The sequence below is a fragment of the Nicotiana sylvestris genome, chromosome 4, assembly GCF_000393655.2.
Source record: "Nicotiana sylvestris chromosome 4, ASM39365v2, whole genome shotgun sequence".
In the NCBI taxonomy this organism is placed as follows: Eukaryota; Viridiplantae; Streptophyta; class Magnoliopsida; order Solanales; family Solanaceae; genus Nicotiana; species Nicotiana sylvestris.
In genome coordinates, this window is record NC_091060.1 from 105,963,855 (window position 1) to 106,035,943 (window position 72,089).

Here is a 72,089-nt window from a genome sequence, read left to right on the forward strand (position 1 = left end):
GGTTCTTTCTGAAGTAGATTCGAAGTAATGGCCTGTGATTTTGTTAGCGACGGTCGGGCATCCCTAAGTCGCGTTAATTTGGTTGGTGCAGCAGTTTTAACCGTAGTTATATGTGTTTGGCCGGAGCCGTTTTTGATCCCGTGTGATAGTTTACGTGTCTACATCGAGGGTATGCCCTTTCGGGAGTCTTACAAATGTGACACATAGCCCAAACTTCGGGATTGAGTTTTATGCCTGTAGTAAGGTCTTACAAAAATTTCATGCATGTTGAGGTCTTACAGTTTTTTCAAGCCTGTTGAGGTCTTACAGTTTTTTCATGCCTGTTGAGGTCTTATAGTTTTTCATGTTGTTATGTAAAATAGATCTGGCTAGACCGAGTTTGCCCGATCAAGGTCTTACGGCCTCGGGTTTTTCAGTGAATGGCAATTGACGACAGTCTCCGAGTCATAAAGTTTGCTTAGACTCGAAAGCCATTATTCGAGAGCTTGAAAGTGCCTCGTTGATGCCTTACGAGCGCGGAGTTCCGACCCAGAGGTCATGTGGGTATCAAATTGTTGACGCTAAGTCTCCGAGTATTTCGGGACATACTCGATGGCGGGATCCTTGCTTAGTTGTACACCTTCTGAGGACCCCCGGAATTTCTTGGGCCATTTCCATGAGATTTTGTGCAACATGGATATAGTGGAGTCCAACGGAGTTGATTTCGTAGTATTTCAGATGCATGGTTCTACCAAAAGGTTGGGGCAGGTGTATGTGCACGGCATGCCAGGGGGATCACCTCCTCTCACATGGGCTCAATTTTTGTAGTTGTTCTTGGGGAAGTTTATCCCTTTTACTCAGAGAGAGGAGTTGCACAGTCAGTTCAATTACCTTCAGCAGGATAGCATGGCCATTACTCAATGTGAGACTAGATTTGTGGATTGTCACGTCATGCAGCTATCCTGATCCCTAAAGAGAGGGAGAAGGTGTGGAGGTTCACCGAAGGTGTTACATATAGCATCAGACTTCAGATGACTAGAGAGACTGAGTCTAAGAATTCTTTTACTCCAGAAGTGGAGATCGACAGAAAGATCGAGCGCATTAGAGGCCAGGCGATAGAGGCGACCTCTAACAAGAGGCCCCGTCATTTTGGATGATTAAGTTGTGCCTCATTTGGAGGCAGGGGTTCTTTCGCTAAAGGCCATTCTGTCAGGAAGGTTCAGTCAGTCCTACATGTCACACATGGTACTTCAAGTAGCCATAGTGCTTATGGATCTCGTCTTAAGCAGCTAGCATGCAGTGCACCTCCAACTCCGGTTAGTGCATCTGTGTTACAGAGTTACCAATGTGGTTATTCAGATCAACAGAAAATCTCCAAGGTCAGTAGTCACGTCAATAGAGGGCTTGTTATACATGTGGGAATCTGAGGCACGTCGCGAAGTTTTGCCCCATGTCACAGAGTAGTATGCCACAACAGGGTACTCGTGCCATGGTTTTGACACTGATGGCTCCACCGCCCACACAGCCAGCTAGAGGTGGGGGTTAGGTAGCCCGAGGTGGAGTCCAGTTATTTAGAGGTGGAGGTTAGTCAACGAGAGGTCGTCATAGAGGTGGAAGGCTTATTGGTGGGGCTCAGTTCCATCGTTATGCATTTTCGGCTAGACCTGAGGCGGAGTCATTTGACGCAGTTATTACAGGTATTATATCAGGCTGTCATAGAGATGCTTCCATGTTATTTGATTCTGGTTCTACATATTCTTATGTGTCTTCATATTCTACTTCGCATTTGAGTTTGTCTCGTGATTCTTTTGATGATCCTATTTCTTTGTCTACACCGGTTAGAGGTATTATAGTAGTTGATCGGTGTATCAGTCTTGTGTTGTAACTATTAATAGATTTCATACAATAGTTGATCTTTTGTTGTTGAATATGGTGGATTTTGAGGTCATTCTTGGTACGGATTAGTTGTCCCTGAATCATGCTATCTTGGATTGTCATGCCAAAACTGTGACCTTAACCATGTCGAGGTTGCCTAGATTAGAGTGGAGAGGGACCCGCGGTCACTCCAGTAGCAGGGTGATTTCATATTTGAAGGCTCGGTGTATGGACGAGAAGGGGTGTATGGCGTATTTGGCTTAGATCTGTGATTCTAGTGCGAAGGTTCCTTCTATGGATTCGGCACCGGTTGTGAGTAACTTTTCGGAGGTGTTTCCTATAGATTTACCGGGTATGCCACCCGATAGGGATATCAAATTTTGCATTGATTTAGCTCCCGCACTCAGCATATTTTTATTCCATTGTACCTTATGGCTCCAGCTAAGTTGAAAGAATTGAAGGATCGGTTGCAGGATCTGCTTGACAAAGAATTCATTAGACCTAGTGTATTACCTTGGGGTGTGTCAGTGTTGTTTGTTAAGGAAAAGGATGGACCAATGAGGATGTGAATTGACTATCGGCAGTTGAACAAAATTACTGTGAAGAACAAGTATATGTTGCCTAGGATTGATGATTTATTTGATCAGCTTCACGGTGCCAAGGTGCTTTCCAAGATTGACTTGAGATCTGACTACCATCAGGTGAATATTAGGGCAACGGATGTCCCTAAGACAGCTTTTAGGACTCGATATGGTCATTATGAGTTCTTAGTGATATCATTTGGCTTACCTAATGCTCCAGCAGCCTTTATGGATTTAGTAAACCGAGTGTTCAAGCCTTATTTGGATTCCTTCGTGATTGTCTTCATTGATGATATTCTGGTTTACTCTCGTAGTAGAGAGGAGCATGAGCAGTACCTACTGATTATTCTTCTGAATTTGAAGGATCGTCAATTATATGCAACGTTTTCAAAGTGTGAGTTCTAGTTAGACTCAATTTCCTTTTCGGGTCATGTTGTGTCTTTCGAGGGTATCAATGTGCATCCTAAGAAGATTGAGACAGTTCAGAACTGGCCTAGACCTACTTCAGCCATAGAGATTCGAAGCTTCTTAGGTTTGGCGGATTACTATCGACGGTTCGTGGAGGGGTTTTCATCTATCTCAGCCCCATTAACCAAGTTGACTCAGAAAGGTGCTCTATTCAGATGCTCCGACAAAAGTGAGGAGAGCTTTCAAAAGCTCAAGATTGCGTTGACTACAGCCCCAGTATTAGTGTTGCCTACAGTTTCAGGGTCTTGCACTATGTATTGTGATGTATCACGTATTGGAATTGGCGCGGTAATGATGCAGGATGGTAGGGTAATTGCCTACGTATCTCGCCAATTAAAGGTCCATGAGAAGAATTACCATGTGCAGGATTTGGAGTTAGTAGTCGTTGTTCATGCGCTCAAGATTTGGAGGCACTATTTATACGACGTTCCATGCAAGGTCTACACCGACCATCGGAGTCTCTAACATCTGTTCAAGAAGAGGCAACTTAATTTGAGTCAGCAGAGATGGTTAGAATTATTGAAAGACTATGATATCACCATATTATATCATCCGGGGAAGGCCAATGTGGTGGTCGTTTCTTTGAGTAGGAAGGCGGAGAGCATGCGCAGTTTAGCATTTTTACCGGCACTAGAGAGGCCAGTAGGGTTCTTGCTTGTGTTATGGCACAGTCATCATTGTTGGAGCATATCAAGGCTCGCCAGTTTGATGATCCTCACTTGTTGGTGTTGAAAGACATAGTGTAGCGGGGTGGTGCTAGCAAGGTTGTGATTGGGGATGATGGTGTTATGCGAATTCAGGGCCGGATTTGTGTTCTGAATGTTGATGGGTTAAGAGAGTTGATCCTTTATGAGGCTCACAGTTCTTGATATTCCATTCACCCAGGTATCACGAAGATGTATCGTGAGTTGAAACAACATTATTGGTGGCGGAAGATGAAGAAAGACATTGTTGGACATGTCTCTCGGTGTTAGAATTGAAAATAGGTGAAGTATGAACATCAGAAACATGGTGGGTTTACTCAGAAGTTGGTGATACCGGAGTGAAAATAGGAGCGCATCACTATGGACTTTGTGGTAGGCTTACCAAGACCTTGAGTATGATTCCATTTGGGTTATTGGGGACCAGTTGACTAAGCTCGCACACTTTATTCCGATGATAACATACTATTCTTCAGAGCGGTTGGCTCAGATTTACATCCAGGAGATTATCCGCCTGCACGGTGTGCCCACTTCTATTACTTTAAATCGAGGCACGCATTTCACGTCACACTTTTGGAAAGTCGTGCAGCATGAGTTGGGCGAGCGAGTCGAGCTGAGTATCGTGTTTCATCCTCAAACGGACAGACAGTCCAAGCGAACCATTCAAATTTTTAAGGATATGTTGCAAGCATGCTCTATGAATTTCGGGGGTCAGTGGGACCAGTTTTTACCTCTAGCGGAGTTCGCCTACAATAACAGCTATCAGTCGAGCGATGACTACGTATGAGGGCTTATATGGTACGTGATGTCATTCTCCGATTTATTGGTTTGAGCTAGTGAGGCTAGATTGTCGGGCATAGATTTGGTTCGTGATGCTTTGGAGAAGGTGAAAGTGATTCAGGAGCAGCTTCGTATAGCTATGTCTAGGCAAAAGAGTTATGTGGATCGGAAGGTTCGAGATGTGGCTTACATGAAAGGTTAAAAAGTTCTTCTCTGAGTGTCGCCTATGAAGGGCGTGATGCCATTAAGGAAGAAGGTCAAGTTGAGTCCGAGGTTTCAATTTGAGAACTTGGAAAGAGTTGGGGAGGTTGCTAATAGGCTTTCCTTGCATCCTAGCCTAGCAGCGGTACATTCGATATTTCACATCTCCATGCTTCAGAAGTACCACGAGGATAGGTCAAATGTTTTAGACTTCAGCATGGTGCACCTTGATGAGAATTTGACCTATGAGGAAGAGCCGGTGGCTATTCTAGACAGAAGCTGAGATCTAAGAGTATTCTTTCTATGAAAGTGCATTGGAGAAGTCAGTCGATTGAGGAGGCTACTTGGGATTCCGAGTCCGATATGAGGAGTAGCTACCTGCACCTTTTTGTCAGTCTAGCTACATTTTTATGTCCATTCGAGGACGAACATTTCTTTTAGAGATGGAGAATGCAACGACCTGATAGGTCATTTTGAGTACTATCTCCCTTTTCTGTGTTTCGACATATTACATAACTCAATTTGATGATTTATGACTTGCGTGCGTAGTTCATGTTGATTTTCGGAAAGTTCATATATGAAATAATTAAAGAAAATGTGATTTTTGGACTTTAAATGTGGCTAGGGCTGACCATGGTCAATGTTCTTGATAAACGACCTCGGATCAATGTTTAGACGATTTTGGTAGGTTTCTATGATGATTTTGGACTTTGTACGCATGTTTGGTTGGGTCCCGGGTGACCTAAGTCTGTTTTGGTGCATTATCTGATATATTGAAAAATAGGGTCTAGACTTTAAAAATCTTGAGATTTGATGATCAATTCTTGATATTTGGTGTTATTTTGATTATTTGAGCTTGCGAGCGAGTTTGTATAATGTTATTACACTTCTATGGATGTCCAGATTGGAGCTCGATGGGCTCGAGTGAGTTTCAAATACGTTGCGGACTGATTTTTGGCTTAACAGGACTGCTGGTAAGCATGGTCTGCAGGTCTCGCAATTGCGAACAGGTCATCGCAAATGACCTAGTCGCAAACGTGAGCTTCCCTTTTGCGAAGTCAGGCTCACAATCGTGAAGGGGGACTAGGAGCTGGGATCTTCAATTTTGCAAAGAGTCTGTCGAATTTGCGAACATGGAGGGGATTGCGGTTGCAGCATATTAGTCGCATTTGCAGCATATAAGTCGCATTTGGGACACAGGCTAGTAGCTGGGAAGTTTCACAAATGCGAAGCTTAGTCCGTATTTGCGAGGAAGGAGACCTTCACAAATGCAAAGGTTTTGTCGCATTTGCGATAACTAAGTGGCTCAGCTGGGTACAATGGGGGGATTTCGGACTTAGCTCATTTTACACTATTTTTGAACCCTAGACTCCACAGAGGCGATTTTTGGAGAGCAATTTCTTCCCAACTTCATAGGTTTGTAATCTTAACTTATTTTTATTCAATTTCCTTTACTTTTTCATAAATTTCATCATCAAATCTAAGAATTTCAATGCAGAAATTGGGAGTTTTGGTTAGAATTTAGGACTTTTGTAAAATTAAGATTTAGACCTCAAATTGAGGTCGGTTTTCGAAACAAATCGCATATACGGGCTCGGGGGTGAATGGGTAATCGGAATTTGGTCTTAATTTCGAATTTTGACCACGCGGGTATGGGTTAACTTTTGTTGACTTGTTCAAATATGTTAAAGATTGAACCCTTTTTCATTTGATGGTAGTCTCTAAATCTTGTTTTGACTTGTTTGAATAATATTTGACTAGATTTGATGGGTTTGGACTTGTTCTAAAGGAAAAGTCGTATTGGATTGTTGATATGTTCCGAAAAAGGTAAGTCTCTTGGTTATACTTGATTTGAGGGAAATAAGGTAGAATTGAGTCTATTTGTTATGTGATTTATGTGTTGGGGGTAGCGTATATGCATGTTGACGAGTGTATATGTGTTGGCCATGGGATAAGCATGCGGATAGAATTAGCCTTAGTTGTGCCATGTTATTTTGTATATTATGTCTTTCGTGCTTTAGATAGATTGTTTAATTCTTTAACTACTCATATTCATGTTATTTCTATGTTGAGATTATTGTGATATTGGGTATTGATATCATTGAATTGTCGATTGGTTATTGGTACTAATTGTTGAAAGATTCTCATATGACGACTTGCATTCAAATACTGTTGTTGCATTTAAATTTGCTTCCCACCTTGCTTGGAAATGTGTTGTATGTGATTTCTTCATGAGGAAGAGTGAAATGCACGAATGGTGTTGTCGTGCATGTGAGGAAGAGTGAAATGCACCAAGGGTGTTGTCATGATTGTGAGGAAGAGTAATTGTGCACGAAGGGTGTTTCCGTGCCTTATTTGCATATTGATGTTATTGCTTGAGTGAACGTGAGGATATGCACAAAGGGTGTTTCCGTGCTTGTTATTATTTATAATATGAGGATGAGAGTAAAAGCACAAATGGTGATGCCGTGCAATTTTGTTGATTTCATTGCTCTTTACTTTGATATTTGGAATGTGGGCTTCGCTTTGTGATTTTGTTATTTACTTTTTGAAAGAAGCATACTCAGTGATACTTTACGTTATGTTTCCATTTTATGCTCCATTTACTCATATACTTGTTATCCTTTTTCCCTTGTCATTATCCCGTTGTTATATTTGACACTTTATATGTATTTGTTACTCCTTGTTATATAACTACACGTGTTCATTGTAGGTGTCTTGTATTAGCCTTGTCACTATCTCATCGGGGTTAGGCTCGACACTTACTGAGTATATTGGATCGATTGTACTCATACTATACTTCTGCACTTCTAGTGCAAATCCGGATATCCATACCAGCGGAGTCCTGATAAGTGCTTAGCAGATACCGGGCAGGTGATTCGAGGTAGAGCGTCAATCCGTTCACAAACCTTGAAGGCATCTTCTTACTTCCATTGTATTTTTCCATTTTTCGGATAGTATTGTATTTCCTTCAAAACATTGTATGTAGTAAAATCTAGAAGCTCACGTACTTGTGACTCCACATCTTAGGATGGTTTGCGTTAGATGTTGCTTTTAGATGTATTATGTTTATCTCCAAATTGTTTTTACGTTATGTTATGATCCTGTTGTTAGTCCTTTATTGCAGTTCTTTCACATTTTTCTGTTGTGTGTTGGCTTGCCTAGCAAGCGGTATTAGGCGCTCTCACGACCCTGATTGCTTGAGATTTGGGTCGTGACAGGTGACTCTAGTAGGGGAGACTATATATTTAACGTTCTTGTTGGGATTTGGGTGACTCTATAGCGGTATTAGGTGACTCTATTGGGGGGGCCTAGCAAGCGATATTTAACGCTATCACGACCATTGTTGCCATATATTTAACAAAAATGCTATATGGCCTAATTATTAGGCGCTATCACGACCTTGATTACTCCAAATCTCTTCATCTTCACAATGTTTTATTCCTATACAGTTAAAATATAATATTAAGTATAAAGTAATATAATTAATACTCAAAAGATGATTAAAAGTACTAGAATGTGAGGCAACAATGGTTAAATATATGCATTTTTTACCAAACATTACCACCCCCACACTTAAACTCTTACTCGTCCTCAAGTAAGCATTAAAATCACTCTCAATAAAGCAAGCCTAGAAACACCATCACTTCGGTTGATACTAACAATTAGGCCATATAGCAACTCAAACTATTAGATATACACTTCATGATCAACGTGCAAGATGTACATGTCACAAACAAACAACAAACGTCTAATCTCCTAACCTCAGAGAGGGACTCCAACTCACCACATTTAAGCTCGCTCACCAACTCTGTCAACTAAAGCTAATAACATCACCTATCTATCATGAAACAAGTGCCTTCACAAGAATAAATAGTTCACATACTCAAATCAAATAATGAATATAATTTAACGATTTAGCATCAAAGACAACTCTCGCACTCACAAACGAATTCACATGTATGCACAAAGAACTATAGGCTTGCCCATTATGTACATTTTCACTAATTAATTATGCTCGAATTAAATCAAATAGGACTTTAACAGGTTGTAATATTGGCTAGGGGACGAGTAGAAGAACTATATAATTATGACTTACACTTCCCTAAGCACTTTTCATTTTTAGACTTCATCACCCATTATTTTCATTTCTTAATTTTATTTTTCAATCCTCTCTTCATCCATTGTTTCATAAGTATTTCCATCATATTAAGAACGTCTCGATCATTTTTTTTCAATGCAATTTTTTCATTCTTTTTTTTTCATGTCACGTTCTTTTCCAGAGGGCCTTTTCACCACTTTTTAGATATCGTTGCTCATCAATTTTCACTTAACCATCCTTTTTTTCAAATTTATCAATTAATATCACAGTCTAAATAATAGTGCTCAAGGAAACAGGGTGCAAAAACTACGGATTCAACCAAAAAATCAAGGCAAAAATACAACTTCTAAACAAAAGGCTACAAACTCAAAGAGCTAAATAGTGGTACAATATCTGAAAAGGCTAAAATTCACAAGACATCAAAGAAAACCTATTATCATCTTCTAAACAAAGCAGCACTTTTGTTTCGCTTCAATAACATGCAGGGCAAGTTCTAGACTAAGATGCAAAACATGAAATATATGTAAGAAATCATCACCCCACATGGCACAAGTATCAATCAAGATGGATCAGTTCTACTCTAAGACATACATGATCATAGCGAACAACAAAATAAGAATAAGCTATATACAGAGTCACAATCCTAAGTTTAGGTGTCAGAAAGTCTGCTATTTTATTCATTACTCAAGCACTCAGAGGAAAGTACTACTCAAGCTCAGGCCTAAATATGCTAATGTCAAACAAGTCACAAAGGTTTTTCTTCTCCCTCTTTCATTACTCCTAAAAAAATCTAATCATAAAAATAAAAGAGTTTACCTAGACGCCTCAATCCTGTTTTAAGTCATTATTTTTCAGTATATTCAGACCTTAGAACCCTAAAAACACTCTCTCAAGGTTCTCTCATGATCCAAAACCCAAACAAAGGACAAATAACACAAATCAAGTGTCGGGAATCTCGTGGTGCTAGTAAGTTTCATGTTCTTCTTGTTGTTGCTGATTTTTGTATTGTTCCAGCTCGTGTGGGAGGTTATTTTAAGAGGTTTATGTTCTGTAAATACTCCCTCACGTTTTTAATATCAACCTTAGGTGATTTCAAGTCTTCTAAAGTGATTCTAGTGCCGAAAAATCATAATCGATTGCTAGTTTCGCTTCCTTGTTCTTGTGGCAACATTGGAGGGATATTTCGGGGTCAATTAAGGTCAAATTAGAGTTGTTCTTTATATTTAAAGGTAAGGAACCTATTACCTTACATGTATTTAAGATTATCCAATTTAAGATTATCCAAGTTACGAATAAGTCGTTGAAGCTAGAACGTGTGACATATCTATCAAAAGGCTTGTTAGTAATGGTGTTAGTTGGTGGACTATTTTGGGAGGCTTAGTATGATTATTTTTTATGTTGTTTAGGTTGTTTGGTGATTGTTTTAACTTATGGGGAGGCATATAAATAGGGAGGTGTTATCTATTTCATCGTAAAATAGGTTGCGGTCGATATATAATAGTTACGACGCTTAAACGATAACAATAGTATCATTTCTCTTATTGTAGACTAATGAGTTGTGACATTTGCATAGCTTGAGGTTGGGCAGTATATACAAGGTATGTGAGGCTATCCCTTTCCTTCTTTTACACGATTCTGATTGTACATAATGTAATGAACGAGCTTACAAAGATACTCTACTCTTAGAAGCTAGTAGTACTTACATTGTTTCCCTTCTTATGGAACAATTGATGTTGAGGTTGCTTCTCTTATTCTTATGTTATCAATGTTGATGGTACTTCCTGATTCAGATAAGATTCATGATGAAGAATTAGTCCTAATAACGTGTACGGAGGATACCGACCTTACATCACTCTGAAAGGTTCAGAATGGGATTCTAATGAGTCCAGCATGTATTATATATATGTATCTATTTTATTCTACCGAGTCGCGCTATAGTCGACCAGGTACGGCACCTATTGTGAAACCACTGATCAGTTGGGTTTTACCGAGCTCCACATGGCCGGGTACGATTCTACCGAGCCTTATGACGACCGGGTACGTTTTTACCGAGCCTATTACGGTCGAGTACGATATGATGATGATGATGCCCACAGAGGCGTATGTTTTAAAAGTTTATGTGTATAGAATATATATATATATATATATATATATAGGTATCCAGATGTTACAGATTGTATATTCTCTATCCATTTTTACATTACTGTCTCACTTATGCTTTCCTGCTTTATATACTCAGTACTTTATTCGTACTAGCGTCCTTTTTCTTGTGGACGCTGCATGTCGTGCTGCAGGTCCTGATTGACAAGTAGACGCAGCTCCCCCACCACAGTAGGCTGCCTAGTGCAGTGATTATTAGCGAGATCCCTTCTTCGGACTTGCCATGGTCTTGGTATGCATTTTTGTTATAGACATTATGGGTATGTCGGGGCCATGTTCCGACAATGTTGCAACACTTATGTTCCTTTAGAGGCTCATAGACAGGTGTCAACTCATGTATAGTTTGGATTGCCTTGTCGACTGATTTTTATTATGTAGTCTCTCATGGCAGCTTGTCAGCTCATACCTTATATATAGCTTCATGACAGCCTTGTCGGCCCATATTATATATGTTCATGCCATTATCTGTCATTGTTGGTTGTTTAGGATTTATGTCTACCATTTATATTGATCTCGTCGACCCTTATAGATAATAAGAAAGGTTAGATAAAATGTGTGTTGGTGCTCGGTAGGTATGGCCCGAGTGCTAGTAATGGCCCTCCAGTTTTGGTCATGACAACGTAAATTTGAGAAGAGATTATCTTTGAGAATGATAAGAAGTAAATCCTATTGGTCATAAATGATACAAGAGTATATAAGAGTGGTTAACAAGTATTAGAAGTTAAACAAATCAAGGATGTTGTAACCCGTATTTTTGGGTAAAATTAGAGGCACTTAATATTCTCAAAATGTCGTGTTTTAAGGTATTTGAATCATATAATATCTGTATCATAAGTCTTGAAGTCAAACGAGCTATGAAACAAAATTCGATAAAAGTTGTCGCAACTTACGTTTATAATTTTACTTAAACTTTAGGTCAAATGTTACTAAGCTTTTCACCTAATTTACTTGGAATTATGGGGTGATCTATACACCAAATAGAAGATCTATGAGTTTAGTTTTCAATGCATAAAACCTCTCGTCGATACGATCTCGGAGTAGAGAGATATTCGCGTTTTCGCGAGACTGCGCCAAGCTGCTCTCTATGGGACCCACATAGGCGGTTGAGATATATAGATATATATAAGACACGTCAACCCTGTTTTAAGTCATTATTTTTCAGTGTATTCAAATCTTAGAACTCTAAAAACATTCTCTCAAGGTTCTTTCATGATCCAAGACCAAACAAAGGGCAAACAACACAAATCAAGTGTCGAGAATCCCCTAGCGCTAGTAAGTTTCTTGTTCTTCTTGTTGTTGCTGATTTTTATGTTGTTCCAGCTCGTGCGGGAGGTTGTTTTAAGTAGTTTATGTTCTGTAAATACTCCCTCAAGTTTTTAAAATCAACCCTATATGATTTCAAGTTTTCTAAAGTGATTCTAATGTCGAAAAACCGTAATTGATTGCTAGTTTCACTTCCTTGTTCTTGTGGCAGCATTGGAGGGATATTTCGTGGTCAATTAAGGTCAAATTGGAGTTGTTCTTTCTGTTTAAAGGTAAGGAACCTATTACCCTATATGTATTTAACATTATCCAAGTTATGGCTAAGTCGTTGAAGCTAGAACTTGTGAGATATCTATCGAAAGGCTTGTTAGTAATGTTATTGGTTGGTGGACTATTTTGAGAGGCTTAGTATGATTATTTTTTATGTTGTTTGGGTTGTTTGGTGATTGTTTTAACTTGTGGGAAGTCATATAAATAGGGAGGTATTGTCTGTTTCATCGTAAAATAGGTTGCGGTCGATATATAATAGTTACGACGCTTAAACAATAACGATAGTATCATTTCTCTTATTGTAGACTAAAGAGTCGTGACATTTGCATAGCTTGAGGTTGGACAGTATATACAAGTTATGTGAGGCTATCCCTTTCCTTTTTTTGCACGACTCCGATTGTACATAATATAATGAACGAGCTTCCAAAGATACACTACTCTTAGAAGCTAGCAGTACTTACATTATTTCCCTTCTTATGGAACAATTGATGTAGAGGTTGCTTCTTTTATTCTTATGTTATCAATATTGTTGGTACTTCCTGATTCTTATAAAATTCATGATGAAAAGTTAGTCCTAATAACGTGTACGGAGGATACCGACCTTACGTACTCTGAAAGGTTCAAAATGTGATTCCAATGAGTCCAGCATGTATTATATATATATATATATATATATATATATATATATATATATATATATATATATATATGTGTGTGTGTGTGTCTGTGTCTGTGTCTGTGTGTGTATCTGTGTGTGTGTATGTGTCTATTCTACTCTACCGAGTCGCGCTATAGTCGGTTGGGTACGGCACCTATTGTGCAACCTCTGATCAGTTGGGTTTTACCGAGTTCCACGTGGCCGGGTACAATTTTACCGAGCCTTATGATGGTCGGGTACATGTTTACCGAGCCTATTACGGTCGGGTACGATTTGATGATACCCACAGAGGCGTATGTTTTAAAAGTTTGTGTGTGTGTGTGTATCATGCATTTCATGTCAGTAGCTCTCAGAGGTACCCAGATGTTATAGGTTGTATATTCTCTATCCCTATTTATATTACTGTTCTCACTTATGCTTTCCTGCCTTACATACTTAGTACTTTATTCGTAGTGGCGTCCTTTTTATTTGTGGACGTTGTATGTCGTGATGCAGGTCCTGATAGACTGATAGACAGATAGACGCAGCTCCCTCACCACAGTAGGCTGCCCAGTTCAGCGGTTATTGGCGAGATCCCTCTCCGGACTTGCCGTGGTCTTGGTATGCATTTTTGTTATAAACATTATGGGTTTGTCGAGGTCCTATTCCGGCAATGTTGCAACTCATGTTCTTTTAGAGGCTCATAGACAGGTGTCGACTCGTGTATAGTTTGGATTGCCTTGTCGACTGATTTTTGTTGTATAGTCTCTCATGGCAGCTTGTCAGGTCGTACCATATATATAGCTTCATGACAGCCTTGTCAACCCATATTATATATGTTGATGTCATTATCTGTCATTGTTGGTTGTTTAGGATTCATGTCTACCATTTATATTGATCTCGTTGACCCTTATATATAATAAGAAAGGTTAGATAAAATGTATGTTGGTGCTCGGTAGGTATGGCCCGAGTGCTAGTCATGGCCCCTCGGTTTAGATAAAAACTCAATTTATGAAGAAGATTTGATAGCTATTTTTGATAAGCAAATGCAACAATTGAAGTTGAAGAAGGTTGCTTCAGTTAAAGTAATATAGCACAACCATCCGACAAAGGAAGCTACATGGGAGCCGAGGCAGACATACAAAATATGTACCCATAATTGTGTATGCTTTTATACATCACTGCGCATTGTGTATGCTTTTTGATATAATCGGAGCATTGTGGATGCTTCAGTGTGGTATTGTGTATGCTCCATCACATATTTGAGGCATTATGGTGCCATCGTGGACTCAATGTTGGTTGATTTCCATCATTATTATTTATGACAAGTCCTTAGTATACTGTGTTGAGATTTGTGTACTCTTGTTGAGTAATTCTTATTAACTCTCTCTCTCTCTCTCTCTCTCTCTCTCTCTCTCTCTCTCTCTCTCTCTCTCTCTCTCTCTCATATATATATATATATATATATATATATATATATATATATATATATATATATAGTTGTTGTATAACTAGTATGCTTATTATATCATGTTTGTTGTGCATTAGTGTATTTTTTAACACTTGTATCAGGGGTGTTCAAAGAAATAGGTCAAGGATCTTACTAGGTTATATTTACATATAATTCACTCTTTAGCTGCATGTCTATGCAAATAAAGTTGCTAGGGATGAGACTAGTAGCTAACGAGTTGCTAGGGATGAGACTAGTAGCTAACGAGCTTGTTCAATCTAATTCTATTGCTGAGGTAAGCCACCGCATTAATCATGGAGGCCATCATTTCAACTTTATTAAATTTTTGCTAGTTATTTTCTTTATTTTAGGATTCACATGCTCGTCAGTTAAATTCATGTTACCCTTTTAAATGCTCCATAATCTTAGTGTGAAATTTGGGCTAGAAATATATGGTTTGAGCGCTCATTGAATTTTTCTATCGATCATTTAAGGATTTGATTGGATAAATATTTCCTATTAAATAATTATTAATGAGTTTGAACTTGTACGTGTTATCTTTCAGTGCATATATAAATGGCTAAGCGTATAAAATTAGTTCGCTTAGGGTGGTGTTAAATGGGTGCCAATCCCATCTAAAGGATAGTTTGGGGCGTGATAAAATTAATCATGAACTCCTCCGAGAAGGTTTAATCACCATCTAATCTTTTTCTCGAAGGTTTTGCTTAGTGAGGTGAGAGCAAAAGTAGAAGGTGGCCAAGAATAATGAGAAGGGGCACCGTTTCAAATGTCAAAACAATTTCGTGAAGTGAAGCTGCCCATTAAAACTGCAGTTCTCATTTACCCTCTATAGCGGCAATCCACCTTTAGGCGGTGATCTGAGCTTTAGATTAATCCTTCTTAAGCATCTTCCGAGTCTACTTGTTTTATATCGTCCACGTCCACGTCCACGTCATCTATGCGTATATCTTCACTCTCGTAATCAAAGGAACCTGAAAATGCAGCAAAACTAGGTAAAGCTCAAACCCAAAATATTAAAGTTTACTTATATTTAGAAAAAGCATGCAGCTCTTCTAGAATAAAAACATCGAACTAGAAATAGGAGACTCAAATGTTATGACTCTAGCATACAAGATATATCCATGCTAAAAACACGTCAGCTATACTTGGTTAAATTGCAGAGAACCCGTGTCGAGAGTATAAAATGACTACAGAAAAGAAAATGTGAGTGATATATAAGGTAATATCCACAGTTTTCCCTCAGCAGAACACGAAATTGAAGGTCTCTACAGCTGCAGATAATGCAAATTTTGAATCAACCAAGGCAATTCAAAAAAAAAAACATGACTAACCTAAATATTTGTAGAAGTTCTAACAAGGAACGCAGGTAAAAGCTATCACTCTTCAAAGGACTACGTATAAATTTTTCGCTTGTCAATTCTTAATGTACACCCAATGTACCTAAACTAAGCTTAAACTTTAGCATCAGTTCATCTTAGCCACGGTCAAACACATTATATATTTAATTGTCCTCTAAGATGGCTCTATATTTTACGCCAGAGAATTGTTTTTCAGGAGGAAAAGTGTAAAGGCTCTATATTATATGTCAGAGAATCGTTTTCCACTAATGCAAGTGTTAGAACTTGTGGTTTCTTCTCTTCCCATGTCATAATAAACAAAAGTGTAGTAAAACTTCAACCATTATCAGTTGAATACAGATAATGCATCATAAATCACAAGACTAAACAATTTTTCCGGTCAAATCGAGGAAGAACATTTACATCCTGAAACAAATGAGGCTGTACCTGCAGCAGGCTCCCTTGATTCTGGCATTTTATTAAGAAGATACGCGAGTTCTAGAAACTGTAATAGAGCTTCTGTCTGAGGGTTTTTATAGAAACCTGTGAAGGAAACAGAAAGGAGAGAAAATCAACATCCACCGCTATAAACTATCTTACAACGTACTACTAGGTAGAGAAAAAGAACTAAAACTGCAGAAGTTAATCTAGTATCTGATAGTTCGAGACTCCTACTGTCCATGCCAAAGAAACATTAAAAAATGGGAAAATCCATTGGTTTCTCTCTGGGGCAGTTGCAAAACGGAAATCATTACAACACAGGAGTTTAACACCACCATTTGCAGCAAAGCTTGGACATATATAACCCGAACAAAACACTGGTATTACGAAAGCTGCAACAGGTGTACATAAAGAAACGCTCCATTGTATTTACCAGAGACAATCACAGACTAAATCATTTTATGGTTAAAAGAAGTCAGATAAATAGGAGTCAAGATAGATATTGATCGTATATATAAAAGGGGGTGAAGTGGCTTTAAGAATAAAACAACTCAACAACAACAACAACAATATTATACCCAGTATATTCCCACAAGTGGAGTCTAGGGAAGGTAGTGCGTACGTAGATCTTACCCCTGCCTTATGCAATTAGAGAGGTTGTTTCCGAAAGACTTTCGACTCAGGTAAGCATAGTATCAGTAAAGAAATGCAATAATTAAAATGAACAAGTCATGAAAAGGAAACATAAGCCATAGCAGGATATTTACAAACCAAAATAAAAGTAAAATCAAGTAATAATATAAATCCAAGGATAAACCACAACTCGAGCAATATTAAAGCTACCGGTATGTAAGGATAATCCGCTAGACTACCAACGGGATGATCCGCTATACTACCTACTAACCTTCTACCCTAATCTTCGACCTCCACAACCTCTATTAAGGATCATGTCCTCAGTAAGCTGAAGATGCGTCATATCATGCCTAATAACTTCTCCTCAATACTTCTTAGGTCTTCCTCTACCCATCCTTATACCCATCGTGTGTAACCTCTCACACCTCCTTAGTGGGGCATCTAGGCCAGTGTTTTGGAAAGCGTTAAGCGCAAAAAAGCGACGAGGCCTCGCTTCACAGAAGCGAGAAGCGCGAAGCGAAGGGCGCACTTTTTTGCTGTGAAGCACAATTTAACACATAAATAAAAAATAAAAAAAAATACGCATAGATAAATGGCTAAGAACTCATTAAAAATAACATATTAAGCAAATGTTTCAATTCTTGAATCAAGAAGCAAATAATAGATACTAAAACTAGATAGTGAATAATCCTCAAAAGTCATAAACATATTAAGCAAATGCAAAACAAAATCACAAAAGGAGCAACATCCTATTCTTCAACAAGATCTCCAAACTCTTGAAGTGTCATCATGTTCGAGTTATTATATTGGTCATCATCATCTTCTTCTTCATCGGAGGCTTCATTAATTAGGGTTCTACTTGTACATGTACTTGTAGATACTCTTTCTTTGCTCCTTAAAGTACTTCCCCTAAAACCATAAACATTCTCTTCAACTTCACTTGCCATAGCAACATGACCAAAAGTGAGACCTTCTCCTTCAAACACTTCTTCTTCTTCATGATTTTCGGGAGCTCCGGTTAACCATTCATTTGCTTCATCAATGTTATCCAATAAAATTGGATCAATGATATTGCGAGCTTTGTAACGACGAGCCAATGTTCTATTATATTTTACGAACACGAGATCATTGAGTTTCTTTAGCTCAAGCTTGTTCCTCTTCTTAGTATGAATCTGCATAATAAGATGTAGAAAGTAACTAAGAGGAGTACTTAGGACAATTGAGATAAACTTTAATTTAGTAATAATGTAATACAGCTTCTCACATGTTCATAAACACTCCAATTTCTCTCGCATCCGGATGAGCGACAAGTTAAGCTTTGAACTCTAATAGCAAATTGTTGCAAGTTTGGAACTTCATAACCAAATTGCATCCACCATTCAACTGTAGAAGTATTATTTCAGAAGTTAATAACTTGAAAGTTAAAGCTCTAAAGAGTAAAACAATTGAAAAAAGTTGTTCACCTGGTGCCAATTTGGTTCTGCCTCTAATGGCCGAAGCTAATCCAAGAATTCCATCGGCTTGCATATACACACCAAGCTCTTGCCCTATTTTGTCTTGCATCGCTTCATCTGGCACCAACTTCGCAACACATGCATGATACCCCTTCCAAACGTTTAAATCTAAAGTCTTGTTTTCATTGTTTGTGTAAAACAATCCGGGGTTCAAAATATGCCCTGCTGCATGTAAAGGTTGATGAAGCTGATCAGCCCACCTTTTATCAATGATTTCAAACACTCTCATATTTCTTCCTATCATGATCAAATGCCTTCTCAATAACTTCTTTAGCCCTATCCCTGGCTTCATAAATGTGTCCCATTGGTGGTTTTTTCTCCCCATCCACCAAACGAAGTACAATAACCAAAGGATTACCAACTTTAAGTGCTTGAACAGTGTCATTCTAAAAATATGGACCCATAATAAATCTCGCAACTTCTTTCCCAAGAGCTTCCTTTGCATAAATACTCTCACTCCATTTGGTTGACAAGAACAAGGTTCGCAAATTTTGCTTTTGCAGGTAAAAGCTATGCAAGGTCAAGATAGCTGTTGCGAATCTTGTCTTAGCCGGTTTCACCAAATTTCTTAGTTTTGTGTATCTCCTCATCATGTTCAACAACAACGGCCTTTGACTAATATAAGAATGTATCTTGATCGCCTTAGCAAAAACTGTAGGAAGTCAAATTTCATAGTTAATAAGTATAAGCAATTAACATGAAGGTTAAAAACTTAAAATAGAAAATAAGAACCACTTGTTCACCTGTAGAATATGGGGCTAACTTGAAAATGTCACCAAACATCAAGTTGATACAATGTGCAGCACAATGAGTCCAATAAATATTCGGGAAAACTCCTTTCAACATGTCACCCGTTTTTTTATTCTCACTTGTGTTATCAGTGACAACTTGAACCACATTCTCCGGTCCAACTTTCAATATTGTCTTCTCAAGCAAGTTGAACATTTTATTGGAATTGGTTGAGGAGTCACTAGCATCATAAGATTCAAGAAACACACTACCTCTCGGAGAATTCACCAAAACATTAATGACCATTTTTTCATTTTTTGCAGTCCATTTGTCCATCATAATGGAACAACCATAAATTTTCCATTGCGCCTTATGCTCCTCAACAATCTTGTATGTCTTATCCACCTCCTTTTTTAGACAAGGAACTCTTACTTCGTGATAGGTAGGGGGCTTCATTTCCGGGCCATATTGGCCAACGGCCTCAATGAATTCACCAAAACTATCGGTGTAATTCACACAATTAAAAGGAAGCCCCGCATCATACATCCACCTTGCAAAAGCATCTACAGCACACTCCCTCAAACTCTTCCTACAAAATTCTAAGCCAACAGCTTCACCCTTTCTCTTTTCATTTGGTTTTTGTGAGAAAAAAAGATTAAGAGGACCTTTCACATTGCTACCAGCGGTGGATGATCCACTACCACTTGTTGAATTCTTTCTTTGAGATTTAGAGGGAGGTGGCCTCATTATATCATTGACTTCAAGGTCATCCTCATCCATTTGACTATCTTCATCAAGAAGATTAATCATAGATGCTTCATGGCTCATTGGATTTTTTAACTCATTTTTTTTCTCAACATAATCTCTCATTTCTTTCTTAATAGTATCCGGAACACTTGGACATTCTTTGACATCTCTAAAACCACCTATTAGATGTCTCTTGTGACGATGTATTCCACCGTTATAAATTTTTTAACAAAAGATACATTGACTCTTGAGTTATTATTGCCAACTGCAACTCCAAATGCCCAAGCTGGATCTCTTTTTTGGCTTGATGCCATTGAATAATCAAATTAAATTTACTACAATCAACAACCAAAAAAAAATAACAATTAATTCACAAAAGAAAACAGAAAACAGAGCATGAAGAGCAATTTTAATAACAGAAAACAGAGCATAAAGAGAGCATAACAGAAGAAAACAGAGCATAAAGAGCACTTTTAAAAAACAGAAGAAAAAGAAGTTGTTTAGGGCAAAAAATGAGCGCTTAAAAAGTGAAAAAAATTGAAAGAAGCACAGAAGAGAAGAAGAATAACAGAAGAAGACAGAAAAAAGAGCATGAAGAAGAAGAACAGAAGAACTGAAGAAGAAGAAGAAGAAAAGAAGAATAACAGAAGAAGACATAAAACAGAGCATGAAGAAGAAGAATAGAAGAACTGAAGAAGAAGACTAGAAGAAGAAGAACAGAAGAAGAAACTTACCGAGATCGGGAGAAGAAGTGGTTGGAGCAGCAGTGGTCGTCGCTGGAGAAGAAGACCTTGAAGAGCGTATGTTTTGGTAACAGATGGTTTATTTGCCCAAAAATTTTTAAAAAAGCCCTAGCTGATGCCTTCTGCTCGCTTAAGCGAGCTTTTTCTCGCTTTTTCTAACGCGTCGCTTCTCGCTTAAGCGAGAAAAGAGCACGCTTTTCGAATGTGAGTCGCCTTTTTAACAGAAAAGCGCTACCACTGCGCCTCGCGTCGCTTCATCGCTTAAAGCGAGAAGCGAGCGCTTTTAATAACACTGATCTAGGCATCTCATCATCACATGCTCGTACCATCTCAACCTCATTTCCCGCAACTTATCCTCCACAAAGGCTCACCTTGTCCTGAATGTCTTCATTCCTGATCATGTCTTACCTCAATATCCTCAGTTCCGCTACTTTCAACTTTTGGACATGAAAGTTCTTAACTGACCAACACTCAATATAATATAATCGGTCCAACCACCACTCTGCATAACTTACTTTTAAGTTTTGGTAACACCTTCTTATCATACAAGACACCAGAGGCAAGCCTCCATTTCATCCATCCTACTCCAATACGGTGTGTGACATCCTCATCGATCTCCCATTACCTTGGATTACTTACCCAAAATATTTGAAACTACCCCGCTTGGGGATGACTTAAGTATCAAGTCTCACTTCCACTACATCCTCATGAGTTAAGCTATTGAACTTACACTCCATGTACTTTGTCTTAGTCCTGCTCAACTTGAACCTTTTAGATTCCAGGGTTATCTCCAAACTTCCAGCCTGACGTTAACTCCACCTTGCGTCTCGCCAATCAGCACTATATCATCTGCAAATAACATCCACCATGGCACCTCTTTAATGTGCCGCGTAAATACATCCATCACCATGATGAATAGGACTGGGCTAAGTGTTGATCCCTGGTGTAACCTCATCATGACCGGGAAGTATCCCGAGTCTCATCCTATTGCTCTAACCGGGTCTTAGCTCCATTATAGATATCCTTAATCGCTCTAATGTACGCTACAGGAACACCACTCGTCTTCAAACACCTCCATAAAACTTCTCTTGAAACGTTATCGAATGTTGTCTCCAATTCAATGAACACCATATGGAAGTCCCTCTTCCTCTCCCTATAATATTCCACCAACCTCCTTATAAGACAAATGGCTTTTGTGGTTGATCGCCCTGGCATTAATCCGAACTGGTTCTCGGATATAGACACTCCTCCTTACCCTCATCTCTATCACCCTCTCCCAAACTTTCATAGTGTGACTTAACAGCTTGATACTCATGTAATTGTTCCAATTTTGGATATCTCCCTTGTTCGTATACAGCAGGATCATCGTACTCCATCCTAAGGCATTTTGGATGCCCTAAAAATAACATAAAATAGGCCTTTGAGCCACTCCGAACCTGCCCAACCGCGTTCTTCCAAAACTCTACCGGAATCTTGTCAGACTCAGTCGCTCTTCCCCTGTTCATCCTACGCATAGCCCACTCCGCCTCCTCGGCCTTTATCCGCCTATAATACCCAAAATCTAGGCGACTCTTGGAGTGCTCCAGATCACCCGGCATAATGTTCCAATCCCCATCCTCGTTCAAGAGTGTGTGAAAGTACATCTGCTATCTTCGTCTAATAAGTGCCTCTTCTACCAATACTTTTCCTTCCTCGTCTTTGATGCACTTCACTTGGTCTAGGTCGTGGACCTTCCTCTCTCATCTTGGCTAGCTTAAACAGCTTCTTGTCCTCGCCTTTGCCCTCAAGTTCTTCATACAAGCGTCCAAACGTTGTTATCTTCACCGACGTGACCGCTAACTTCGTTTCCCTCTTAACCGTCTTGTACCACTCCATGTTGTCCTCTTCTCTTCGTCTTTGCTCTCAAATAACTTCAAATCGCTGCCTTCTTAAGAATAAAACAACTCGATGATGTAAATAGTGATAGACTAACAAGTAGAGTAACACCTTTTTAATGTTCTCGTCTGACCACCATCTGAAAGAATACTTCATTTCAAATATCGTTGTTCAAGTTTACAGTTTTAAGAGAAAACCAATGATTTAGCATGCATGGGGAGCACAGACTGCTCAATGACAAGTGAGATCATAAATTACTTTTCGGTTTATTTAGATGTTTGGAAGTATTACAGTGGGATTCACAGCTTTTAACTGTATATCCTAAGTGGAAGAGTATTATGCTTTAGGAAAGATAGACATTAGTTTGGCCTGGTAAAAATGGAAAGCATGGCATTCAATTTGAAATAGTATTACGGTTAACTGTGTTCAGAGACTTAAAAATGAAGATACCAGTGAGCTTCTACTGGACAGATTTCAACCTCACTTGTTGAATAGTTCCAAGTAAACTCATTTTTTATTCTAGATGACGATGACAGACACTCAATCGACTGCACCAAACATCTTATGACACAAAAAAATAAGCACATAGATAATGTCCAGGTATATAGATCATCACCGTGGAAGACACCATTAGCAACAGGGTGAGAAGGATTGTAGCAAGGTGCAGTCTGAACAAATTCAAATGGTTTGGATCCCCTTGTCTGCAGCTTATTTCTTACAAACTGGTGGCATTGTTCTGTGTCAAGATGTACATCACTACAATATAAAATGAGGTGAGTTGTGTACAAGCTGATTTCCTGAAATACAATAAAAACAGAACTAAGAAATGTACATACCTATAGTTTGCACGCCTGATTGTCAAGGGCAAGACAGCATTATACTTTCTTGTGATTGCCAACCATTCTTCATCAAATTGAAGTTCATGAGGTCCTGGTCCGGACTCAATTTCAATAACCTATGAAGCTCAGCCACCCAAATCAAAATATTAACTTTATGTGTGAACTGTAGAAAAGGTCCGTAAACAGGGTGCAGAGAAATACCTGCAAAAACTTTCTACCAGGGAGGCACTTGTCAAGGGCAAGAAACTTTGTGGAAGGACCATCCTTCTCATGCTGAACTAAAGCAGCAAATTTGCAGTGCAGATGTGCAGAAAACCAGTAAGAAGGCCTCAACTTTGCCAGTAATTCTGCAGCAGGTCTGCTTCCCAGAGTTCCTTCCTGAATCTGAAAGACTACATATAAGGGATCGAAAAAATAAAATAAATATAATTCTGGACTTCAGAAGACGAATATGACACAAGCACAAAGAAGACAAAGGAATGTACACACATACATGTGCTACTTATGGCTTCAACACAATTTCTATCAACATAACGGATATCAAGAAATGTTCTTGGCGTAGAGAACTAACAGGAAGTCCAAGGATAACAAAATATTAGACCAAAGAGTCGTCCAATTAAATGTGAAAGGGAAGAAAACAATTGAGACAATCAGGTTGCTCCAGTGATAAAACACTCCACTCCAACCAACCAAGAGGTTGGCAGTTCGAGTCACCAAGGGAGCAAAGTGGGTTCTTGGTAGCAGCCATTCTTGACTTACAGGGAGGAGGTTTGGGAGGTGAGGTTTTCTATATCCGGAGAACCAAAAAACGGACAATAGTAGTGGTCTAGGACGTGCTGAACCCCCTAGAAAGGAATGCCATGGAAAAACAGCTAACTTAAGCTGGAGGCAGAAAAGCACACCACACAAGACTTTAGTAGGGAGCTGAAATATTTGCAGATGACAAAATGCACCAAACAACTACATATCTTGTACACCTGCAAGATTTTTCTATTTTTTTTTCATTAGCAAAATTGGAACTTGATCTGTCATCACCGGAATGTCTCCAGCAAATGGCATCCCAAGAATTACTCCAGATGTGCAATTACAGCCGTTGAGCAATTTGAAACATTTGCAGTATCTCCCCCCACTTTCTTCTTCTTCTCTTCTTCCTTTCCAACTTCTCTTGAGCCGAAGGTCTATCGGAAACAGCCTCTCTACCTCCCCAGGTAGGGGTAAGGTCTGCGAACACATTACCCTCCCCAGACCCCACTTGTGAGATTATACTGGGTATGTTGTTGTTGAAACAATTGCAGTATCTCTGGCTTGAATAATTGTAGCAATGAAATCAAACTCTAGGGGAAGACCATTGAGAATATGAAGCACAAGATCATCAAGTGAAACAGGAGATCTAGAGCTTGCAAGTTGATCTGCTATTTGTCGAACATGTTGAATGTAGGCAGTAATCGTCATGTTGTCCTTTGATACTTTTGCAAGACTATCTCGGAAACTCATTAGATGTGCACAATTTGGAGTTGCATACAAATTCTTAGCCGTCATGACAAAAGGCACAATCTCAGCGGAAAGAGTGAAAATTAAAGCAGTGCGACGGAGACTATCTTGACGCTTCCAAAAAATCGAATCTGTCTGAGAAGGTGTGTCTATGTATTTTTTAAAATCGTAGCCAACAAGAGCAGACTCCCATTAGGTATGCCAGGAAAAATAGTTGGTGGACGTCAACTTAATTGGGGTAAGAGAACCAATATTAATGGAAAGAAGGTCAGAAGAACATTGAGTTGCAGAAATTATCGAAACGGAGGAAGGTGATTTATCGGACTAAATGTTTATTTAGGTATTATCAGATCCTCTTGAGAGGAAGATTCCAATGTGCATTGATGAACCACTGAGTTGAAAAAAAAAAATTATGCCGCATGGTTTTCCTGCTACAGTGGAAGTTTATAAGAATGCGGGTAAGGCAGGCTTGGAGTGATTCACTGGGTTGTTTAATGTCATTTTTAGAACGAAGAAGATGCCCGAAGAATGGAGGTGGAGTACGATGATTCTGTTGTACAAGAATAAGGGTGATATCTAAAATTGCAACAACTAGGGGTATCAAGTTGTTAAGCCATACTATGAAAGTTTGGGAGAGGGTGGTAGAAGTGAGGCTGAGGAGGAGTGTGTCTATTTTCGAGAACCAGTTTGGATTCATGTCAGGTCATTCGACTACGGAAGTCATTCTCAAGGAGATTAGTGGAGTAGTATAGGGAAAGGAAGAAGGATTTGCATATAGCGTTCATTGACCTAGAGAAAGTATACGACAATGTCCCAAGGAAGGTTCTATGAAGATGTTTGGAGGCTAGAGGTGTGCCAGTAGCTTACACTAAGGTGATTAAGGACATGTATTATGCAGCTAAGACCCAAGTAAGAATAGTAGGAGGAGACTCGAAACACTTCACAATTGTGATGGGGTTTCATCAGGGATCAATTCTTAGAGCCTTTTTATTTGCCTTGGCGATGGACGTTGACGCGCCACATTCAAGGGGAGGTGTCATGGCATATGTTATTTCAAGATGACGTAGTTCTGATTGACGAAATACAAGGCGGTGTTAACAAGATTGACAGGATTGTCGAGCTAGGATTGTCAGGTTCAACTTTCCAAACGGGTTGGTTATTGAATGGAAGGGAGGTAATGTGATGCCAAAGCCCTCCCCAAACTCCACTTATGGGATTTCACTAGGTTTGTTGTTGGTTTTCAGCTCCGATACCATAAAGAATATGAAATAAATGTTCTCTCATTTATTTACTGAAGAATGGTGTTGCTTTTATACAGAGAAATAGCTATCAAAAATAGGAAAAAGACTAATTCAAATAACTTGATTACAGCAATTACAATCAAAGAGAATCAATAGAAATGTTAACATTATCAGCCAGCTGGAGCTAGCACAGATGTTTCCTTATTATCAAGCGTATCATTTATAGGTGTATAACAATCTTGAAAAGCCACATCCAGATTAATCTTTCACATGTACATTGGATTGGTTCCAACAGAACCAACAATTTTCATGAAGTAAATTTCTAAAAACTTGGTTCCACAATTATATCTGAAAGATTAAAAGGCACGGCATGCAGTATTTTGAATGAAACATGTAGCTAGTTAGGCTTCTAAATATTGTTTCTTTGTTGTTTTTCTTTCTTTTTTGGTGGGAACGGGATTGATTCTAGTGTTGTTTATAACATTCAACAATATTTATTACATGAATCTTTTGATTTAGCTTGTCTATTAACCAACCAAATAAAAAAGAAGAAAAAAATTGTATATCGTGATGTATGTACATTATTGGACATCTGGGACATATTGAGGATAACTTCATGCAACAAGGGCATTAAAGGAGAATTTCTCCGTCAAACATGAAGAGTGTGTGTGTAACGACAAATACGGTGTTCATCACAGACAAGAGAACCTCTTGGATAACTGTCAATTAGAGAATAAGTTAATGGATAATATCTCACTACTCAAACAATTCATTAACAGAAGACAGCAAAAATTTATATTTTGCTCTGGTTTTTTCCCTTGTGTGTGCGTCCGTGCAAGTGTTTGTGCATGTGTGTGTGTGTGAGATAGAGACAGAGAGAGAGAGAGAGATCATGTCCATGTATCTGATAAAGTTAATAAAAATAGCATATAAAAGGAGTAAGGTATTTTCCATTAGGATAAGCAGATCTGCATATAAGATTTTATCTTAACAAGGTATATCAGCCATGGAAAAAGTGAACCTGCTAATGATTACCTCTTGTTCAAAGAAAGGCTTCTGACGAAGAAGAGCTTTCAAGTTCCCACAGTCAGTGATGCCAACAGGCCAGTCATGTGAAAGAAAAATATCAATTGGTTCCTCAACTTCCAAGAGCTTGTGAACATCATACTCGCGAACATGATAAATAGATCGAATATCCCGTTGATTATAAGGCAGCTTCTCATAGTGCCCTGCCCAATATCATGCACGTCACAGATAACAATCGCGTATATCCAACTTCAAGTTTTTAAAGCTTATATTCAGTAGCAAATCTAGAGGAGCTAGGAACAGTCAATTAGTCAACTAATACAATTTGCATTTTGGCAAAACCTACAAGGTTGCTTTCACTAACACATTAACACTAAAAATGCCAATATCTAAATCCAGGTAATATTTGCTAAGACTGACATACCCCGATTGTAATCGTGTGATTTATAAATTCCGGAAAGGCCACCAATACGAATGTTGCCAAACTTGATTACTCCAGCAAATCCAAGGAAGTATATCTGAGGTGCTGCCCATCCTCCATAGTACCTGGAAGCACAAACAACCACTGGATTAGCTAAGCAAGTTGAGGAAAGCAGCATACTAAAACTGACGTATCCTAAAGTAGCATACATTGACTGCAGCTGTCATATATGGAGACCAACTTACAATTCCCAAAGGTAATTGGATGCTTCATGGTTTCCTCCAATAAATATAGTTGGAAATGGTGCTACTTTCTCTCCTGAGTAATACTTCCAGAAAGAGTTCATGCTCCGGTATTTAAGTGGCGCGTTTAAGCTTTCCAGATCCTTCTCATTCCTAACAGCCTGTTTGCACAAATAAAATATCTCAATTCATACTAGTCAAGCTGAGGATTTAAGTGTTTTAGAGCATCAAACTGTTGAAACTGCTCAGCCAAATCAACACATTCAAAGGCCAAGAGCCCAAGAATGATTTAAGCATCATTAATAATGGAATCCCATATCAATTACCAACATCATGAAGCATAGAAGATTCAAAACACCAAAAAGATGTATTAACAAAGAATGATTAAAATAATGAAGAGCACAATTAAACTGAATAGAATCTGTTACAATGAATGAGTTAAGCCTCATATTCCAATGAATGAACCATAAGCATAGACGATTCAGAACAACAAAATCCTGGTGTAGCCAATATTGGTTGGTATATGTAAAGAAAATGAGCCAAAGCCCGATTTCCATTATTAACTCGTGCAGACAAATCAAATAACAACTGATGTGTCAAAAGCTAACAAGGAACAAATGTATCTACCTGAAAGTCACCGCAGCATAAAAGGAGATCAATCTTTATATTCTCAACTTCTTGCAACTGCAATAGGGTGGCATAGACATTATCCAAGTCTCCGTGCATACACCCTTCTACTGCTATCCTCATCTGTATTTAACACTTTTGAGCAACTGAAAATCCATAAATAAATACTCTAAACAAGAAAAAGGTGATCTCGTCTTTACTGATACTCCTCAACAAACCAGTGAAACACATAGACGCACATAAATAGTAAAGAAAACTCACTGGATAGTGTTGAATTGCAAGATTCTATACAGAGTATGTCAAACAGTTTTAACTGCTTTCCTTGTGAGAACAAACGACAACTGCTACTAACAAGGTTCCTGTGAACAATAACATATGGACATTAATGTTATTAATAACAAATTCCTTCTAAGAAAATGTTCTTAGCAACTACTAATATAAGACTCTTGTATCCCCATTTTTGTTCCTCGGCACTGGACCCTGCCTTTTCTAAACCTTTTCCTATATTTTCTCAATAGCTGATGTCGTTTTTCATGGATCTATCCTACATGGCTCGCTCTACTGTTATCACAAGTAAGGCTTGTGTCTTAGGCCCCCAAATTTGGGGACCCAATTTTTTAGAAATAATAGGTTTATAGGTATTTAAAAAATAATTATATTTAGTACTTTTTAATACAAAAAGTGGAATTTTTCATATAAAGAAAATAAAACTTTTTAAAGATATAAATAAAGTAACCATTTGAGTTACTAAAAAATGGATAGATGAATTGTTTTCTCAACGTTTCAATTTAAGTTGATTTGACAATTTAACTTTTTACTCTTTTATTAGATAACGTGTACAAATTTTGCTTTTCTTCCTTAATTTGTCCGAGTTAATTTTTGTTTTCCCTAATCTCCTTATACTTCAGAAACCCTATATTTTTTCTGTCTTTCTCTTTGATATTCTTATTCACCTTCTTTCTCCAAGATTTCATTAGTTCAAGTGTTGAACAGTCTTTTAAAAGTTTAGACCTCACATTAAACTTTGGCTTTAGGTCACACATGTGCTTGAGCCGCCCCTGCTATCCTATTCTTTTGCAATTCACTGTATCAATAACCTTTAACTTTTAGATTCACTAGCACAAAATATCGATATCTAAAGTAGAAAACTATCCCAGCAGGCAGCAGTCACCATTTCAAATTTCTAAAGCAGATTTTCTATTGATTAGAGTTTCCAAGATCCAGGTTAGGAGAAAACATATCATATACAAGAAACAAAACAAAATCATGAATCTCCTGTAGTTAAAAACAAAACAACCATCATGTAATCCCAATTCACTAAAATCTGAAACAGCAAAAGAAAGCAGTCGACTAAAATCTAAATACTAAATAGTTAACAGCGTTTGAATTAGATAACAAGTTGGTGTTGGTTTAGTTTTCAGTAGATTCATTCAATTAAAAAAACAATTCCGATTTGCTTTAAGTAACAGTTTTTAGGTTGTTTAGGGAGAAGCGACTTTGAATTTGTTTTTGGAGGAAATATCAGTAAAAACAAGAAAACATTTTAGAACCTCCTAAATATATGAAATGAACAACAATAAATTGACAAAAACATCTTCTAAACATTCTTCAAATAAGAAAATTTGGTCGAAACAAAAGCTGAAAATTTCTGCTTTAGTAGTGTGAGGCTTCCAAACGCACCTATTTCGAAGGGTGAGGGAGATGGACGGAGGGGTCGTCTCTCGCGTCGCTGATGGCGCAAATCTGCCTTTTGCCTCCTTCAGCCGCAGATGGAGTGAAAGATAAGGGTGTTAAACGGGTGGGCCGGGCTGTGTTGTGATTTTTTGGGCCCGGGTTCATCCGGTAAAAATTGAACACGGGTGAAGCGGGCCGGGCCGGGTTTAGTGTATTTTTTAATTTTTTTTTTGTATTTTGTATAACTATTGTAAGTTATATTAATACAAAGTATTAGCATAAACAATACAAGGAAGATGGGAAAAAATTGCACTTATAAATTGTAAGTGCTACATTTATTTCAAAATTACAAAATTAAAGTTTGCATTTAAAAAGTAAATTAACAAAAAAATAGTAAAACTAAATTTTCATGCATAATAAATTAATAATACTTCATATTAATCTAACAAACTAAAACATTAAGCATAAATACGTCTAATGATTTTAAAATAACACAAATTGTCTTAAAATCTTAAATACGAATTTCCGGATGACGCTCAAGACAATACTTTATATGCCTCCTTAAACTGCCTGTGCCAGACCCTGAACGAAGATTTAAGACTTGACCACAGTTCTTGCACTTTACTTTCTGACCTTCTTCATTTTCTTCTACCACCTCAAAGTGTCGCCAAACATATGAGCGCACTATAGAAGTACGAGGCATGATTTAACTTGAATTGAGATTTGAGAATTGAGATTGAGAAATGAGAATTGAGAGATGAGTGAAGAAATGAGTAAGAGGAGGGGTATTTATAGTTTTAGAGAAGGTTAATTTTGTAAATTGAAAAAAGGTTAAATTTTAAAGAAAAAAGAGGCTATTAATGCAATTAAGGGTGTTAAGCAACGGATCCCTGCCAGGGGTGACCGTTGCCAACGGTTAGTGGGCCCTACAGATTTCAAAAAATAAAAAAAAAAAAAATAAAAGATTTAGTCGTTGTACCGGTCCGGTCCGGGCCGATTAAACCGGTACACGGTACTGTTCACGTGGACCGAGTTTGACCGGTCCGATTAACCGTTAAAAAAAATAAACGGACCAACCCCTCTTACCCAGCCCCATCCGGCCCCTATGTACCGGGCTGGTCCGGTTCCGATTTTTTTTTGTCTGGGCCGGTCCGATTACGGGTCAACCCAGCCCGTTAGACACCCTTAGTGAAAGCTAACAAAGAGAGAGGGGGGAGAAATGAGAGAGAGAGAGAATGGGGTTTTGGCCTGAAATGTTTAATTTAGGCTTGTGATCACAAAAATAGATTTTTTATTATTTAAACTAGTTTACTTGTTCGCACGAGAATTAGCGCCGTGGTCCGTTTTTTATACCAGAACTAGTTAATTTGTCCGTATTTATTAGAGTATGTATAAAAAATTATTATTATTAAAAATCAATCTTTACTCTATATAATAATTTTATTTTCTCTATCTTCTCTAATCATAACATTATCAACTGTGATGTAATTGTATTCCCAAAGTTGATTGATTTTTTTTATAAAAAAAAAATCTCAAGAGTTGCTTTCTCTATTTTTATACAACTTTCACTTGACTCCTTTCCAAGAAGAAGGTTTAGATTGCAAGCTAAAATCTTTCTTATCAATGAAAATATAATTGAATTATTAGTTAAAGTAAAATGCTTTAATGAAGATTAATATTATCTATTGACATTGGTAGCTTTTGGCATTTGCCATAATTTGTGGATATCTTACCTCATGCTAACAAAATGATAATATCAAGATTAAACAATTCAATTCCGAAAACAAAAGAAAGTAATATTATACAACAATTCTTTCATATTGCTTATAAGATACTAAAATTTAAAATTCAACACAACAAATAATATTAATTTCAGGCGTAATAAATCTAATAATTCAATACAAAGTTTAGTTTTATATTTTTATTATAATAGCTTGAAGTATCTTTCCTTTTCATTCTTTTTCACTTTTTTTGTATTTTGAATTTCCAAAATAAGGTAAAAGATAAAGGGTCAAAACAACAAATAACATCAATATTACATAGAGAAGAATATATTATCGCGAAAGAATGATATACACCAGCTAACTTTGAGGAACCCATTGACCTGACTTCGCATAAGGTGTACCACGCTAAACTCTTCAATTTTAGCAAAAAAATGGTTTCATATAACACGAACACGAAGGCTGTGCGCACAACTCTACGATGCCTATGGATTTCGATCCACCTTTGTTAGTAATGCACTCTCTAAATTTCAATCATTTGTCGCGAAAAGAAGAAATTAGTTTTCTTTAACACAATTTTTTTTAAAGAAGACACACCTTTTTTTAAATTATATCCATTATTTCTTAGAGTAAGAATCACTTGCAGTTCGCTAAAGTAGGTGCGCGCTATCGATGCTGAACTTTAAAATGATTAGTCAAAGATCTTAACTGATTAATTATAATAAGTAATTGATAATAATTACATCTCTTCGTGGACATCCGTGAAAACAATTGACAACAGTTATAACTTTTTATTACCATGTCTAATTGCATAGTAAATAAACATTAACTGGGAAGATAAAAAACCAATTGCATAATAAAAACAAAAACTGGGAAGATTAAAACCCAATTAATTGAGAGCGAAAGGCAAGCATTTCGATTATGCTCAATTAACATTTTACCAAGCTATATATGATAAATAACACAAACTCATCATAAACCGAATGAATAAGGAAGAAAAAGAATTAGAAAGCTAATAGATGGAAAATATATACTACTGTAAAATTTTGTAGCCATTCTGCTATGCTGTTTTTAACATCTTTGTAAGACAATTACTCTAAATTGTTGAACATGAATATTATGAATAAGCAAAACAAATGAAGAACTTAAGTAGAAGCGAGAAGTTAAGAAGTAAACGATTTAGAGTATGAAGGTTGGAAACAGAAGTCACGAACAAAAAGGAGCAAAAGGAAAACGAAAAACTTAGAGAGAAAGAAGGGCTAAGAATGTGGTTATATGTGCCGAAATTTAAAGGGAAGGCACTGTAATTATTTGGAGAGGTACAGTAAATGAGGCACAACTCTTCAGTTGTACCGTTTCAGAGTGCTTCAAATACGTAACTCATTCGAGAGAGTTAAGAGGGTGTAATAAACGTGACACACCTCTTCAGATTCTACTGGTTCACAATAAATTGGAAAAAATAGATAAAATGGCAAAAAAAGGGAAAAAGATAAATAGTAATCCTCATATTTTAGGGGTGACACATCAACTTTACTATTCCCAGAATTATATATACTAGCTTTAGTGTACGTGCGTTGCACGTGAATTTTGCGTGTTCAATAAAATAATATATAAATATAAAATAATTATGTGTAATAGTGATGTTAGTATATAAATATAATATAATATGAATTATGTGTAATAGCGATTGATATCGAAATACATGTAACATTTATTTAAATGGAAAAATAAATATTATTACATAGAGGCAATAATTGAATTTAAGGTAATGAGGCGACTTCTAAACCTGCAGAGATGAAAGATGATATTGTGTTTGTTGAGATAATAATATGTTGTGTTATTGTATCATATATCTGATCTTATCATAGACAATATACTTGGTGTATGTTCTTTTTGTGACTTCAGCGACCAAAACCCTTGTGTTCCTGAGAAACATGAGTTGCAACAATAATCTTCTACAAGGTAAAATAAGAACCTTTCTGTATTCTTGCACTTTTGTAGTTTCTAGCAATATGACTCTTTAAATTTTTTTCATGCTCCAAATTGCATAGCTAAGTTTTTGTTGATCCGTGAAAAGAAATTTATGTGAGCGTAATTGTTTTAAAACAAAAATCAGAAAACTGTTAGAAGAATAAAGAAATGTATAAAATAGTAAAGAATCAGAAATATTCCGAGTCCACAATTTTTTCTTGTGCGTCCTTAAGGAATTTTAACCCCCTCACACGTTGCCAAGGTAATGGATTAAATCCTCCCAGGATAAAACGGAATAAACCTTCCTACAACAGTGGCAATACAAACTGCAGGATACCAACGAACTCAAAGAACGGAGCAAAATCACACTTACGAATTTGAGAGAGAGAGACTGCGAATTAGAATGCAGTATATTCAGAAAGAAAGAAGTTCTGGAGTGTTTTTTTTTTCGTTCTTTGAGTTCGTTGGTATCCTGCAGTTTGTATTGCCACTGTTGCAGGAAGGTTTATTCCGTTTTATCCTGGGAGGATTTAATCCATTACCTTGGCAACGTGTAAGGGGGTTAAAATTCCTTAAGGACGCACAAGAAAAAATTGTGGACTCGGAATATTTCTGATTCTTTACTATTTTATACATTTCTTTATTCTTCTAACAGTTTTCTGATTTTTGTTTTAACACAGTTACGCTCACAAGCTTAAGGAATTTTATTTTACTAACGTTTCTGTGTTGATTATTAAACTGTTTTCTATATACTTTGTTGGAGACTAAAGCCTTGTTGCTTTCTAATCCTATAATTGTTTCTGTCCGGTTTAAAGTATATAAAAACTTTGTCGGAATAATAAACGTACGGATTTGAAGTATATAAAAACTTCACCATTGTTACGTGTTTTATGTTTGGTTTAGTATTCAGTTTGAAGATATCAAAACTTCACTGATTAACAAGTCCTTTAGACTTAATTCACACAGATATTTGCGACATGAAGTCAACACCATCTCGCGGTGGGAAAAAGTATTTTATTACTTTTATTGACGATAGCACGAGATACTGCTATGTTTATTTACTTAATAGTAAAGATGAGGCAATTAATGCTTTCAAGCAATACAAGAGTGAAGTTGAAACGCAACTAAACAAAAAGATCAAAATGATAAGAAGTGATAGGGGTGGCGAATATGAATCTCCTTTTGAAGAAATTTGTTTGGAAAATGGCATTATTCACCAAACAACTGCCCCTTACTCTCCACAATCTAATGGAATTGCGGAGAGGAAGAATCGAACATTGAAGGAGATGATGAATGCATTGCTAATAAGTTCTGGCTTACCACCGAACTTGTGGGGGGAAGCTATACTTACAGCTAACCGGATAATCAATCGTGTACCTCATAGTAAAACACAGTCCATTCCTTATGAAAAGTGGAAAGGAAGGAAGCCTAGCTTGAAATACTTCAAAGTGTGGGGGTGTTTAGCTAAGGTACAAGTTCCTAAACCTAAAAGGGTTAAGATAGGTCCAAAAACGGTTGATTGTGTGTTTATTGGATATGTAACCAATAGCAAGGCATATCGTTTTCTGGTTCATAAATCAGAAAATCCTGAGATTCACATTAATACGATAATAGAATCAGATAATGCTGAATTCTTTGAAACTATTTATCCGTATAAAAAGGAAAGTGAAGTGACCTGCCAAAAGTCAAAACGACCTCGGGAGGAAATAACAGATGGTATGCCTAATGAAGAAAATCCAAGAAGAAGTAAACGTCAAAGGATATCTACTTCATTCGGTCCAGATTTTCTGACTTTTCTGTTAGAAAATGAGCCTCGTACCTTCAAGGAAGCAATGTCTTCCTCAGAAGCACAATATTGGAAAGAAGCTGTCAATAGTGAAATAGAATCCATATTGAGCAACCATACTTGGGAATTGGTTGATCTTCCTCCGGGTAACAAAACGTTGGGTTCTAAATGGATTTTCAAGAAGAAAATGAAAGACGATGGTACTATTGACAAATACAAGGCAAGACTTGTTGTCAAAGGATTTAGACAACGAGAAGGTCTTGACTATTTTGACACATACTCGCCGGTAACAAGAATTACATCTATTCGGATGCTAATAGCGTTAGCCGCCTTGTATGGTCTTCAAATCCATCAAATGGATGTAAAAACAGCCTTCTTAAATGGTGATCTTGAGGAAGAAATTTACATGAACCAACCTGAAGGGTTTGTGGTTCCGGGAAAAGAAAAGAAGGTGTGTAGACTTGTTAAGTCTCTTTATGGACTAAAACAAGTACCCAAACAATGGCATGCGAAATTTGACCAAACAATGTTGTCAAATGGTTTTAAGATTAATGAATGTGATAAGTGTGTTTACATTAAGAACGTTCAAAATCATGTAGTCATTGTTTGCTTATATGTTGATGATATGCTAATAATGAGCAAAGACATTGCCGACATTCAAGCTACTAAGCGTATGCTTGCTAGTAAGTTTGATATGAAAGACTTAGGAGTTGCCGATGTAATTCTAGGAATTAAAATCCAGAGGACTCCTCAAGGTCTAGCTTTGTCTCAATCACATTACGTGAAAATGGTACTTGAAAAATTCAAACACTTGGAATTTAGAAGTGCAAGGACTCCAATTGACTTAAACCATCATCTTATGAAGAATAAAGGCGAAAGTACGTCTCAATTGGAGTATGCTCGTGTGTTGGGAAGTCTAATGTACATCATGAACTGTACACGACCCGATATAGCTTGTGCAATAAGTAAACTTAGTCGATTCACAAGTAATCCCAACAAGCATCACTAGGTGGCTATGAAACGAGTTCTGGGATATTTGGAGTATACCCAAGACTACGCTTTGCACTACAATAAATATCCTGCAGTTATTGAAGGATATAGTGATGCTAATTGGATAACCGGCTCATCAGAAACAAAGTCCACAAGTGGATATGTGTTTACTGTTGGTGGAGGAGCAGTATCTTGGAAGTCTTCCAAACAAACATGTATCGCTCGCTCTACAATGGAATCAGAGTTTATAGCATTGGATAAAGCCGGTGAAGAAGCTGAATGGCTTTAGAATTTTTTAGAAGACATTCTGTTCTGGCCAAAACCTTTGGCTCCTATTTGCATACATTGCGATAGTGAGGCAGCAATAGGACGGGCAAGGAGCGTTATGTATAACGGAAAGTCTCGTCATATACGATGAAGACATAATACCGTTAGACAACTACTTTCTAGTGGAATTATCACTATTGATTATGTAAGATCAAAGGATAATGTTGCGGATCCACTTACAAAAGTCTTAACTAGAGAGGGAGTTGAGAAATCATCTAAGGGAATGGGACTATGGCCGAGGACAAGTCAACATGGCGGTAACTCTACCTAGAATTTTGGATGTTCCGAGATCTAGGTTCAAGGAGCTCAAACAAAGTTGTGATTGACCGGTTCAACATTGTCAAAACAAAATCTTTGGTCCATTCTCGTGATGAAGACAATGTTCAGTAACAAGGATAGAACTTTACACGTTCTTTAATGATTACCAAAGTTTGATGAGGTATCTATCAAATAGTGTCAATCTAAAGGATTACACGTTTAGGAATCACCTACGTAAGTGTGAAGTGTAAGCCGCTTCAAGGAGAATTCTGTAAGGCCAATTCTCTACGCACTTATGAGACCAGGCAATGTTCATGGCTAAAACGAACACAACAATGAGAACCAAAATGTAAAAGTCGTGTGCTAACTTGATTCCTAAATATTTTCAACACAATGTTGTTGTGGTCAAATCTCACTGGCTGACATATTAATTTATGCCGCAAGAGTAATAAAAGGAGCTAACTGTCACGACCCGAATTTTCCATCATCGGGAATCGTGATGGCGCCTACTAGTGAAAGCTAGGCAAACCGACCACATACACCAATTACCTTTTTTCCATTTTTAATTTCTCTAACAAGTGTGAATCAACAATTACAAACAGTGGAAATTTAAAGCAAGCGGAAGAAAACGATAAAACATTTGAATAAATATCCAATACAATATCTTAAGCAAAATCTACCCAGAACTGGTGTCACACTTCATAGACAGTCTAGAATTTACTACAAACAAGGTCTGAAAGATAGCTAATACACTGTTTTTGAAATAAGTATATGAAACAGGATGAAGGGATAGAAGGAGACGCCAGGGCCTGCGGACGCCTGCAGGACTACCTCGGAATCTCCAACTGGACTAAAGGCAGCCACCCAAGCTAAGGTCCGAATGTTGCTGCTCCGGGATCTGCACATAGTGCAAAGTGTAGTATCAGTACAACCGACCCCATGTGCTGGTAAGTGTCTAGCCTAACCTCGACGAAGTAGTAACGATGCTAGGACCAGACTACCAAATAAACCTGTGTAGTTAAATCATATATAGCGGAAAAGAAGAACAGTAATGTACAGTTAAGTATGGGAGGGGGTAACATGTTGCGGGGACATCGAATAATAACAAAAGAACAACAAATAAATATGAGGATCACCACAATTCAATTGAAAATAGGAAGGGGAAATCATGTTGCGGGGTACAATAAGTATCAACAGGAAACCAACATTTAAATATAGAGAAACCGTAACTCAGTTATCAATAAAAATCAGAAAATCAAAGACAAGTGCACGACATCACCCTTCGTGCTTTAACACTCCCTCACCAAAACAATACACGACATCACCCTTCATGCTTTAATACTCTCTCGCCAAAATAATACACGGTACCACCATTCGTGCTTTGCACTCTTCTGCACCCAAGCAACAATCACAAAGCAAATCGGGTAAGGGAATTTATAACATCAAAATAAAATCAAGTGACAACAAAAAATCAGTATGTAAACGTAAATGACAACATAACTCAATCATCAACAAGAATCATGAAAATCAAGGACAAGTGCACTGCATCACCTTTCGTGCTTTTACTCTCGTCCTCACCATAAGAATCAATATAAACTGCACGGCATCACCCTTCGTGTTTTTACTCTCATCCTCACCATATTAACAATAATACTTCCACAAGTCATATTCCTCAATAGAAATTATCATATAGAGCATGAACAATACGAAACAGAGTCACGTTAATCATAGTATAAGACTTACGGGCATGCTTGACACCAACGTATAGATACTCGTTACCGTGCCTATACGTTGTACTCAACAAATAACACATAAAAAATAGGATACAACTTCGAATCCCTCAAGCTAAGGTTAGACCAAACACTTACCTCGATGCCACGAATACAATTCAAGTCTCAACTATCGCTTTACCTCTTGACTCCACCACTAATTCGCTCGTATCTAGCCACAAGTTACTTAATTACATCAATAAATACTAATTGAATCAATTCTAATACATGAAAATAAGTCTTCTAAAGTTTTTCCCAAAAGTCAAAAATCGCTCACGGGCCTACATAGTCAAAATCCGAGGTTCGAACCAAAACCCGATTACCCATTCCCCTACGAACCCAAATATATAATTTATTTTGAAATCAGAACTCAAATCGAGGTTCAAATCCCCAAAATTTGAAAAAACTTAGATTCTACCCAAAAACACCCAATTTCCCCCATGAAAACCATTAATTCTAGGATGAAATCTTGTAAAAAAAAGTTAAGGAGTAAAGAAAATGAGTTAGAAATCACTTACTAATTTTTGGAGAAGAAAGGTTGTTTGAATAATTACCTCTTATGTTTTTTAGGTTTTGAAAAATGAAAAATAACTGAAAATTCCATTTAAATATACGCCTCTCAGACTCCCCTGTGCGGACCGCACAAAAAGAAGTGCGGTCACCAAGCTCACAATGTTGATTGCAGTGATATGCTTTAGTATTTTGGCCATAACTTTCTCTACAGATGTCCAAATTGTGATTTCTTTACCTTTCTGGAAACTAGGCATGAAGGGCTACAACTTTAGTTTTGAATAATCTCAAAATTCCTTATAGATCAAAAGATATAGACTTCCAAAGTCAGACTAGTGAATCTGCGGATTCTTCCTCACCGCGGACCTCACAAAAAGGAATGCGGCCGCAAAGGCCCCTCCACGGTCAGCACAAAATCAATGCAGACCGCACTGGCGGGTTCAGAGATCTGCAACATCTCTGGACCTGCAACAACTACGTTTTAAGCCTAAAACATCCCCGAACCTACCCGAAACTCACCCAAGCCCTCGGGACTTCAAACCAAACATGCATACTAACTCATCATATGGACCTACTCGTGCGATCACATCATCTAAATAACATGAAAAACCATGAATTAAGCCTCAAAACTCATCATTTTGATCAAGAACACTTAAAGTTCATAACTCTTCAACCGGAAGTCCAACTCACGTCAAAATAGATTTCATTCTTCACCAAATTTCACAGTTATCGTTCAAATATTATAACAAGTTTGTATCGGGCTCCGGAACCAAAATACGGGCCCGATACCAATGGTTTCAAACATTAATTCTTTTTTCTTCATTTCTTAGATAATTCAGTAAAATGATTTCTTTCAAAAATTGATTTCTAAGGCTTGGGACCTCGGAATTCATTTCCGAGCATACACCCAAGTCTCATATTTTACTGCGGACCTCCCGGGATCATCGGAATACGGATCCACGTCCGTTTGCTCAAAATATTAACCAAAGTCAACCATAATCAAATTTTAACTCTAGAAATTTCTATTTCTCATATTTTCACATAAAAGGCTTTCCGGATATATGTCCGAACCATGCACGTAAGTCAAAGTGAGACAGAAAGAGGTTTTTAAGGCCTCGGGACACAAAGTTTATTTCTAAAACAGGTGATGACCTTTTGGGTTATCACACTAACACCAACATTGCAGTCCTTTTACCTATTAATTAGCTTCTTCAAAGCTGTACTGATGCCAATTAATTTTTAACATTCAGTTTTTGTAAAAGACATTTTAAGTTACAATTATACGTTATTTCAAAACAAGGTTTACACTATAAGAAAACAGTTGCTTTGTGGGAGTTTTTTGGTCAAATTGTGACGTTTTTGACTCCCACAAAAAGAATTATGACGGTTTCTAGAAGTGCCACAATTACCTTTTCCACGAGCATTATTGCGGCGGATTTTTAAAACCTCCATGACAATCGCCACAAAATGAATTTTCAATTTGTGGGGTTTTTTAAAGATAATTAATGCTAGTTTAAAACCCCCGCAATATGATTTCGATGTGCCAAAGAAAAAATATTGCGAGGGTTTATCAAACCCCTCAATATGATTATAATGGTTCAAGAAAGATATTGTGGGGGTTTATAAACCCCTAAAATATAATTAAAATATTTTTTTAAGAAAAAGTTATGAAGGAGTTTGGAAAGATAATTAGTGCTAGCATAAAACCCCTGCAATATGATTTCGATGTGTCAAAAAAAAATTGGGAGGGTTTATAAACCCCCTCAACATGATCATAATGGTTCAAAAAAGATATTGTGGAGGTTTATAAACCTCCAAAATATGATTAAAATATGTAATAACACTTGTACCTTCAATATTGTTTCATAGCAGTCTTCCATGTACTTCTTAGGCATGCATGATGGCCCTGACCACTTCTCAAAACTAATCAGGAACAAATTACAATCAATTGCCAACAACCCACAATATCCCGCGAGCAAACCTTGCGCTTCACCATATGTTGCGTTGTAGTCATCAAACCCACAATGATGCACTCCCCAACAGTTAGGTTGTTAACCTCATTGACCTTTACCCTAATCTGCTTGGTAGCATTTCTGAGTCTTTAAAAAGAAAACAAGTTACTCAACCAAAAAGGAAAAAAAAAAATAAGATTCTCATAAATTGAAGTAAAAATACATGTAAGGCACATACCTTTTGCCTCTACTGTCCAACATTTTGTAGATTCATGTCCTGCACGGCGCACAGATGTTGCATTTGAATTAGAAGGCAGAGTTGGAGCTTTTTCTTGTTGAAGGACTTAATGAGCATGTGGGAGGGCTTGTACTTTTGTTGAGGGCTCTATAGCACATGATTGGACTGGAGTTGCTAATGATAAAGAATGTCCATGAGCTTCATTTGGTTGACGAACTAACTTTAGTGTATTCCAAAAACGTTTAATCTTTGGCATGGCTGCATATTCATAAAAAAAGAGAGAGTGGTGAATCAAATATGAAGAGGACTGAGATGAAGCATTCATTGATCAAATTAAAGTAATATGTGATAAAACGAATAAAGCCAAAAGAAGTTGGAATTGACTTCTATTTCACGAATATTTAGATTCATTGGTGCAAGTAGTGCATCTTTTAGGCATTTTTACATTAAATTTGTGATAGAGTATCCTTGATCTCAGGGGCGGCCCTTCCATTAAACCAATCACTTTAGGCACAATATTTATGGGGCCCCCATTTTTTATTACATCTAATAGACTATGTATAAGTTTAAAAAAGAGTCTTATAAATTGAAAAAGTTTGATTTCTTTCTTTAACAAATATAGAAAAGAAGGATTTGCAACTGCTACGATTTCTACCAAGAAAATTTCACTTAAAATGAATATCAAACCTGAATTTCCTAAGAATATCGAAACATATGATATATAGAAAGTAACAATTTGATGCGAATGTTGATAATGAAATCTCAAAATCTTTCGAAGAATCCTTTAGAGTTGATTATTTTTATACATAATAGACAAGACTACTTTTTCCCTTCAAAATAGATTTGAACAATTCCAAGCATATGAAAATATTTTTGATTTTTTATTCGACAGTAAAAACTAAGATCATTAGATGTTGAAAATTTAAAAAATATTGCCTTAATCTTAAATGTTCCTTAAGCATAATAATCAATTTGATATTGATGGTTTAAATTTATTTTTTGAATTAAAAGTATTAAGGAAAATAGTACTATTAGAAGATAATAGTTTAATTAATACACTTAATCAAATATAAAGATTAATTTTTTTTCAAATGCCTAAATTACTTATGAGATAATGTTCATAACTCATGTTACCATTGTTTCGGCAGAAATAAGTTTTCTAAATTAATTGATAAAATCTTACCTAAGAACAACAATGTCACAACTCACAAGAAAGGTTAAATGGATTGACTATATTTTTAATTGACAAATACGTATTAGGAGTTATTGATTATAAGAAAGTTATTAATAATTTTGAATCTAAGAAAAGCTAAAAAGATAGACTTCAAATAAATAATATTTTTTTTAAAAAAAAGTTAAGCCCTTCATAAAGTTTGACTTTAGGCCACAAAGTTCGTTAAACCACCTTGCTTGATCTCCAAAAGATAAGATTAACAGAGGACATAACACAATTTATGAAACGTGACCAATAATTCTGCCACAACTTTTGAATAACAGAGGATTAACTAAACTAAAGGCAAGAAAGCACACATACAAGCTTTAAGAGATGGTCACATGTTCAACTACAATTGAGTCATCATTTCTATTTCTCAAGGGCGAGGAGGACACAAGAAGATTCTCAACATATTCAATCTTAAAAGGTTACACAAAGCATTGAGGATGCTTTTAGCCAATGATGGCATTTCACATGAAACGCATAGACAGCTAGAATAAATAATATGTTAACTTCATGCTGCAGTATTGCAAACTAATACAATCAATGGATTTCAGAGTTTGATGAATTTCAAATTTTTATTTTTCACCGACTCACCAACCAAAAAGTAAAAGCTCACAATCTAGGAGTTAACTGAGCATTGAGCTATCGAAATCCAAGCTAAACAATATAGTCCTGTATGCGGGAACAATAATTATTGTCCTAAGATAGTTTAGTTTTTCAAAATTGACAGATTTTACTTGACTATAAACAAGGATACAACTTCTCGAATTACCGATTAAGCAAAACAAACAGGACACACTTTTTAAGTACCCCAAAAAGAATGATCGATTAATACAAATCAAACATCGGACAAATGATGAGATAAAAAGTTTTCTACAAACTACTCAACAAACCCAATCTAGAGCCCCAAAAAGATCTGCTTTTCTTTTTAACTCCAAATGAAAATAAAATAAAAACCACAATATACTCTACAAGCAGTCAAATCCAAGTAATTAGCAAAGAGGGCCACAGAGAATAAAAAAACTGCAGTGTTACTAGTTGGGTAAAACAAAGCAATGAAATAAACTACATATCTACATCCTAAATATAAAGAACAAATGTGTTTCCACCAATCATATTGATGAAAGTAAAATGAACAAACTTCAAAAAATTAAAATACAAATAGAAAACAGAGAACTGACCTAATGCTCATCAGGATTTCATCTCTCCAAGAGGAAAAATACGGTGAATATATAGCTCTAAAAATGAAGTTTCTAACTAAGAAAATGGGAGAAGAGGGGAAAGTGGAAATATGGAGGGAAACAATGGCGGGAATAAAGAGAAGTTATCTGAGTAGTTGAATGAAAAACGAGGGAACTGAAGAGGAAAACGAGGGAAATGGTTTCTTTACTTTTTTCAATTTAATTTTATTATACAATTATTTAAATAGACCACATTTGGAAAATATAAATAATATGTTTGGTAAAATTTATTTAAATACTTCATTTATCTACTACACAAGAATTAATAAGAAAGTAAGGACAAAACAAAAAAATCCCAAACAACGACAAACTAAAATATACAAAAATTTACAAAAACCATTAAATTAGATAAAAGTAACAAAGTTCTAGTTATTAAATTATTTATTTAATATACATAGTGGTTAAAAGACTCTTTTGGGGCACGTTCAGATTTAGCCGTCCCTGAACGGGGTGTGTGAAGCTTAGTTATGTGAGATTACGCCCCAAAGCATCCACCCAAACACGCATAACACTTAATTATCAGGGCTTGCCCAATATAGTCAGACTTCTCTATAACAACATCTTTATACAACAACCATTTACTATAAAAGTTAAGTTTTTTCGGAATTAATTTTTATGTTATGTTATAATATATATTTTTATATATAACAGCACCTCACTATAGCAGCCACAAAAATAACGGAACAAACAAGGTTTTTATAGAGAGGTTTGACTATAGTTCCTACTTAAATCATGTGTCAAATTCCTAATTAACACTATTGATGCTCAATTCTTTAACAAAGTTATGATTAAACTTTTATTTGAGAATAACTCAAATAACCAGCCACATAATTACATATTTACTAGAGAATATCGTGAGTGTTAATATTATTAGACTATTTTTTCTAAATTAGATGGTAAAAATTGTATCTTATTGCCATTGGTATTCATGTCTTAAATTAATAGACTTTATTGTTTTGCTCTTTGAAAGTAATTTTGTACGTGAAGGAGTAGTCTTTTAAATTATAGTATTTATGAACCTTCTTGATTAATTACTTTTAGGGAAATAAAATGTATAACTTTATACATTTTTAAATAAATTATAATTTTTTAATTGTTTGATAGTTAAGACGTTATAGTTGTATCACATAGTAACTTTAACACTATTATATTATTTATATTTATAAAACATACAAGTTATTTTATTTTTTATGAGTTTATTTTTTTAATTTCTTAAACTCTACTATACTTTTTTTTTTTTGGTTTATTTTGCGTCATTATAAATTAAACAATTTAAAGATAGATTAGGCTTACGCCTCGTCCCGTAGCAAAATGGATTGCCTCACACACCTGCCTTTAAAAATACTATTTGAACATAGAACACCTACTATGATGAAAATAAAGAAAATCCGCATGCTAACTATTGCAATTACTTATATCCCTTTTAAAATTTAAATTATCTCAAATAGTGTTTTAAAAGGTATTTTCGGGGCGAGCCCCAAGGTGAGCCTGGGGGCGAGGCGCACCAAAAATGCATGGGACGATGGTGTGGGGCGAAAGTTTCAAAAGGCGTACGCCAAATAATTCGGGGCATACACCAGGGCATTCAGGGACATTTTTTAAGTAAGGCGTAAGCCTGTAATACCTTATATTGTAATAAGGACAATAAAGTCTTTAGCCCAATAAAAAAAGGGATTTTTACATACCTATACACTATTGAAAACTTTATTACTATTACGATCCGGATTTCCCACCCTCAGAAGTCATGATAGCGCCTACTAATGTAAGCTACGCAAGCCAATTATTGAACAAATTACCTTTATCCATTTTTATACCCTGTTAGCATTTATAAAGCAATAATGTGAAAAACAGCAGAAATTTCATTAAGCGGAAGAAATGTAGTAAAAATATCTGAAATATGAATCTAATACAACTCTTTAAGCCTTAATCACCCAGAACTGGTGTCACAGTACCATAGACGATCTAAGAGTGCTAAATATAAAGTCTGAAAATAAAGATACACTGTTTCCGAATCAAAGAAATGAAACAGGAAATAAAGGATAGAGGAGACGCCAGGGCTTGCGGACGCCTACAGGTCTACCTTGGATCTCCGCGTGGACTGAAGGTAACCACCCAAATGCTATGGCCCAAGAGCTGCTCCAGGATCTGCACATAGTGCAGAGTGTAGTATCAGCACAACCGACCCCATGTGCTGGTAAGTGTCTAGGCTAACCTTGGCGAAGTAGTGACGAGGCTAGGACCAGACTACCAAATGAACTTGTGCAGCTATATAATATACATCAGAAAATAAAACAGGAATAAACAAGTAAAGATGGGAGGGGAGTACATGCTGCGGGGGTGTACTAATATCAACAGTAAATCAAGAGTAACGGCATAAGGACAACTTAGAATTCACGGCAAAACAATAAGAAACTTATATCCAATCTATAAACACTTTGTATCAACAATTATTACGGCGCGCAATCCGATCCCTATATATAACAATATTGTTGCAGCGTGCAACCCGATATATATCATTTATCACAATTGCGGTGTGTAACCCAATCCACATATATCATTGTTGCGGCGTGCAACCCGATCCACATATATCATTGTTGCGGCGTGCAACCCGATCCACATATAATATTGTTACGGCGTGCAACCCGATCCATATATATCATTATTGCGGCGTGCAACCCGATCCACATATAATATTGTTGCGGCGTGCAACCCGATCCACATATATAATCAACAACAATCATAACAAGGGTCCCGGTAAGGGATCAATAAAGAGCTACACTATCCTGGCAAGGGAATCGACAGTATCAGTAAATACGTCCCGGCAAGGGAGAAACAACTATAACCAAACTTGTTCCAACATCTAACTACCTCAGCTAACACCAATACTCAATCATAAGCAATTCCACGAGAACAATCATAATCTTTGCTCAATATAGAGAATCATCAATTTAAGCATCCGTAGTATTATTCAAGAACACAATAAATCACAATTTAAGACTCACGATCATGCTCGACTCCAACGTATAGATACTCGTCACCATGCCTATACGTCGTACTCAACAAGAAACAAGTAGCAAATAGGACACAACTCCTAATCCCTCAAGCTAAGGTTAGACCAAATACTTACCTCGATGCCACGAACACAATTCACGTCTCAATTATCGCTTTACCCCTTGATTCCACCACCAATTCGCTCGTATCTAGCCATAAGTTACTTAATTACATCAATAAACGCTAAATGAATCAACCCCAAAAAGTCAAAGATCGCCCCCGGGCCCACATAGTCAAAACCCGAGGTTCGAACCAAAACCTGATTACCCATTTCCCACAAACCCAAATGTATAATTTGTTTTGAAATCGGACCTCAAATCGAGGTCCAAATCCCCAATTTTTGAAAAACCTAGGTTTTACCCAAAACACCCAATTTTTCCCATGCAAATCATTGATTTTGAGTTGAAATCATGTGAAAAGATGTTAATGACTGAAGGAAACGAGTTAAAATTGACTTACAATCGATTTGGAAGAAGTGCTGTCTTTAAAAAACCGCCCAAGAATGTTTTGGTTTTGAAAGAGTGTGAAAAATGGTTGATTTTTGGCTAAATATAAAAATTGCAGGTTGCAGGTAAGGGAACTGCGAACATGGTTCGCAATTGCGAACCCCGACCCCTGCTATGTTCGCATTTGCGATGGGGGTTTTCGCATTTGCGAGGTGGGAAATGCGAAGGATGCGTCGCAATTGCGACGACTGGCTTAAAGGGAGGGAATCACATTTGCGATAGAATCCTCGCAATTGCGAGGATAGGGTGGCCTGGGCCTCTTTCACATTTGCGACACGCCTATCGCATTTGCGATGCCTGCAATGCCACAGCTGAAAATCTGCAATTTTCCAAGTCTAGAATGCACCCCGTGGCCTATCCAAAACTCACCCGAGCCCTCGGGGCTCCAAACCAAACATGCACACCAACCTAAAAACATCATACGAACTCGCTCGTGCATTCAAATCACTAAGATAACATCAACAACTAGGAATTTAACATCAAAATCATGAAATTTTCTTAAGAACTTCAAATTTCTAATTTTCTAAAAAATGATCCGATTCACGTCGTTTCAAGCCTGTTTCTTACCAAATTTCACAGACTTATCTTAAATCACATATAAGACCTGTATCAGGCGCCGAAACCAAAATACGGGCCCGATACCATCGAGTTCTAATCACAATTCCTTTCCAAATCTCATAAATAATTTTACAAAATAATATTCTTTAAAAATTCATTTCTCAGGCTTGGGACCTCGGAATTCGATTCTGGGCATACACCCAAGTCCCATATTTTCCTACGGACCCTCCGAGACCGTCAAATCACGGGTCTGGGTCCGTTTACCCAAAATATTGACCGAAGTCAACTTAATTCATTTTATAATCAAAATTTACCATTTTTCACAGATTTTCACATATTAGCTTTCCGGCTATGCTCCCGGACTGCGCACGCAAATCGAGGTGATACAGAAAGAGGTTTTTAAGGCCTCGGAACGTATGATTCATTTTAAAAATAGGTGATGACCTTTTGGGTCATCACATTCTCTACCTCTAAAACAACAGTTCGTCCTCGAACGGTCTGAAGAAGGAAGTACCTGAGTCAGGAAAAAGATGAGGATAACGGCTCCGCATATCGGACTCGGACTCCCAGGTCGATGCCTCAGCAGGCTGACCTCTCCACTGAACACGAACAGAAGGAAAACTCTTTGATCTCAACTGACGAACCTGCTGGTCTAGAATAGCTACCGGCTCCTCCTCATAAGACAAGTCCTTGTCCAACTGGACAGTGCTGAAATCTAACACGTGGGATGGATCGCCGTGGTATTTCTGATGTATGGACACATAAAACACTGGATGCACGACTGATAAGCTCGGTGGCAACGCAAGTGTATAAGCCACCTCTCCCACTCGATCAAGAATCTCAAACGGGCCAATGAACCTAGGGCTAAGCTTGCCCTTCTTCCCAAATATCATCACACCCTTCATAGGCGACACTCGAAGCAATACCCGCTCACCGACCATGAATGCCAAATCACAAACCTTACGGTCGGCATAACTCTTTTGCCTGGACTAAGCTGTACGAAGCCTATCCTGAATAATCCTAACCTTGTCCAAGGCATCCTGAACCAGATCCGTACCTAACAACCGAGCCTCCCCCGGCTCAAACCATCCAACCGGAGACCGACACTGCCTACCATATAAATCCTCATAAGGAGCCATTTGAATACTCAACTAGTAGTTGTTTTTATAGGCAAACTCTGATATAGGCAAGAACTGATCCCACGAGCCTCCAAACTCAATGACACAAGCTCAAAGTATATCCTCCAAAATCTGAATAGTCCGCCCGGACTGCCCATTCGTCTGAGGATGAAATGTTGTGCTTAACTCAACCTGTATGCCCAACTCTCGCTGAACTGCTCTCCAGAAATGCGAGGTAAACTGCGTACATTAGTCCGAAATGATAGACTCGGGCACACCATGAAGATGAATAATCTCCCGGATATAGATCTTAGCTAACCTCTCGAAAGAGTAGGAGACTACCACATGAATGAAATGTGCTGACTTAGTCATCCTATCAACAATAACCCACACTGCATCGAACTTCCCTGAGTCCGTGGGAGTCCAACAACAAAGTCCATAGTGATTTGCTCTCACTTCCACTCAGGAATCTCAATCTTCTAGAACAAACCACCAGGCCTCTGATGCTCATACTTAACCTGCTGACAATTCAAACACCGAGCCACATATGCAACAATATCCTTCTTCATTCTCCGCTGCCAATAATGCTGCCACAAATCCTAATACATCTTAGCGCCGCCTGGATGAATAGAGTATGGGAGCTATGGGCCTCCTCTAAAATCAACTCTCGGAGTCCATCTACATTAGGCACACAAATTCGACCCTGCAATCTCAAAACTCCATCATCACCTAAGGTAATCTGCTTGGCACCTCCGTGCTGCACCGTGTCTCTGAGGACACACAAATGGGGATCATCATACTACCGATCACGAATACGCTCCAATAAAAAGGAATGAGCGACCGTGAAAGCTAACACACGACTGGTCTAAGAAACATCCAACCTTACGAACTGATTGGCTAAAGCCTAAACATCCAAAGAAAGCGGCCTCTCACCGTCCGGAATATAAGCAAGACTGCCCATACTGGCTGACTTCCTACTCAAAGCATCGACCACCACATTGGCCTTTCCCGGATGATATCTTCATGGTGATATCATAGTCCTTTAACAACTCTAACCACCTTTTCTGCCTCAAATTCAACTCTTTTTGCTTGAACAAATACTGCAGACTCTTGTGATCCGTGAACACCTTACATGCCACACCATACAGATAATACCTCCAAATTTTCAACGCGTGAACAATGGCTGCCAACTCTAAATCATGAACTGGATAGTTCTTCTCATGAATCTTCAATTGCCGTAATGCATAGGCAATGACCTTGCTACCCTGCATCAACACCGCACCAAGTCTAATATGAGATGCATCACAATAAACTGTATAAAGCCCTGAACCTGTGGGCAAAACCAACATCGGTGTCGTAGTCAAAGTTGTCTTGAGCTTCTGAAAGATCGCCTCACACTCGTCCGACCATTTGAACTGGGCACCCTTCGGGGTCAACCTGGTCATCGGGGCTGCGATAGATGAAAACCCCTTCACAAACCGATGATAGTAGCTTGCCAATCCCAAGAAACTTCGAATCTTTGTAGCTGATACTGGTCTAGGCCAGTTCTTGACTGCCTCAATCTTCTTTGGATCAACCTGAGTACCCTCTGCGGATACAACATGACCCAGCAATACAACTGAATTCAACCAAAACTTACATTTCGAAAACTTGGTATACAACTGACTATCCCTCAAAGTTTGAAGAACCACTCTAAGATGTTGCTCGTGCTCCTCCCGACTATGGGAATAGATCAAAATATCATCAATGAAGACTATCACGAACAAATCCAAGTAAGTCCTGAACAATCGGTTCATCAACTCCATAAAAGTTGCTGGGGCATTTGTCAACCCGAATGACATCACCAAGAACTCATAATGCCCGTACCGAGTGCAAAAAGCTGTCTTAAAAACATCAGATGCCCTAATCCTCAACTGATGGTAGCCAGTTCTCAAGTCAATCTTCGAGAATACCTTGGCACCCTGAAGCTGATCAAACAAATCACCAATCCTCGGCAATGGATACTTATTCTTGATCAAAACCTTGTTCAACTGCCGATAATCAATACACATTCTCATCGATCCATCATTCTTCTTAACAAACAACACTGACGCACCCCAAGGCGAAACACTCAATCTAATGAAACCTTTCTCAAGCAATTCCTGCAACTGCTCCTTCAACTCTTTCAACTCAGGCGAGTCCACACGATACGGCAGGATAGAAATGGGCTGAGTGCCCGGAGCCAAATCAATGCAAAAGTCAATATCCCTATCGGGTGGCATACCTAGCAGGTCTGAAGGAAATACCTCAGGGAACTCTTGAACAAGCAACACAGAATCAATAGGAGAAACCTCGGCACTAGAATCACGAACATATGCTAAATAGGCCAAACACCCCTTCTCGACCATACGCCGAGCCTTCACATAAGAGATGACACTACGGGTAGAATGACTAGGAGTCCCTATCCACTCCAAACGAGGTAAACCCGGCAAGGCTAAGGTCATAGTCTTGGCATGACAGTCCAAGATAGCGTGGTAAGGTGATAACCAGCCCATACCCAATATGACATCGAAATCAACCATGTCCAGAAGCAACAAATCTACACGAGTCTCAAGACCTCCAATCACAACTATACAAGAGCGATAGACTCGATCTACCACAATAGAATCACCCATTAGTGTAGACATATATACATGGGCACTCAAGGAATCACTAGGCATGACCAGATACGGTGCAAAATAAGATGACATATATGAGTACGTAGACTCTGGATCAAATAAAAACTGAAGCATCTCTGCCATAAACCAGAACAGTACCTGTGATAACTGCATCAGAAGCCTCAACCTCAGGCCTGGCTAGAAGAGCATAACATCGGGGCTGGGCCCTACCACCCTAGACTATATCTCTGGGACGGCCTGCTGCTGGTTGGCCTCCACCTCTAGCGGCCTGAGCTCCACCTGTAACATCTCTACCTCCACCTCTAGCACCCCTACCCCCACCCCTAGCTGGCGGGGCGGGCGGTGGAACACCTGGTGCCTGAACCATAGCACGGGAACCCTGCTACTGTGACTGAGTACCCACCATTCTCGGACAATCCCTCCTGATATAACCATACTCACCATACTCAAAACATCCACCCGGATGCTACGGCTAAGGAAACTGAGACTAACTCTAACAACCTGAATGACCACCCCGAAAACTCTGGAGCGGTGGTGCACTGATAGGAGCTGGTGGTGTACTGTAGGGTTGCTCCTCAGAATACTGCATCTGAGGACCATGGCCACCTGAGGCACCGTGAGAAACCTGAATTGCTGACTGAAAAGGCCTCGGAGGATGGCCCCTACCATACAAATCTCTACCTCTTGATGAGGTACCACTAAATCTGCCTGAATGACGAGGCCTCATGTCCGACCCATGACCACCTCCCTGCGAAAGAACCATCTCAACCCTCCGGGCCACATTGTCCGCCCTTGGAAAGATATCTCACTCCCAGTCTCCCTAGCCATCTGAAGATGAATCGGCTGAATAAGTCCATCAATGAACCTCCTCACCCTCTCTCTCTCAGTGGAAAGTATGATAAGAGCATGACGAGCCAAGTTGATAAATTTGGTCTCATACTGGGTAATAGTCATAGAACCCTACTGGAGATGCTCAAACTGCCTCCGATAGGCCTCTCTCTGAGTGATGCGGAGAAACTTCTCCAGAAATAGCTGAGTAAACTGCTCCCAAGTCAAGGCTAAGTAATGGAGAGTCTATGCCTTGAATGAATCAGTAACAACGGATTAGTGGAATGAGGGATCAAGAGATGATCCGGCTGGTCTAGCCAAACAATAGTCTCTCCACCAAGTCTTGGCGGATCCAGACAAGCAAAAAGTAGCAAAATCGACCCTATTGGTCTCAACTATCCCCATGTTCTTGAGAACCTCATAGCAACTGTCTAGATAATCTTGGGGGTCCTTAGAAGATGCACCGCTGAAGGTAGTAGTGAAGAGCTTGGTGAATCTGTCCAATCTCCACAAAGCATCAGCAGATATAGCTGCTCTATCACCGGTCTGATCTACCACACCCGGTTGAACTGCTCCAACTGGCTGAACTGCTGGAGTCTGAAGCAAGGGAGCTACCTGCTCCGGAGTGCGAGTAGCAGGAGTCTGGGCTCCTCCTCCAGCCCGAGAGACGACTAATGCTACAGGAAGCAAGCCTTCTCGGGTGACACTCTCCATGAGGCCCACCAGACGGACCAGAGCATCATGGAGTACTGAGGTAGCAATAAACCCCTCTGGGACCTGAGCTGGACCTACCAGAACTGCTGGGGCCAGAACCTTATCATCAAAGTCAACTTGAGGCTCCGCCGCTGGTGCTGCTGCTCTGGGCTAAGCTCTGCCCCTGCCTTGGCCTCTAGCACGGCCTCGACCTCGCCCTCTGCCCCTCATGGGAGCTGTTGCTGGGGGCTCGGGCTGCTGGTCAGTGGATGAGGAAGCACGTGTTGTTTCCATCTGCGAAAGAACAGAGTAGAAATTCAATTAGCATTGAGAAACCAAACCGTACGACAGGAAGGATTAAATGTGAAGTTTTTCCTAACTCTATAGCCTCTGGGGGATAAATACAGACGTCTCCGTACCGATCCCTCAGACTCTACTAAGCTTGTCTATGAACTGTGAGACCCATGTAACCTAGAGCTCTGATACCAACTTGTCACGACCCGGATTTTCCACCCTTGGGAGTCGTGATGGCGCCTACTAATGTGAGCTAGGCAAGCCAATTATTGAACAAATTACCTTTATCCATTTTTATACCCTGTTAGCATTTATAAAACAATAATGTGAAAAACAACGGAAATTTCATTAAGCGGAAGAAATGTAGTAAAAATATCTGAAATATGAATCTAATACAACTCTTTAAGCCTTAATCACCCAGAACTGGTGTCACAGTACCACAGATGATTAAGAGTGTTAAATGCAAAGTCTGAAAATAAAGATACACTGTTTCCTAATCAAAGAAATGAAAAAGGAAATAAAGGATAGAGGAGATGCCAGGGCTTGCGGACGCCTGCAGGCCTACCCCCCCTTTTTTTTTTTTTTACAGATTTTCACATATTAGCTTTCCAGCTACGCGTCCAGACTGCGCATGCAAATTGAGGTGTTTTCTATAAAGAGGTTTTTAAGGCCTCGGAACGCAGGATTCATTTTAAAAATAGGTGATGACATTTTGGGTCATCACAATTACCCTCCCTACTCAAGTTTCAATTTAATTACCTCATATATAAAAATTACCAATTATATACACTTTAGGAATTAAATGAGTATCCTTTTATATTAGAAATAAATTATTTTCCATTCTTATTCTCTCTCCCTCATGCGCTCTCTCTCTCTCTCTCTCTCTCTCTCTCTCTCTCTCTCTTTCTCTCTTTACGTCTCTCTATCTCTCAATCCCTAATTTCAGTAAAGTATAGCAAAGGAAAAGAGAGCAGGAATTCCATCATTTACAACCATTAAAAAGCTTTGAATTCGAATTTGGGTTTTCAAAAAATATTAGTATTTGTTTGAATTGAGTGTTGTTGCAAAGAATTGAGAATTCTCTCTACGTCTCTCTCTATCTCTCAATCCCTAATTTTAGTAATGTAAAGCAAACAAAAAGAGTGCAGCAATTCTGTCACACCTCCTTTTTACACACCCGAGGGTATATAGGGGAGTTTTTCCAATTTAAGTGACATTATTCGAAATGGGATTATTTATTCAATTCAGAGTCGCCACTTGGAATATTTTAATTGGTGTTCCAAGTCACCGATTTATTTTAAATCCCAAACCGAGGAAATTTCGACTTTCCTTTTGAAGTTTGCGAACCAGAAATTTTGAATAAGGAATTCTGTTAATTCGATGGAAGGTGTTAGGCACCCCCAAATTTCGTGGTTCTAGAACGGTCACTTAAACTATCATAATTGGCCTATTATCTGATTCTAATACATGTTTTAGCCTATGGTACATTTTAACTCGTTAAACCGCTTTTAATTATTTTTTAAGAAGATTCAACGTTATTTAAAACACGCCTTGAACCACACTACATGAAATGCACCCGCGGTCCACGACACATTTTATTTAACATTGTTGAGATTTGGATTTGGGTCACATGAAATGCACACCCGAGTTTAAGGAAATTAATTTAAATAGCGCGCCTAAAGCAACTATGCACTTTTAAGTTTGCGAGGGCCATAGAAAATTCAGCTAATGACACGACTCGATTTCTAAAGAGTTAATATGAATTACATGAGGGCCATGGGTTATTTAATGAGAATGGCACCAAAATTATTAGCTCAAAATACTAAATCAATGAACTGTTGGTTTGTCTCCAATTAAATTATCCATGCAGCAATACCAAAATTGTCTCACTAGATATTATCTAAGACATGACAACCAAGAGGAATTCACATTTGAACATTTAAAGCATGATTCAATATTTGACCACATAAAGGTAAACCACATACAATACTAATATTGATTACAACCAAGCAATTCAAACTATTCTCACGTGATTGTATACCAAACATGGTTATGTATCATTCATTTACATTCGGAAATATCTATTTTACTATATGCTCTATGAATTGTCTTAAACAAAAAAAATCAGTTATCCACTTATTCTTTGGTTCACTTCAAAAATCGCAAGATGCCTCTGTCACTTAATATTCACAACAAACTCATGAAAAAGTTCATCATAACCAAGAATTAAAAAGCATTCAAAGCTTTCTCATCACAGATGCATTAATAGAATCCAAACAAACACATGGAAAAAGGATTTAATGGCAAACAAAAATTTTAAAACAAAAAAACCCACTAAAGATTTCAAATAGCAAGGGTAGGAATGAACCTTAATATTTAGTAAATAAACTTCTTCAATAGATGAAAACACGAAGCTCCCGACGTTGACAAACTATATGAATTACAAAGATTACAAACCCAATAAAGAGTCAAACAAGATCTGCGACATGAGCACTCGAACGACGACCTCGACGGAACCTCTGATTTTGGTGATTTTGGAACTGTTTGCAGTTGGTTCTGCTGCTAGTTCGATGGCTAAAGAAGCAGCGTATTTCCGCTGCAATTTTGAAGCTGTTTTGGGGCTTAATTTGAAGGCCGTTTTGGACATGGGTTTTGGGGCGACGCAGCTAGTTTTAAAGCTACATTAATGGAGATTTTCGGACTGGTTTTAATGGTGAAAAAGTCGTTGTTATCTGGTGAATTTTGAAGGTTATTTGCTAGAGTTTATATAGAAACAGGGACCGTGTTTAAGGTTGGAGGGAGGTACTTCAATGGCGGATTTTTGAGAAAACTTTGTAGATGCTTTAACGGAAGAAAGGGGTATAGCTCATGGTGTCCATGATGTCTTAAGGAGGATTGTCCCGTTTGGAGAGGAAGCACCAGATTTTATTGTGCATTTTTGCTGAAGAAACGACGCATCCAAATTTTTAGATGTAGGTCATTATTTAGGCATTAGGTACTATTATATAGGGGTAGAGATTAGGTTAGGGGTATGGGCTTAGGAATTATGGGCTAGGTCCAAAATTAGGCCTAAAAATAGGTTGCTCGAGCCCAAGTTTTATTCTTTTCCCACGAGCGAGATTAAAATGCGACCTCATTTATTCATTAGTCCTACTTATGTAAAATAATTGTTAAAATAACACCGACCGTTAAAATAAACTATTTTTTTTTTGGTTTTTTTCAAGATTAAAAATGACTACAAAATATTAATGGAACAATTTTTATAATTTTCATTTTTCTTGTAATAAAATAAAGTAAAAAAGTAAAAATTAGTTGAAATAGCTATATTAGGCCTAAATTAAATATTTACATGCTAAAATATAAAAAATCTTGGGGAGGGTCAAAAATCACATGTCTACAGCTACCCCTCTTTGACTGGAAATGCAAAGAGTTTTCAGACAAAGAATGACTAAACAGGTTTTTGACCCGACCCTCATTTGGAGAGACCAAAAGCTACAAGAAAGGAGAATGTGACCGAGCCCTGGTATCTGAGCTGCCTACTTATCCTTGGCTATAAAGGAATCAGGCCACGTGTAGTTCAAAAGTGAATGGGGTGCTGGAGTACCGAGGTTGAGAGCCGAGCGAGGTGCCGTCGAGGTTCTGGTCCGCGGTCCCGTTATTACATCAAAAAAGACTAACTAAGCCTATCAGTTATGAGTTACAAAATTCCTATCTATGAGTCTTCTGAAGCTTGATCCTGAGTCTTGGTTGGTTCTTCATACGGACCCTGATCTGAATCTTGATACTTGTTAGCCGTAGGTGCTGGTTCTTTCTTCTTCATCTATTCTTTATCCGCTTCCACACCTTGAGTTCACTTTTTTTTTCTTGTTCTTTTTCTTCTTTTCTTTGTTCTGGATTGAGACTCATTCTTTTGGTCATCTCGAACCTTGTGTCCCGAGGTAAAACCTGCTCAGACACCAAAAACAAACAAACGAACGAAATTTTTCTGCCCCAGTTTTCACTAGGAAAATTTTGTGAGTTATTTGTAACTAAAATCTAAACATTTTTTTTGAAAGCGATAAAATAAGGATTGTGTGTCTTTAGGAGGAAAGATTAGGGAATGGAGCCCTATATCTAAAATTCTCAACTAGGGAATGGAGGTCATATGTTGGCAAAAAAGGCGACTAGGGAATGGAGGCCCTATGTCTAAAACCTCAACTCAGGGATTGGAGCCCTAATATTGACAAAAAGGCAACTAGGGAATGGAAGCCCTAAGTCTAAAATCTCAACTTAGGGATTGGAACCCTAATGTTGGCAAAAAGGCGACTAGAGAATGGAGACCCTATGTCAGAAATCTCAACTCAGGGATTAGAGCCCTAATGTTGGCAAAAAAAGGCGACTAGGGAATGGAGGCCCTATGTATAAAAATCTCAACTCAGGGATTGGAGCCATAATGTTGGCAAAAAAAAGGCGACTAGGGAATGGAGGCCCTATGTCTAAAAATCTCAACTCAGTGATTGAAGCCCTAATGTTGGCAAAAAAAGGCGACAAGAGAATGGATGCCCTATGTCTAAAATCTCAACGTAGGGATTGGAGCCCTAATGTTGGCGAAAAAGGCGACTAGGAAATGGAGGCCCTATGTCTAAAAATCTCAACTCGGAGATTGGAGCCCTAATGTTGGCAAAGAAAAGGCGACTAGGGAATGGAGACCCTATGTCTAAAAATCTCAACTCAGGGATTGGAGTCCTAATGTTGGCAAAAAAAAGGCTACTAGGGAATCGAGGCCCTATGTCTAAAAATCTCAACTCAGGGCTAGCCCTAATGTTGGCAAAAAAAAAGGCGACAAAGGAATGGAGTCCCTATGTCTAAAAATCTCAACTCAGGGATTGGAGCCTTAATGTTAGCAAAAAAATAAGGCGACTAGGGAATGGAGGCCCTATGTCTAAAAATTTCAACTGAGGGATTGGAGCCCTAATGTTGGCAAAAAAAAGGCGACTAGGGAAGGGAGACCCTATGTCTAAAAATCTCAACTCAGGGATTGGAGCCCTAGTGTTGGCAAAGAAAAGGCGACTAGGGAATGGAGACCCTATGTCTAAAAATCTCAACTCAGGGATTGGAGCCCTAATGTTGGCAAAAAAAAGGCGACTAGGGAATGGAGACCCTATGTCTAAAAATCTCAACTCAGGGATTGGAGCCCTAATGTTGGAAAAAAAAGGCGACTGGGGAATGGAGGCCCAATGTCTAAAAATCTCAACTCAGGGATTGGAGCCCTAATGTTGGCAAAAAAAGGTAACTAGGGAATGAAGACCCTATGTCTAAAAATCTCAACTCAAGGATTGGAGCCCTAATGTTGGCAAAAAAAGGCGACTAGGGAATGGAGGCGCTATGTCTAAAATCTCAATGTAGGGATTGGAGCCCTAATGTTGGCGAAAAAAGGTGACTAAGGAATGGAGGCGCTATGTCTAAAATCTCAATGTAGGGATTGGAGCCCTAATGTTGGCGAAAAAAAGGTGACTAAGGAATGGAGGCCCTATGTCTAAAAAGCTCAACTCAGGGATTGGAGCCCTAATGTTGGCGAAATGCGACTATGGAATGGAGGCCCTATGTCTAAAAAGCTCAACTCAGGGATTTGAGCCCTAATGTTGGCAAAAGGCGACTAGGGAATGAAGGCCCTTTGTCTAAAAATCTCAACTCAGGGATTGGAGCCCTAATGTTGGCAAAAGGCGACTAAGGAATGGAGGCCCTATGTCTAAAAATCTCAACTCAGGGATTGAAGCTCTAATGTTGGCAAAAAAAAGGTGACTACGGAATGGAGGCCCTATGTCTAAAAATCTGAACTCAGGGATTGGAGCCCTAATGTTGGAAAAAAAAGCCGACTAGGGAATGTAGGCCCTATGTCTAAAATCTCAACTTAGGGATTGGAGCCCTATTGTTGACAAAAAGGCGACTAGAGAATAGAGACTCTATGTCTAAAATTCTCAACTAGGGATTGAAGCCCTATGTTGGAGAAGCGTAAAAGTAGAGATTAGGGGTCCTAAGCTATCATTTTTTTGAATTTTATTCTTATCTTTTTTTTTTCATTTCATTTTCCTTTCTCTTCTTTTTTATTTCATGGAATGAGTAAATGCGGGAAAAACTCGGAGGGGACTTTCCCTTTTATGGATTGTTGCTGCAAAGCTGTTTCTAGCACTTGAGCATTTCTTTTTCCTTTTTTGGTTGCACCTGCTTCTTGCACAGTTGCTTTGGATTGCACCTGTTTCAAAATTTTCAAATAAATAACAATTGTTAGTTTGAAACGGAGGTTGGTTTTGTGGCCATGATTGTCTCAGTCGCTTGATCTCGACCCAGCTTCTTTGATGAAGATCTCAATTGCAACTGCTTGTTTCCTGGGGACCAATTTCATTTCAGGCCCTGAGAACCTCTGGTTTTTCCAGATTTTGCCATGACAGTTGGTCGGTGGAACTCAACCTTTTCGACTTTGTTTTGCCTTCGTAGGCCTTTCCTTTCTGACTTCCTTTTCTTTTTTCATTCATTTTTTTTCCGGAACATTAGGGAACTTTTGGCTCCTCAAACTTTACTGCAACGACTAGTTGCGTGGGACTTAACCTTTCCAACTTTATTTTGCCTTCGTAGGCCTTTCATTTCTAGCTTCTTTCTTCCAACTTTAATTTCAGATCATTTTGGTACCTTGGCTTTTCAAACTTTTGCTAATGGTTGACCACGTGGGACTCAACCTTTTCAACTTCATTTGCATTTGTAGGCACTTCGATTTGATTTTCTCTTTCCAAGAGTTTTCAATTCCGGAGCATCGGCCGCCATGGGCAGTCGAGGTCGGCTTGATGCCCTTGACGAGGCTGGGTGCCTTTTGTACATTAGCTCGTGTCAAATGAAAGCCCTGCAAATCAGTCTTGCCATCCCTTCTTTGTCTCAGTTCCGGAATAGAGTTAGACCTAAAGGGATTCAAAGAAAAATAAACAATGGACAGGATAATGAATTTAAACGAGAGGTATCCCTTTTGGGGAGAAGAAAGAAGGACTTATCTATAGTAAATGCGAACTTCAATGAACATAACATGCCTTTTGGAATGGATGCCTAATTTGTGTAAACCGTCCGACTCTCAGAAATTCATCACAGCTGTGCCTTGAAATCGAGAACCTCGCCAGGAATCTGTCAATATCAGTGACTGAAGATCCTCTTTTTCGATCAGTGGTACCCTTTGCGGGTTTTCACGAGCTGACCTTTCTCATTTCTCTTCTCACTATTGCCTTGTAGTGCTCTTGCGAGTTTTCACTGACAAGACTCTCTCAATTTCAATTTCTCTGCTTACCATCGCCCTACGGTGCCCGTGCGGGTTTTCATCAATAAGACTCTCTCATTTCATTTCTCTCATTTTGATTGCATCGGATCCAAGTAGCTGCATTCTCCTATCCTTTAACATTCTCACCGATTGATCGGAAGGACTTGAGCAGGATTTGGGGTAAAAAGAATTTGGATTGAATTACAACTTTGGAACCTTTCAGGCGAACCGTCGCCGAACCATTATAATATCTGCCCCAGTTTCATTTTTGGGGGAATTTGGATTTTTGTTTTGGTATGACTGAACCCTAGAGAGAGGCTGCCTACGTATCCTTTCGGAATCAAGTCGAACGTAGTTCAGGGAACTTTGTTTTTTATTTTCTTTTGTTTTTCTATTTTGTTTTGTTTTCTTTTTCTTTTTCCTTTCCTGTTTTCCTCTCTTTTTTCATTTTTTTTCATTTTCTTTGTCTTTTCTTCCTTTTTTTTCTTTTTCTCCTCCCTTTTTTTTTACTTTTCATCTCATTCTTTTTTTTTTTCAATAATACTTTCAGGTTCCAAAGAGGGTAATCAAAGAAAAGTAACAGGCTCAAAGGGTTTGTAAAGGGTTGATAGTGTTTGGATAGTGAGAAAGAAAAGCCTTCTTCATCCCAACCGGAGAACATTAATGTTATATAATGAATCCAACATAGTACATTTTGACTACATTTGTATTGAAAGTTGTTTCAGGGACATTTCCTTTGATGTGTCCCAAGTACAACGCACTCTTTTGGCAGTACTCTTGTTGTAATGTATGGACCATTCCAATTCTGGAACCAATTTTTCTTCAGTTGTTCCAACTCTTTGTTTTATTTCCTTAAACTTTATCTTCATTGCGATCTAATCCTTGATTCATTATTTCGAGGTTTGACAGCTTTCAGGATCCGGGCATGAAGTCCGCAAGCATGTCATGTTATTGAAATCTGCATTTAACAGAACTAAAAAGAGAATAAGAAAGAAAAATGACAAGATTAAGAAAAGAGACATTCCTGGAAAATGAAATATTAATTTCATTTGATTTTTTGATTTTTGATTTTTTTTGGAGATAGAAGGGTTTACATCAGAAAGTAAGACAATAAAGTAAAACATCTGGATCACACCCTGAGATAATCTGGACACAGAAAGGATAGCAAGACTGGCTACCGAGACTCTCGTTTGATGGGGAACTTTCATGCTTGGTGACCAATTTTGGCTTTTCTTCTATCTCGACAATGGCTGCAATGGCCTTCAGTTCCGGATCAAATTCCTCATCTTTAAAAATCATTCCGACTATTGGCCCGATATTGTGGGCAGGCAATAGATTGTTCATCACATCAGGAGCTTTTTCATCCTGAAAAATGATTCTTTCAGCTTCCATCAAATCTTCAACCGCCCTTTGAGGGTACAACAATCCTCTGTACTATGTCTCACTACTCCAGAGTGGTATTCACATCTAGCATCTTCTCAATGCGAGGGAACCCGGGGTTTGGCCAGTTTGGGGCCACCGACTGCAGCATACCTCGTCTGATTAGCTTTTGGAACAAACTTGAATACGATTCACCATTAGGGGTGAACTGATTCTTTCTGAAAGGCTCTCTTGGGCGAGGATTGTATTGGGGATCATTTGGTTGAGGATTATATGGAGCTTTGGTAAGGATAGGTATTTCTGGGAGGTGGAGCTCGGCTTTGTGTATAATGTTGTGGCTGGGTGTAAGATTGAGCGCTCATCACCGCATAGGGAGGCGGTGCCACTGCATAAGCATCATTTGAAGGGGATAATAGTTTGGGACCATAGGAGGCATATATGACTTGCTGAATGACTTGCGGCCCCCCCTCGAGCTTGAAACCATCATGGCTCCCTCCTCACTCCCATTTTTGTTCATCAAACCCTCTGAACCATTTTGAACATCTGATGATGTGGCTTTAAAAGCAGCATGACTCAAGATTCGGCCCGTTTTTAGACCATTTTCAACCATTTCCCCAATTTTTATAGCCTCAGCAAACAGCTTTCCCATAGCGGACATCATGTTCTGGAAGTAGTCTGCCTTTTGGGCCTGTAGAAAGACCGTGACCATTTCAATTTCATCCATTGGAGGCTTTACCCTGGTAGCTTGCTCACACCATTTGACAGCATATTTGCGGAAGCTTTTCGCAGATTTCTTTTTCAAATTGGTCAAAGTGTTTCTGTTGGGAGCGATGTCCACATTATACTGGAACTGGCGGACAAAATATCGGGCCATATCGTCTCACACGTGCCAATGAGTAACTTCTTGATCCGTATACCACTCAGAAACGATTCCGGTGAGGCTTTCCCCAAAATAGGCCATTAGCAGCTCCTCTTCTCCACCATCGCCTCTCAACTAGTTACAATATCGTTTCAGGTGCGCGACCGGGTCTCCATGCCCGTCGTACTTTTCAAATTTTGGCATCTTGAAGCCAACTAGCAAGTGGACATGGGGAAACATACAGAGGTCAGAGTATGAGACACTCTTTTGGCCACTCAGACTTTGCATATTTTTCAGACTTTGTTCCAGGCTCTTCATCTTCCGAGCCATTTCCTCTTGCTCGGGATTCTTAACAACCTTTTCTTGCTCCCCCGGGAGATCATATTGCGGAGGTTGAGTGAAAGAGTACGGGGTCACATATGTTATTTCTGGTTGAAGCTATGGACCCTGAAAGATAAACATTGGAGGCGGTGCCCTTGAAGCTGGTGCCTGGGGGCGAACCACAGAAGGCATGCCAGGATCATTGGAGGGCATTGGAGGGTGCCCGCATGGGATGAGTGGGTTGAGCACAGAGCGTTGGTAACCTCACTTGACCTGGGGATCAACTCATGGAACCCAGATATTGCACTTGGCGGTTCCCTACCATTGGACCAGGCGTCTCACATTTCCAATATGCGGAGACGCAACATCTTATTCTCTTCAGCAACTGCTGATTTTAACCGCAAAATAGCCGATGTCGGGCTATCCTCAGGACCGATAATTGATAGATTGATTGCGGAGGCTATCTGTGCCTATGGATATTGTGAAGGAGGGGAAGCTAGACTACCAACAAAACCAACCACCAAAACCTAGCTAATTTGCACATCGAACAACTTTGTTAGTTTTGAGACATTTAACATATAGGAAATCGCACATTGAGATGCATGCACCTAACAGTTAAATGCTTCTACCATGTGTTTGAACGGTTGCATGTTTCATCCCAGCCTTGACTAGCCCTTTTCACTCTGTACCTCTTTTCTTCATTTCTGCCTCTCTTTAATCACTCTTGATTTTTCTTTCATTTCGTTTTTGCCGCTCTTTTATTTTTGCACTCTCTTTTCTTTTTTGTTTTTGTCACTCTTTTATTTTTGGTCACTCTCTCTTTTTTTTCACTCTTTTTTTTTTCAATTTATTTTTTCACTCAACTAATATTATGGCTATGATCGAATCCGATGAGGATTGCCTACGTATCATGACCCCGCATGAATCAGATCTTGCGTAGTTCGGGAGGATTGAGAATAGAGTAAATAAGCTGACTCTTGTTTTTTGGAATTTTTCAAAGAAATGCTTTAAAAGAAGAAATGAAATATTTTTTTGATTTTTTGATTTTGATTTTTTGAAAGAAAGACTTCTAAAAAAATTCATTTGCTTTTGATTCGAACTTTGGGAATTTTAAAAGTAAAAAGAAAATATTTTGCTTGAATTTTCATTTGTTTTCTCTTTTTCTAAAGAAGAAAGAAAAATATTTTTGAATTTGAGATGTTGCTTCTTAATTTTCGAAAGAGGGACTTTTAAAAAAATATTTTGGATTTCTGAGTTTTTATTTATTTACAAAAGCACTTCTAAAGAAAAGCAAAAATATTTTTGGACTTCAATTTTTCAAAATTTTTATGGACATTTACAAAAGAAAGACATCTAAAGAGTTTTTTTGGATTTTTGTTTCTGATGATTTTGTTTTTTGGATTTTTTGGAAAAATACTTCAAAATGAAGGAAATCCGTATTTTGGATTTTGATTTTGATTTCCTTTTCATTATGAAAGACTTTAGAAAGAAGGAAACTATTTATTTTTAGTTAAAAAAAGACTTTCTTTTTTTTGAATTTTCTAAGGAAAATTTTTTAAAGAAGGAACTAAAGAAAAATATTTTTGGATTTTTGAAAATTGGGGTCTCAAAAAAAAACTTTTCTAAAAAAAAGAAGTGAAGGACAATATTTTTGGATTTTTGAAAATTGGGGCTGGAACCGATGAGGTTTGCCTACGTATCTCACATCTGGTGCGAATCAGACTCGCGTAGTTCGGTCAGTTTTGACGGAACAGGGGAGACGTGGCACTTAAAATTTTTTGGCTCATTTTGAAATGACTTTTTTATTCTAGAACTTCGTAGAGTTTCAGAATTTTCTAAATACCTACCTCACCCTTTTTTTTTTGATTTTCTTTCCCTATTCTAGAAGCCGGTCAACATGCAAGCTGAAACAAACAAATGCTCAAGTAGCACGTAATATGCATCAGGATGGTCTTTTTAATTTGGGTACACCTGTCCTAGATGGACCCAACCCCTGTGTTGAGTCCCCAAAGTCAGATGCTCGTGATGCAAACAAACGTACCTACTAAGGATCCGACATGAGGCTATGTTATACTAGGGTTAAGAACCTGGGTGTATTGTTCTAGACCTGGCTTACCCGAGCGGACAACTCAAGCCGAGGAGGGGGCAGCGTACCGGGAATACAGAAGCTTCACCGGCTTTGCAACTTGTCCGAACCTCGTTCTAAAATTGGGATAAGACTCTAACAGAAAAATAAGTCACACGAAGTGCACACTTCCCAGATGATTTAGAAGACTCAGAGAGAAGAGGGTCTCGTAACAATTTATATACAATTCAAACAATATCAAAGCGGTAAAAAGCAACATTTAGCACATTAGACTCAAACATGTAAAAATCAGATAATAAATAAAGCCAAGTATAACAATTATTCTAAGCTCAAATTCTGAACCCTGAACTAGAAGTTCTGGGTTCTTATCCCCAGTAGAGTCGCCAGAGCTGTCATACCTCCTTTTTACACACCCGAGGGTATATATGGGAGTTTTTCCAATTTAAGTGACATTATTCGAAATGGGATTATTTATTCAATTCAGAGTCGCCACTTGGAATATTTTAATTGGTGTTCCAAGTCACCAGTTTATTTTAAATCCCAAATCGAGGAAATTTCGACTTTCCTTTTGAAGTTTGCGAACCAGAAATTCTGAATAAGGAATTCTGTTAACCCGAGGAAGGTGTTAGGAACCCCCGGATTCCGTGGTTCTAGCACGGTCACTTAAACTATCATAATTGGCCTATTATCTGATTCTAATACTTGTTTTAGCCTATGGTACATTTTAAATCGTTAAACCGCTTTTAATTATTTTTTAGGAAGATTCAACATTATTTAAAACACGCCTTGAACCACGCCACATGAAATGCACCCGCGATCCACGACACATTTTATTTAACATTGTTGAGATTTGGATTTGGGTCACATGAAATGCACACCCAAGTTTAAGGAAATTAATTTAAATAGCGCGCCTAAAGCAACTATGCACTTTTAAGTTTGCGAGGGCCATGGAAAATTCAGCTAATGACACGCCTCGATTTCTAAAGAGTTAATATTAATTACATGAGGGCCATGGGTTATTTAATGAGAATGACACCAAAATTATTAGCTCAAAATCCTAAATCAATGAACTGTTGGTTCGTCTCCAATTAAATTATCCACGCAGCAATACCAAAATTGTCTCACTAGATATTATCTAAAATATGACAACCAGGAGGAATTCACATATAAACATTTAAAGCATGATTCAATATTTGACCACATAAAGGTAAACCACACACAATACTAATATTGATTACAACCAAGCAATTCAAACTATTCTCACGTGATTGTATACCAAACATGGTTATGTATCATTCATTTACATTCGGAAATATCTATTTTACTATATGCTCTATGAATTTTCTTAAACAAAAAAAATCAGTTATCCACTTATTCTTTGGTTCACTTCAAAAATCGCAAGATGCCTCTGTCACTTAATATTCACAACAAACGCATGGAAAAGTTCATCACAACAAAGAATTAAAAAGCATTCAAAGCTTTCTCATCACAGATGCATTAATAGAATCCAAACAAACACATGGAAAAAGGATTTAATGGCAAACGAAAATTTTAAAACAAAAAAAACCACTAAAGAATTCAAATAGCAAGGGTAAGAATGAACCTTAATATTCAGTAAATAAACTTCTTCAATAGATGAAAACACGAAGCTCCCGACATCGACAAACTATATGAATTCCAAAGATTACAACCCCAATAAAGAGTCAAACAAGATCCGCGACATGAGCACTCGAATGACGGCCTCGACGGAACCTCCGATTTTGGTGATTTTGGAACTGTTTGCAGCTTGTTCTGCTGCTGGTTCGATGGCTGAAGAAGCAGTGTGTTTCCGCTGCAATTTTGAAGCTGTTTTGGGGCTTAATTTGGAGGCCGTTTTGGACATGGGTTTTGGGGCGACGCAGCTAGTTTTAAAGCTGCATTAATGGAGATTTTCGGACTGGTTTTAATGGTGAAAAAGTCGTTGCTATCTGGTGAATTTTGAAGGCTATTTGCTAGAGTTTTGTATAGAAACAGGGACTGTGTTTAAGGTTGGAGGGAGGTACTTCAATGACTGATTTTTGAGAAAACTTTGTAGATGCTTTAACGGAGGAAAGGGGTATAGCTCATGGTGTCCATGATGGCTTAAGGAGGATTGTCCCGTTTGGAGAGAAAGCACCAGATTTTATTGTGCATTTTTGCTGAAGAAACGACGGATCCAAATTTTTAGATGTAGGTCATTATTTAGGCATTGTGTACTATTATATAGGGGTAGAGATTAGGTTAGAGGTATGGGCCTAGGAATTATGGGCCTGTGAATTATGGGCCTGTGAATTATGGGCTAGGTCCAAAATTAGGCCTAAAAATGGGTTGCTCGAGCCCAAGTTTTATTCTTTTCCCACGAGCGAGGTTAAAATGCGAACTCATTTATTAATTAGTCCTACTTAAGTAAAATAATTGTTAAAATAAGACCGACTGTTAAAATTATTTTTTTTTTTGGTTTTTTTCAAGATTAAAAATGATTATAAAATATTAATGGAACAATTTTTATAATTTTCATTTTTTCTTGTAATAAAATAAAGTAAAAGAGTAAAAATTAGTTGAAATAGCTATATTAAGCCTAAATTAAATATTTACATGCTAAAATATAAAAAATCTTGGGGAGGGTAAAAAATCACATGTCTACAAATTTCACCACTGACAGCCATTAAAAAGCTTTGAAGCTTTGAATTCGAATTTGGGTTTTCAAAAACTATTATTTGTTTGGATTGGGTATTGTTGCAAACAATTGGAAATATGGTTTGGAGTTTATATCTCAATTTTGAGAGTGTTTTGGTGAAGATTGGACTTGATTTTCATTGAAACTCGAAGAAGAAGAAGACACGACATACATTATATTTACGAAATTATAGTAACTTTACTCATTGAGCTAGCAACTCACTCCCCGCTATTTTTTTTACAGAGAAAGCAATTGATGTGGGTGAGGATTTCGTTAATTAGAGTATACGAGTTGATAGGTCCTAGTGAGCCCCACACTTGTTCGCGTGGGCGAAGAGTTTATTTATTTGTTATCGTCTTTTCTTATTAACTCATAGAGTCGCTCCATGGTCATTCTTTTAGTGTCATGAGTATTCTTTCGTTATTATAGACTTATGATGAGTATTGCACTTTCTTATCGAATTTGGTGATAAATTAGTATTTGTGGTTGTTAGTGGGTGGATTATAATGGTTGAAACTTATTTTGGTTAATGGATAAAGTTATTGTTGGTTGGATTGATATTAGGATGTTTGGTTGTTGATTTTGCGACAAGAATTTTTTTTGGATAGTCCAAAAATAGGGGAAACTCTGTCCGTTTTTCTGTAAAATATCAATGAGGCGGTCATGATCTTAAATTGGGTCGTGACAAAGCCCCAAAGATTTTTTCAAATTAAAACAAAATTTGTTGAATAAGTCCTTCATATAATATCCAAATTCTCAAAATTCAGCTTGGTAATTACTCAAATGTTTTAAAAAGGAACTGAAGTGCATTAAATTTAAAAGTTAAGACCTTTTTTTATTGATTGAAGCCCCAATTCATGGTTTTTCCCAATTCTTTATCTTGTCCGCTAGTCTGCTAATATCTCCCAAAAGAAACAAATATTCATTTGTTTTTACAAATACAAAGAGAACTCCATTCTCCTTTATAGCAGCAAGCTCAAAGTTCAAATTGCAGGTTAGTCATCATTTTTGTTCTTTCATGTAGAAAATTTTGTTCTTTTCGACTCAAGTTACTTGAGCTTCTAAGTAGCGTATAATAGATTGTTTTGACTAGTTTTTTGTGGGGATGAAGCGCGCGTGCGCACACAGACACACACACACACACACACACACACACATATATATATATATATATATATATATATAATTTTCTTTATTTTTATGCAATTTTACCGGTTTATAAATATTTACTGTAATTATATTATTTTAAAAAATATTAAAAATTAAATACCTATGGGGCTTACTCCCCGTGCCTCGGGGCTTACCCTCACTGAGACATATGTAAAATGCCTCGCTTTACGCCCACGCCTTTTAAAACATTGATCTCAAACAGAATAAAAATAAATCAAATGTTTGTGAAGATAATTACAACACTTGGATGTCTCTCCTGCAGCTGTTATTCATTGGGTGTGTAGTCGTTAGATATTATTTATTATTAAACTAAAGCATATTTTTTCGTTTATATTAGACCTCGTCGACCCTATTTGTTCAGTGAGACTCACTGAGTACTTGATGCATTCAATTCTCTATATTGTTGTCTTCTTCTTTGGAGACAAGTATCGCTTGTGACAGTGAGACTAAATTGAATCAACGATCATTTCTTGCTTTTGTTGAGCCACACTTCAACTTTTGTGATGGCTCATTTTGTATTATTCTTTTGTTACCCAATATTGTGGTCCAACATAAGTTAAATTTTATTTTTTCCACCTAAAGATTCACGATACTCACGTGTAGGGGTGTACAAAGGAAACTAAAAAACCGCACCAAATCGATAATCCGAGTCAAACCGAGAAAAAAAACCCGACTATGGTTTGGATTGATTTGGTTTGGTGTTGGAAAAAACCCCCGACCATAATTGATTTGGTTTGGTTTTAACTAAGAAAAGACAAACCGAAACCAAACCAACCCGACATTACATGTATACAAATTTTAAAATATTTTATACATAAAAATAATTATTGTAATGTAATTTATATATTTTTTAACCTTTTTCATAGTTCTCTCTTTTAATGTATTATTTCAAGCTTTGATTTAGAGCTTTTGAATGGTCAAATATGTTTTATAGCCCATAAAACTTAGTGGCTCAAATAAATTCCAAAGCAAAATCAAATCAATAAAAATATTAACAAAAAAAATTTAATTCAATACTAGGAATGACAATAGTATTGAATATTAATTTCCTACAGTTTTTCGTCACTTTAGATAGTGAAAATACATAACTTGCTTTTAATATTATTTAGTCATGTATTTAATACTTAGTACTTATTAGTCGTACTTATTTTAACATGATTTAGTACTTTTAGATTATATTTATTTTTATTATGGCATATTTATTTTATGTGATTTGTTGACTATTTTCGTATAATCATGACTCATCTCACATTATTTTGTATTATTTTATTGGATAACATCTTATATAGTTTTATCTTACTAGGACCTAAGTGTTACAACCCATATCCACACGCGTTAGTTCATGCCATATATTAGTTAACATAAATCCAAGAAGGAATTACCTTTGAGATGATAAGAAGTTAATCCTATTGGTCTTAAGTGATACAAGGGTGATTAACAAGTATTAGAAGTTAAACAAATCAAGGATGTTGTAATTCGTATTTTCAGGTAAACCTAGAGGTTATTAATACACTCAAGAGGTCATGTATTAAGGTATTTGAATCATATAATATCCGTATCATAAGTCTTGAAGTCAAACGAGTTATGAAACAAAAGTCGACAAACATTGTCGCAACTTAGGTTCATAATTTTACTTAAACATTAGGTTAAATATTTCTAAGCTTTTCTCCTAATTTACAAGGAATTACGGGGTGATCTACCCACAAAATTAAAGATCTATGAGTCTAGTTTCTAACGCATTAAACCGTTTGTCAATACGATCTCGGAGTATAGAGATATTCATATTTTCGCAAGCCTGCGCAGATTGGTAGATGACAAGTAGGTGCATCACCTACTTGCCAAAATGATAGGACAAAATTAAAAGACCTAAGTCGGCCAAGAGAGGACTTTTAAGGGGTTATGAACTCAGTTATTTCATCCATATTTCAGACCCTCAAAACCAAAGTTAACCCCTGCAACTCCTCCCCAAAAATCCCACACAAACCCTAATCGATTTTCCCTCTCTTTCAAGTTCTATTTGAAGGTAAAACCTAGAGTTTGAAGAACCAAGGGAAGGGCTGAGTTATCCAACAAGTAAGGTAAGTTACTGCCATCTTTCATACATTTTTCTCCGCTGTGAATTCATGGTAATTCGTTGTATATATGTAAGAACTCACGGGATGGTGATCGAAAGTCGTGAGTTCGAGTTATTCACTTGTAGCGGACTGTTTTGTGTTGCTATTGGGATGCGTGTTTTACTACTATTTTGTGGAGTTTTGGAGGTGGAAGGGTGTGGAGAAACACCATATATATGTAGGGTTGTGGGCTGATAGTTATTCGTAACATTTCCGGGTCGTTTGACACGACTACGGTGGCTGTCGTATGTATGATGTAATTAGGTTGTGGGTGGACTGTTTTGGGAGGCTCAATATGTTTATTATTGATGTTGTTTGGGCTGTTTGGTGATTGTTTTGAATGGTGTGAAGTCATATATATAGGGGAGGTGTTGTCCGTTTCAACGTAAAATAGGTTGTGGTCGATACATAATAGTTATGACGCTTAAATGATTAC

The 72,089-nt window shown here is 37.9% G+C and overlaps 1 protein-coding gene across 9 annotated transcripts; it reads right to left on the bottom strand.

Annotated features, from left to right (window-relative positions):
- Nucleotides 1-15,103: 15,103 nt before the first annotated feature.
- LOC104234532 (lariat debranching enzyme) lies at nt 15,104-30,163 on the bottom strand. 9 transcript variants are annotated; one of them, XM_009788104.2, is made up of 12 exons: nt 30,075-30,163; nt 28,656-28,753; nt 28,395-28,517; nt 27,771-27,928; nt 27,529-27,650; nt 27,114-27,307; nt 23,548-23,730; nt 23,344-23,462; nt 23,124-23,263; nt 18,363-18,575; nt 18,164-18,282; nt 17,487-18,071 (listed from the first exon to the last, which is right to left on the bottom strand). In XM_009788104.2, exons 3-12 carry the CDS (start codon nt 28,515-28,517, stop codon nt 17,649-17,651), a joined length of 1,794 nt encoding a protein of 597 aa, XP_009786406.2. In that variant the 5' UTR covers nt 28,656-28,753; nt 30,075-30,163; the 3' UTR covers nt 17,487-17,648. The 9 variants fall into 9 exon arrangements, with proteins under 9 accessions (XP_009786408.1, XP_070028258.1, XP_009786406.2 ...); XM_009788100.2 differs by having other exon boundaries at nt 18,363-18,578; XM_009788102.2 differs by having other exon boundaries at nt 18,363-18,578; nt 28,395-28,529.
- Nucleotides 30,164-72,089: the final 41,926 nt, after the last annotated feature.

Bases quoted from the DNA above. Each gene is read 5' to 3' on its own strand.
- LOC104234532 (XM_009788100.2), bottom strand. From the start codon at position 28,517: ATGAGGATAGCAGTAGAAGGGTGTATGCACGGAGACTTGGATAATGTC. The intron at 18,579-23,123 runs GTGATGATCTAT...CTTTACATGCAG, and splicing joins TGCTAATGGTGTCTTCCACG to CAGGGCATATTTTGAACCCC. The intron at 18,283-18,362 runs GTGAACAACTTT...ATACTTCTACAG, and splicing joins CAGAACCAAATTGGCACCAG to TTGAATGGTGGATGCAATTT.